Genomic DNA, 70,447 nt, shown 5'->3' on the forward strand with positions numbered 1-70,447 from the left:
ACTTAAGCAACCAATCTTTCTCACGGTATCCGATTAGGTGTTGAGCAGCGTGTGTGAAGGTAAGGCCTCATCAAATCACAATTCCATATCAGATCAATGCAATCTTGGTCCAAATCTTCGCAACGTTGGACGTAATTATCTTCTTTTTTATGATGATAACGTTGTACGTACGTGTCATCAGCACCTTCGTGCAGATTAAACATCGCATACAATAACCAATTAGCCTGTCAGAGTCCAGAGAGGCTCCTGACTACAAGCTCCATGTCCAAGATACAGCGAAGGATTCATGGACGTGCTTAGAATTTGCTCCTTCACCACTTGATTTGGACAATAGTTCTGGAAACAATTGAGGAACTCTTTCCTTTCCCCCATTTGGGGTTAACTGTTGTGGTGTTGACCCTCTCTGCGACTGTCCCCCAGCTCCCAGGGGATAGCGGTATCTCAGGAGAATCGGGAATCCCCAAAAAGTGGATTCCACCGACCAATGGATCTTCTCTACAGCTTTTTTTAAGATTCTCTCTAGCTACCACTCATATCCTACCTCTTCACATGGATTGATCACTTTTCTGCCACCTAGTGGGTTGGTCTTAGGAAAGTCGACATTAGATGTTTGGCACGAATATATTTCACTCCGGGTTTAAAATAGCATGGACTTACTATCTTTAATAGTATTAACTCTGATTGTTAACACATATTATTAAAATTTCAAAATAATTTATTGTTAATAGCTATAATTTAGAAAATATATGCCACCAATCATAACCATCATCACTTTTTCAAATAACTATGAGGGATAATGCAGTGATGGTTCTATTTGGATAGTATGTAAATACTAGTTGACATCGTGACTCATACAATTTAGTAGGCTATTTTTGTAAATAAAAACATAGGTTGACTTCTTTCTTAGTGGAACAAGGGCTTTTTCTAGCTCGTCCGGTTCGTAATTAAACTAAATTTAAGCTGCATTTTTATTTTATAAATGTACTAGACTCAAACAATCCCTTGCTTAAAATTACATGATGGAACTTGGGAAAATTTGCTTGAAATTACAGGATGGAACTAACTTGCTCAACTAATTAAACTAGCCAAGCTTCAACGCCAACAAGGGATTCCTCAAGCTTAATCTTCACTTGTTTACGGTCCTTCTTGATTCAAACACTTGCAATAATCGATGAGGAAAGGACCCTCATGCATAAAGGAAATTAAGAGAAAGTAGGACAACTGCCTTCACTTTTTGTCATTTTGGCCTTCGAGAAGATCAACAATCATCAAATAGCGACCTAGAATATGAGCAGTCACATTCGCTTAGATTAGGATCTGAATCCTTTTCACTCCGCATGCGTTTCCATCTATCTTATCCTTCAGCTAATCTATCCATCAACTATGCAAGTGCGTCAACACAATCGGTGGTATGTGATTGAACAATTATGCAGACAAACTTTAGTAGGCCTTACCATCTCTATTCTCCATGATGGACGGATCATGAACAGTGGTGGGTCATCAGACCAGTAGGGCGAGACAGAAACAAGAAGTGTGGAGGATTTAATTTGGACTCCAGTTGATGTACGAGGGCAGACGATCATGACATGTTGATGTCCATGATTGCACGCAACAATTTCCTTCATGCCTTTTTCAAGATAGAACATCACATTGCGTTTTGAAAGAATGGCCCTAGGAAGATAACCGAGCTTGTATCTATTTGTCAGCCGACAGAATCTATCAATGCTAGCTTTTCAGCACTTTGCGATACCCAATTGGCCAAAGCCAGCCCATGCTCGTGGACCTAGGATAGTCAAAGGATAAATCTTCAGCTGAGATCCTATGATGCCCATAGAGAAGGTCACCCTCCCATTCATGTTTCTTGGAGGCCAACGAGACTTTCCAAGTGCACTCACCACAAGGACGGTGCTAGAAATCTTTCGGATTCAGTGCCATTGGTTACTCTGAAATTCTAAAGCACCATCATGAAGTGAATCACTTCCACTTTGACGGGTTCATATCCCGTGAGCTCCAAAAGTATCTTGTTGGGAGAGGGCTGCATGACGTGCTGCTGTTACCATGCTTAGGGCACCAAGTCAAAACGTTACAGGAAATGCAGGATGTACTCACGTTAGAGCTATATGATTTGCTCTTTTTATCTAAAAAAAAAAAAACAACGTTGCAGGAAATCCGGGGGCCCACCCTAGGTGGCTGGTCCGGGCCAAAGATAACTGGGCCTTGGTACACTTTTGCAACCTAAGCGCGAGATCTACTCCATCCAATGTGTCGGGCTGTTCTTCTTAAAGTTGTTAAAATTCACTAATTGTGTGTGTAATTGAAATCCCAAACGCTACTAAACTGGAAATTGAACTTGACATGGCTAAAACTTGTTAGAAATGGATTTGGTATGAGCGCAAGCTGGACCTAAACTAGCCCACATCAACCCAGATCTTGATGGATTGGACCCAACCCAATCACAGTGGCACCGAAATTTGCTGATTTGTACACTTGCCTACTACGTTGTCATGAAACTAATGTAAATAAGGATGAACAGATCCATAACAAGTGGGTAGGTGCAGTTAGCACAGCAGATCGATCCACATTGTATGCCTTGCTTAATTCGCTTTAGCTGCAAGTGAGAAAGTTGGGTCTAGATCAAGCTTGGCCTACACCGGACACAAATTGGCTGTGAAAGTGTGCAAGTAGGGTCGGGGTGCATTCATGGGTTTAGACCCAATATTTTGAACTAATGTTTAGTGTGCAACTTGGTGCGAGTTTGAGCTGGTCCCTCAGCTTGAGGCAGGTCTTACGTTTGGAAAAGAATAACATCTTGTTCAATACCTAATAGCAGCAATAATTTTTGTAGGATGTCTTGATGATTTACTTTAGTGGTCAGAATTGCTAGTTAGGATAGCTCTACATGTCACTAACCAGCTTTATAAGCTCCATTGATTATCATCCCACTTAACTTGAGAACAGAAGTCCAATGTTCATATCCTGATGGTTGTACCTCTATCGGCGGGTTATTATTATTATGATTTTTTTGTGAAAATGTATATGTCACATAATCTGATTATTTGCAAAACATTGATGTCCCTCACAAGTCGATGTGGCGGGCTAAGTAAAATAAGAAGTTTGAAAGAAAACTAAACGAGTGTTAAACTTGAAGTCCAAAACATGTTGACTTATAAAAATTAATCATGACAATGATGAAAGTTGCAAGAATTTGAAGAAAACAAATTGCACAACCCCTAATAGACTTCAAAATTAACGTTAATTGCCTATAGCCCAGCCCTTTCCTTGCATATCAATTAGTTAACCTTGTTTAAATTGATTGGTACGTGGGAGTTGATTGTTTAAATTGGCCCGGCTTTGTTCCTAAGAAGAAAAGGCGAGAGATAGCAGCGACATTCTCCAATCGCAAAAGAGGCGGCTAATCTCAACAGTTAGGCACCGCCAAGTGCCGAGCGGCGCTAACAGCCCGTTGAAACGGCGTTTATTCCACTTGCGGAGAAAAAAGTACATATTGCGTGGTCTGCGTGTCGCCGACGGAGCACATCAAGTGGCGGGTCCGGGTTGTACCTTTCACCACGAGAACGAATTGTACTCATTGCATCCGTTTGCAAATATCTCAAAACAATTATGGGGCAATATTGAGAGATTTTTTTTTTTAAATATATCGGCTCATCACACCAAATGGATATGAGTATATATAAAAAAATTAACAAAAAAGAATGGTTAAGCGAGTAGAAAATATCCGCCTGATTCATCCATAAGAAATCTTTCGAGTGATTCCAGCTAGCAACTATGTTGACCTTCCGATACATACATAACTCTGAAAAAGCGACAGTCTTCTTCCATCCGCCGTATGTTAAGGAGCAAGGATTGCCCATCCGTCTCGGTAAGTTGCCCGCAGACCCTCTCGGATCACCGAGGTTGAGTCGCTCTTCAGATGGATATACTCCGCATCCAAAGTGTGGAGAGCCCCGTCCATGCTACCCGCAGCTTCGCTTCGATGATAGTGGTGTCGAAGATCAATCAACCTGTGCAGCCTTTTGTGCAAAAGATACACCCCATCCGACGAGATCCACTTCATCAGTAGAGCTCGCCACGTGTTGACGGAGAGCTATTGCCGTCGCTCCCAACCGCCTCTACCTAGCTTTCACTTCGACCGGAAGGGAAGTCACGGAGTCCCGTGCTCCTTCATCTCTTTAGTCCGACGGCGTTCTTTTCCCAGGCGGTGGGTGACCTTTCAATATCAAGGAACAGGAAGAGGTCGGCCTTCGCTTACGCTCCTTCTTGCTATTTACAAAATATTACGGTTGTAACGCCGTTGACGCAGGAAAGGAGGAAAATAACAGAAGTCCTCCTTGAACTCCTCCGCTCTGCATGTAATTACGTATTACAACGAGTAATTTGTTGGCACGTGTTAGGTCGGGCCAACTTGTCTGGGTGACAAGACTAGCAAAAGATTTTTCGTTTTCTGAAAGATTGGGTTGCAGCATATGTTGTCATTACTTTATAGACTTCTACTAGTGTAGATTTTTCTCAGTTTTTGGAAATTTTACATGTTGATCCCCATTTATTCACGAATGATGCAACGAAGATCCAGTTTTTTTCAAAAAAACAAAAGAAATCAGCTCATGCTATGAGAAATATTAGAAAGGTATAATAAATTAATGTCAAGAGATGGCAAGCAAATCTTTGCAAAACTAAACAGTATCTTCCCCCCTTCCCTCCTGAGAAACAGGAGGAAGACGAAGTACTGATAATTATTACAGTCTATATATATTCGCATTCCATAAACACAGCGATCGAGGCTAGAAGAATCCGTGGCCCAATAAGGAGAACGGAAATGGGACTGATGTTTTGGCCGTTGAGCTCGTTTCGGCCACTCCAACCTCTGGTAGTAATCGCATTTGGCTCCCGGAGATGACGGCATCGGCACCAGCAACGTTCATCTGTGGAACTGAAATGTTAGCACTGACTCCACCATCAAAGCCCGTGTCAACCGAAGTATTAGAAACCATCGGCAGCGTTTTCTCTGCTTCTAACGTTAAAGGCCCAGCTCGATGCTCCAAATGGCAAAAGTTCGTTTCTTCGGCTGCCGAGCCGACGTCCAAATGTAGTGAGACTCCACTTGGCATTAGGGAGGGAGGAGAAGAGAAAGAAGGAGGTGTCGGGGGTGCGACAAGACGCTGGTTCTTCTCCGATTGCAACTGTTGCTTCTTTGAAAGTATAAGCCGAGGGAGGAAGTCGGGGTCTTCGCTCACTTTAACAAGGAAGGAGATCATCTGGTTTGGCCGCCTTTCAGTGGCTTGAAGTCTCTCGCTCATCCCTTGCAGCTCTTCTTGAAGGCCCCTTTGCTCTCGTCTTAACTTCCCAAGCTCTTTCATCAACCTCTCGGCCTCTTCCTCCTCCCCTTCGATGCCATCCTTCTTATCGCCGCTGCTACTGCCGCCATCTTTCCTCTTGTTTCGCCGGACGATGGAAGGCAAGAGGTGGGTCCGTCCTCGGAGAAAAGACTCGTGAGCAAACTCCCATCTATCCGGATCCACCTTCTTGAAACCCTGAACCCCAGCCAAAGAAAGAGAAGAGAGACATAGGAGTAAGAACAGAGAAAGGATATATACTGGATGCTGGCTGATGAGGTGAGGGGAGAGGAGACTTACGTAGGTGTTAAGCTGGCGGACGAAGCTGGAGAAGTTGCTGTGCTTGAAGTAAGAGGGGAGGAGGAGATGGGAGAAGTCGGCGGGGTCGAGAACGAGGAAGCTGTTGCTCCCCTTCCCCCACCGGATCAAGGCATCGGTCCTGGGGTCGTTCACCATCTGGTACGTCTTGGCCACGAAGGGCGCCGCCTGGATTTGATACTCCATATTGCTGCTGCTCTTCCCTTCCATCCCCACCCCAATGGGAAATTGAACTATAGGATAAGGTCTCCACCCCCCAGCCCCCTCTCTTTCTCTTATATGCAGCCACGACCGACTAAATTAAGGTGTCACCATCTATCTGCTTGCTCTTTCTTAGGAGCTAAGACTATGAGAGTTGACAATAATAAGGGCGAACTGCTTTGTCTCTGTGTGAGAGATAGAGATGGAGAGAGGAGTGGAGAATTTAAGGGCGATATCTTTCTGAGTTAGTAATACGTAGTTACGTACGTGCTGGTGTCGAGGGAGACAGAGAGTGGCTTATACTAGGGCTAATTGGGTGGCAGCTTCCTGATCTTTCTGATATTTTAGGACACTTCTCGACCATCGTAACATCACAGTAGCTTGCTTAGAGATTAAATGGTAAGACGACTACATATAAAGATAGTTTTGGATATGATAAGGCTAATCGAGTAACTTAACAAACAGTAGTCTGGATTCTGTGGGCTTTTTCATCTTTTTTACATTGCTGGTAGGCGTGTGAAAGGAGATCGATGGTTGACTCTATAACCATGTCTTGGCTGTTCGAAATGGCGTCCCCATCACAGTACCCTGTGGTTTAGGCTGCGTCGGCTGGGGCGTTCGCCCAGTTAGATATGGAAATCGGCCAATCCGTAGGCTTAAAGACACGGTTTAGCAGTGCCAATGACTCCGAAGCTACATAAATGTGGGCCGATGGATGCCATGGAGGATACGCAACCCCTGGAGTATCTCCATGATGCTGAGGTTGGAAAAGTCATGAGGAGTGTTATTGTTATTGGTATAACAAAATTCTTGCAAATGAGATATATGTTGCAGGTTTTTTTATTGACTGATTTGAGGTTGTAGCTCCGATCCAATTCACAGAAATATAATGCTAAGCCATAAATGAAATTAGAATTCCACCTGGTTTGGTCTATTGTGGATTGGAGGATGCCTTGATCGCATTACTCCTCTCGTGGATGAGTCTTCTTAGTATTTTTTCAAGTAATATCTGTTATTTGAAACTTGGACCTCTTGAAAGGCGAAGTCTTAGGGGTGGTATATATACCAATTACCAAGCTAATAGTTATCGGCTCAAGTATCAGGAGTTGGATAAAAACTTCTATTTAGTTTCCCTCTTCTCTAAGAAAGATTTTACGGTTATCAAAAATTGGTCATGTATCCAAATGTGTCAAAAATTTTTGGGCTGTGGTCATCATTAGACCTGCGATGATGTAGTGAGAACATAAGAGATCTCTGGGGAATAATTCTTATCTCGGTTGGTTGGTCTCTTCTCTGGGCTTGATCACCGGATCAGTGTCTCGTGGATTCATGTTCTTTAACTTTTTCGTCTACTGACGAGAGATCATCCACAAGAACAGAGGCTCGTAGCTCCCACTTTCAAAAGATTATTGCCTACAAACTTCAACTTATCCCACTCTCGATAAGAAAATGATACTCGCTTGTCCACAACTATCTTGAGCTTACGCAGTTCATGTCTCGCTCCCGTTCCTGCCTCGCTCCTCTCTGACAACCATACATAAAGCTTTTTCCTGAATCTATGTGATCGATAACTAGTTCATGCTTTCCAGCAAAAGAGGCTCCACCTCTTCATCTTCTCTATAGCAGTGCACAATAATGATCTGAGCATGGTGAGCAATGTCAGTAACCAGGCCATGCTTGCTGGCTGGAACACCGCATGCTACAAGGAGCGCCCATGCTCGAGGGCATGGGCCTTTCTGGAAGTAGTTTAACTGATGGCTATTTGCTCATCTAATCACTGCAGAAATTTAAAGATTAACTTGTGATTTTCCCTTTTAGACTACCTGTTAATGTCCTCTTCAGTATTCTGAGTCACAGTCCCACATCACATTGGTTAGTTTACTAGCCTTGGCTGACCCTCGTTTTAATAGCTTAATTAAGTTTTTCAATTGTAAATCATCGTGCATCAAAATTTTAATTAGCCATGCAGACTCCTCATGAATGGGTCATCCTCCCTCGAGTAGGAACCAAATATTACAAGATTGGAGAGAAAGTATCACTATATTCCTATATTAACTAATAAAAAAAAAGATGCCATATGAGTTTATTAGTCTAAATCGCTCTCCATCCTCTCTCCCCTTAATACTTAGGCCTATAGATGGCGGCATCAATGATGTCATAGCATCCTCCGTTCATGTTGGAAAACGGCAAATTAAGAATAAAGGAGTGAAAGAAAAAGAACCAAATCAAGAGAAAGGATTGCAAATGGCCCTGTTTGAATTATTGATTTGGTTGATAGGGACCCCTACGGTACAAAATGGGTTGGTATCTGGGTCAGATGCATCCCACTTAGAAAATGAGTCACATCATGTTGCACAATCAGATAATAAAGATGGAAGATCACATTACATCAAGTAGCTTTAGATTATCTAGCATGGGGACCATGAGATTTAGTAACGTCATCACAAGCACTGGCTGTAGCTGTTAGCTGGGTGTAAGCCTCTCTGCCATAAACTAAATATAACTAAAAGACTGCAGGGGCGACTTCCCTTACCTTTACTGTTCCAAAGATTGGTATTCTTTTCAAGCAACATGGAAGACTTGCATCCTTAGGAGAGAGAGGGGGCAAAAAAAAAAGACTGCAAGGCTACTGAGGTTAAATTTTGTCCTATCGTCGTCGTGATCAACATCACTATCTGATGATAGAAAGAGCATGTCGGCCATGAACTGCACAATTTACATTAGGTTTTGTTAGTTGAAAGCATGGTTACCATAGTAAAAAAAAACAAAACAACATAAGAATCTACAAATTGCATTTATAAGCATGAAAACTACATATCTTTTATTCTCGGAGGGAAAAAAAAAAACTTGAAACCCTAAAAAGGGAAAAATGAATATGAATCGGGAATGTTAAAGTCTCGTACCAAATAACTATCCAAAGCAGTGTCCCTCCTTGTGGTCGGGTGAGAAAATTGTTGTAGTGGGTCACTTTTCTCAAAAAATCCCATGGGCAGTACATATAATTGCTATATATTATTTTAAGTATTTTTAAGAGATGGACCTTGCACTTCTTGAAAGGGGATGTTATCTACTTCTTTGAACTTCAAAATTAACAATGGGCCATTCAAATTAAAAATCCACACTATTGATCATGATATATATTGTGGTTCAAATTTGGCCCGAGGGTGACCACGCCGGAGGAGTCGAGGGAGCTGTCGGTGAGTGGAGCTCAAGTTAGAGTGGAGTTTAGTAGGCCCAGTCAAAAGTTCTTTTTTAGGCGTTACCTGATGGAGCTATTTATAGTCCCTGTAAAGGTGTCCAGGTGGTGGAGGTATGGCATGTTCCCATCATGGGAGGAGATGGCGCGTAGCCAGAGCTTGCTTGTGGCGCGCGGTGCAGTCCGCTCTTGGGAACGGTGAGGTGTTGATAGTCGTAGCGGGGTATGGTCCCTGGTTGATATGTCGTGGCGTGGGCGGCAAGCAAAGCATGGTGTGGTGAGGCTGCTGCAGGGTATGGCCACAGCATGTGGACGACGAGGTCGGTCTTCTAGGCTTGGCCTTCTGAGTTCGGCCTTCTGCGCTCGGCCTTCGGTCTTCTGAGCTCGGCCTTCTGAGCTCGGACTTCTGAGCTCGACCTTTTGAGGTCGGTCTTCTGAGCTCAGCCTTCTGAGATCAGCCTTCTGAGCTCATGGCTTTTGAGCTCAGGCTTGCTGTCGGATTCAGGTGCTTTAATTGTATTTGTGGGGTGGTCCATTTTTCCCTCCAACAATATATACCAATAAAATAGCTAAAATTGAGAATCATATATTTTGCTAGTCTCTAACTTATGCACTAAATAGGTGCAAACAAGAATGGTTAAAATGATATGAAGCCGTGTTTTGTTATGATCATAGCATTAAAATTCATCGACTTTCAATCTATACATGATTTAAAATGCATAGATCATGATCAATAAAGTGGATTCTTAATTTAAACTTTGTCATATACTTTAGCATACTAGTACAACGAAAACCGTCCGCATATTAGTGTCGGCACATGCATGAATCGAGTATTGCAGTCCAACAATCCAAGGAAAAGTATGGAACCTATCAGCAGCCCATTTTAGATTTGCTTCCTCCCCGAATAAACCAACTTCCGATATGCGACATTCCAAAATTTGTGACCCGATGATTAACAACTGAATGACTTTGCTAATCAATAATGTAGGGTGGAACTCATCAAATGATTCACCATGCTCCAACTGCCGATGACATGGTGATGCGGCCTGTTGCTGGAAATTGGACCCGGGGGCAGTTTTCGGTCGAGGAGAGGGAGCGGCGGTGAGTTCTCACGGCGGGGCGGCGGTCCGTCGGCGAGCGGCGTCCTCCGTCTGGGGCGGTCGGAGAGAAGGGGCGGCAGGTCCTCGTGGCGAAGCGGCGGTCCGTCAGTTGGCGGTGCCCTCCGTCCGGGTGCCTGCACACGAACCGGTGGCCGGGTTTTCCGGCGCCGGCCCTCCGACGCTCAAGTCAGGGAGAGGGCAAATAGTGTCGAAAAGGAGATAAATAATGTCTGTAGAGTATATCAATCTACCAACCCCCTCCTGAGAGGCCAAGGCTCCCTTTTATAGGCGGGGGTTGGTTTACCTGCGATGTAACAGGGCGAGGCCGTAGTACGGCTGTAAAGGCCCACATTTTATTGGGCTTGGGATACAATCCGACCCATGAGAAGGTGGAGGGAGACTCTTGATCGGGTCTTCTCCCTCCCTGTTTCAAACCCATCTTCCTCCTCCCGAATCCACCAGAAAAAAAAAAAAAAACAGAGGGAAAAGGGGGATTAAATCTTACCTAAATTGAACCAAACTCCATCTATAAAAGATCCCTTTCTCCTCATCCTAGGGCATCAATCGAGTGCCGTTCAAAAGAAAAAGGAAAGAAAAAAAAAAAGGGGATCCGTGAGATTGGGTTGTTCGCTGCCGATCTCGCCGGAGGAACTCGCCGGAGTCAAGGTAAGCACCGTCTCCCCCTTCTCCTTTGTCTTTGGGCCGCCGTCGCCTAGGAATCCGGCCGGCAAGCCGCCGGACTGATGGGAAAAGCCGAGCCTCTGTTCGGCCTTCTCCTCTTCTGTTCCGGCCGGACGTCGCCAGGCGTGGCACCGCCGGCACCGCCACAGGCCGACGACCAGGGGGCGTCGCCGGCCGTGGGCCACCTGCTGCCGAACCCCCTTCTCCCCTTTCCGTCGGGAAGAAGGAAGAAGAGAGAAAGAGAGAGGGTCCTTCCACTCCCTTTCTCTCATTTTACTTTCCTCTTATTATAATATTTGTTATTGGGTTCTCTCCTTACACATGGATCCGGGGAGATCATGGCTTTGAGGACTCTAGATAGTTTTGGGATGCTAGATTTTAGAGGACCCTTTAGAGGATTAAACAGGGTCCTAGATCATCATATATCTTTGATAAATTTTAATGATGACTTGGTTCTGTAGGGGAACAATCTATTGGACGAGAGGACGCTGAGTAGAGTCCTACGCATTCCGGTTCATAGATCGCCGTGAGGGCGGGTGATTAGTTGACTGAGATTTCAATAAAGGGTAAGGATCCTTGTACGCCAATCCTGCATGATATAATATTTTTATACTTAGATATGTATGATATGCTATAATCCAGATAAATCAAAAATAGTTTTATATTAAATTATATTTTGATCGTGTTGGCTTGTGGTTGATATTATGATCGTATTCGCTTGTGGTTGGTATTATGATGGATGCATGCATGCGCATAACTTACACCTACATAATTGGACTGATGGATGTGGTGCTCTAAACTAACTATGTGATATTGGTTGCCCCGTCACGGGCTGGAAACGTGACCGTGGTTAGTTTAAAGCCGGAAATAAATATAAAGGAATTGATGTGTGGATGTAAACTGGATTGTATGAAAAGGGACTTTGGGTTTATCTTGTTATTATGGCAGGCCCCGTCACAGGCTGAAAAATGTGGTACTTTGGTAGGCCCCCTCACAGGCTAGAAATGTGGAACTATAATGTGCAGGCCCTGCCACAGGCTGAAAATGTGATACTTTGGTAGGCCCCCCTCACAGGCTAGAAATGTGGAACTACAATGTGCAGGCCCCGCCACAGGCTGAAAATGTGATACTTTGGTAGGCCCCCTCACAGGCTAGAAATGTGGAACTATAATGTGCAGGCCCCGCCACAGGCTGAAAATGTGATACTTTGGTAGGCCCCATCACAGGTTAGAAATGTGGAACTATAATGTGCAGGCCCTGCCACAGGCTGAAAATGTGATAAATTGGTTGCCCCACCACAGGCTGAGAAATGTGACTGAGATTTGACCCAAAGTCGGAAAGATAATTGATCCGGATCAAGTTAATATAGAATGGAAAGAAAAAGCATTGAAAACATTAATGAAGATTTATGAGCTATCGTATGCTATATCATTCTTGCGTGGTTGGACTTTCATTGATATTTGACGTGCATACTTATATTGATTACTTGAGCCTTTTGACAGTCGGTTTATGATTTCATGAAATGTGCATCAATTTATCGTGGCTTTCAAATTCATATTATTATTGTGTTGGTTCGGAAGTGTAGGGATTCTTACTGGGCTGTAAAGCTCACCCCCTTTTTCTTCTTTTTCTTTACCAGAGTTGCAGGATGCATAGATTTGGATGGGATGGGCGCAGAGTGCGAGTACCATATTTATTAGTTAGTTAGTTTGTTTATCCTTCTTTTATGTCGATGAACATTTGAAGACTTTGTAATTGAACCAATTTGTTTATTTGGACATGTCGGATTTGTCTATTTGAATTATTAAATTAGTTGTGGATTTATTGGAATTTTTGTTAATCATAGGCCTTGCATGATCTTTAGGGCACTGCTCTAGGGCTCATGCGGCCGGTCGCGTACCGGACCCGGGTGCTGGGTTCGGGGAGTGACAACGGCTCGGCATGTTGTTCAGGTCGGCGCATGGTCAGGCGAATCATTGCCCTGATGTCGGCGGTGAGGGCGTCGTATAACCCGAACTAGCACGCTGTCAGACGAATTATTGCATTGGTGTCGGAGGTATGGCCGAGATCGGAGACTTATCATAGTTGACTAGACTCTGCTGGGCTGATTTGCCGTGGAGAGCTGAGAGTCCGTAGATGACAGGAGCCATGCGCATTTATGGTGGAGTAAGCTGGAGATCCGCATTTATTGTGGAGTAAGCCGGAGATCCGCATTTATTGTGGAGTAAGCTGGAGATCCACATTTATTGTGGAGTAAGCCGGAGATCCGCATTTATTGTGGAGTAAGCCGGAGAGTTACAGCGACCATGCGTAATAAATGCCAGAGGGGCGTCAGGGTATGGTCCTCGGCCAGACCTCTGAGGCGCGCGGCCGTAGTAGGTGGCTGACAAGAGTAGACCTCGAACATCGGGGTTTTTCTTAGGCCGGAGGTCTCGAGGTCGGGCGTTCCGAAGTCGGACGCCGACTTCGGCCGTCCGGGGTCGGAATTTGTACGGCTTCTTAGAGGCATTTATGTCATTTGGGAAAAAATCTTATTCCCCCCAACACTACCCCCCGACTTCCGAGTTCGAGCGACTTGTGGGCTCGGACGTGGGAAGTAAAGTCTGTCACTGAGGTTGGGGGGCGAGTCTCGTCCGCCCCCTTGCGCTTCTCGGAGCTTTCATGATGAAACCTGCGCCCTTTGGCGTCTCGAGGCTGCTTTATTCAGTGAGCTTATGATGAAGCTCGTATCATTACGCTTCTTGAAGCGGAGGTGGCGTCTCTTGAATCGCCAGGATCGCCTTACGGCGGATTAATGATGGGGGTCCTCGAGCTCGTCGAGGCGGTGCCTCAATCCCGTAATCGAGGCTTCTCGCTCATTAATGAGCGTGCCGTTACGGGGTTTAAAACGGACACGCGGCGTGACCCAAGGTCGGACGCTTCCGATTTCGTGTTACTGGATCACAATTCCGGAGAGGTGGAGGCCACATCGAGGCTCTACGTGTCCCAGATCTTATTAAATGAGGGGGGTGGGGCAGCGTCCGCTCGTTCCTCAAGACGATTTGATTTTGCAGACCCATGATGAGGCCCCGAGACCCGATGGGACAACGCTTCGATTTCGTACTCGATTTATTAATCCGGAGTGAATATGGTGCCTCGGCCTTCGAGGTCGACACGTGGCGCAACCCGATCTGGGGATGGGAACCAACCCCATCGATCTGGGCCGTCAGGGGGGGTCTATATAAACCCCTCGAGGTTGCCCTAAAGGTCTTATTTGGCTGCTTCTTATTTTCGTTGCCTTTCTCCCTTGCTTCCTTTCTCCACCGAACCTTGCCGTCGGTGCCCGGAGCGATTTCCGGCGATGTCCAGTAGGTTTTCACCCTGTTTTCACTAGGGTTTCCTCTTTTCTTCTCCTCCCCAACTTCCATTTTCCGCTCTTTTTAACTTTTATTTCGTTCTTCTGTGGGAATGGGTTTGGGTCCTGAGGAAGTGGGATCGAGCCTGTCGGGGAAGGAGTTGGAGCTGATCCGCTCCCGATTCTTCTTCCAGCCCGGGTTTCGTCTTGAAACTGCGGGGCCGGAGGACAGGGTGATGCAGCCGCCCCCAGGTCGGATCGCGGTCTACCGCGAGACACTTTGGGCTGGCCTGCGCTTTCCCGCCCACGAGTTCGTGAGCCAGCTGCTGGCCGAGTACCAGCTCGTCCCGGCGCAGTTGGCTCCGAACTCGTGGAGGACCATAATCGGGTTCTTGTCTCTGTGCCTCGGGCACGGGATCCCGATCTCGGTAGGCCTCTTCCGCCGGTGTTTTCTGTTAAAGAAGAACCCGGCGGATGCAGGGTGGCTATACTTCGCCTTTCGGGGCGGTATGTCACTCTTCCAGGGTGCCCCTTCCTCGATTCATGAGTGGAAGGGGAAGTTTTTCTTCCTGGCGTCCGAGGCGCCTTGGGGGTTCGACCCGAGGTGGGGGAACCCTCGGTTGAAGACCCTCAATAAGCTCTCCGAGCCCTCGAGGAGGGAGCTGAGGACCCTGGACTCCGTGCGAGCCCTCGGGAGGGGCAACGACCTGACCGAGCTCCTGCGGGAGGACGCCCTGGCGAGCGTAGGTCTGAGCTCGGCGCGCCCCGAGGGTAAGGGTGGTTACATTATTTTATTTTTTCTTCGTTCTTTGCTTTTACTGTCACTGGTCTGACACTTAACGAAATTTTAATTTCAGATATTCTCCGCCTGCCGACCAGCAACACATCACTTTTCTCTCGCCTGAGGAGGCGAGAGGCCGAGGCCGGGGGAGCTAGGCCCCAGCCCCGGAAGAGGGCGAGGTCGGACGGCGCCTCCAGTTCAGCCGGCACGAGGCGGGGGCCCCTGCAGCCGACCCGAGGCGGGAGCGGGTCGTTAGTGATGCGGGCCCGTCGGCCCCTCCTTGCCCTGCCCCCCTTGCCCAGCGGGGGGAGTCGTCCATGGCCCCGCAGCAGCCAGAACCCGGGCTTGCTCGAGGCCCCGAAGCGAGCGGCTCCGGGACCTCGGGCCCGGTCGTGCCAAGCTCTTCCCGGGCTTTCCGAGAGGAGTCGGTCGAGCCGGACTCCCCTATTCCCGAGGGGAGCTCGGCCTTTCAGGATGCCGAGGTTGCGCGCTTCATGTTGCGGCATGCGGTACTTCCAGCGGACCGGGCCGTGTTCCGGAATGTTTCGCTGGAGGAGGTCGTTGGCAGCGCTTACTGCAACACCGCTCGGGTAAGCTTCCTTCTTAATTTCCTTGAGTTACTAGCGTACTTGTGTGCTTTTCAACTCACAATACCCTCGCTTCTTTCTTTTCAGCATATTCTCGAGCTCGACACCTTGGCGTTCATTGCCCACGGGTGTCGGGAAGAAGTCCGACAGCTCGGCCGACAGCTGGAGCCGGCCAAGAAAAGAGTCGCCGAGCTGGAGGCGGCGTTGGCCGCGGCCGAGGCTCGGTGGGCGGCCACTGAGGCTGAGTGCCTCGCTATGGCGGAGGGGCTCGAGGAGGAGAAGGCCGCCCACGCCCTAACCAGGTCGGCCTTGCGCGGCACGGAGGCGCGCTTAGGGGAGGTCCAGGCCGAGGTCGCGGCCCTCAGGTATGAGGACGGGGTCTCCCGCCGCCGAATCGAGCAACTTGAGGCCCGGGAGAGGAGGGCACTCGAGCGAGCCGAACATGCCGTCGAGCTCTTCAAGGAGTCGCAAGAGTTCCGCGACATGTTGGAGGAGGAGACAGTGGACGGGTTCCTCCGAGGTTTTGAGAACTTCCGGGCTCAGATGCGCCGGTACTGCCCTCAATACGACCTCTCGACGATCCGTCCGAGGGAGGACCTGGGCCTGGGGTCCGACGTGGAAGCCCTCCCCGCCATTTTGACATCCGAGGCGGGGATATACGAAGAAGACCCCACCGAGCCTTCGACGGGGGTGGCCGAGGCGGTTGGCACCATAGAGGCGGCTCCGGCGGCTGAGACGGACGCCGTCCCGGAGGCGGTACCCGAGGCCCCTGCCCCCGACCCCGAGCCTGTGCCGGCTGAAAACCTCGAGATCATCAACGTGCCGGACGACCCCCCGGACGTTGCTCCCGCCTCTTAGGACTTAGCGTATTTTTCCTTTCTTTTTCATTGTATCCGAGGTCGGCTCTTAAATGGTCGACCTCCAATTTTGTAATCGGCCTTCGGCCTTCTGTTAATGAAAAACACTTTCATCATTATGTGTTTGTCTTTCTTTTTTATTGCGAACGAGGCTAGAGCCTTAGCTAACTGCCTCGACGACCTCTAACTTCACATCTTAGTTTTTGGGTTGCTTAACGAAGTTGTCCCCTTTCCCCGGGCTATGTCTTAGCCTTCTCGGGTTCCAGTCATTCCGACCAAAAGGAGCTCCGAGTCTTAGGTTTTTTAGAAAATTCCTCTAAGTCCCATAGCTCGGATCTAAGAATCGTGGAAGTCATCACGTTTAGCCTTTAGGGAAATCCCAAGGCCTCTAGGTCGGGCCTTAGCCCTTCAAGTAAGACCGGACTAGGTCTATGCCTGCTGCTATTCGGAGATTTTAGTCGGGTTTCCGAACTTAACTCCGAACCCCTCGTAGGGAGCGCGGGCTAATAAGTAAGTCATCGTCGAAGGCTTTCGTAGTTATCGTTCTCGGACTCTGCCGAGATCTCCGTGAGCAAGGCTGGGATTTCCAAAAATTGCCTTGGTATCCATGTTTGGCTGACACACTCGTGGTCGGGACCACTTTCTCAGCTAGATGTCGGAGTTTACGTAGAAGAGCCGAGTTGGGCCCTAATTTATGAAGCCTTTGTACAGATTGCGGAGACTTGACGAACGGAGCCTGCATAATGCAGTTAGGGGGTCGATCTTAAGCCGACCCATTGGAGAGGCCCGACTTTGGGGCGAGATAAGACCCCAACGTTGGGATTCCGCTCAGCAGTATGTAGATAAAATTTGACAAGGAGGGCGTCTAGTTAGACGTACCTCTTGCATTCTCGGAGTTATGCTTCGCATGGTGGAGTAGGTTGCCTCCTTTCCTCGTCGACCTCCGGAGCCATTTTGACTTAAAGGGGGGCTCGGGTTTCTCACGGACCCAACAGCTCCCACCGAGGTTGAGAGGATTTGGCGAGGCTTTATTGAATCGTAGCTCTCTGCGAGGTCGAGGGAGTTTCCGACCCCATGGTAGGACCTCGGGCGCCTCAACCTTGGTCGAGGGATCTTGCGTCAGGTCGGCGAGTCCGTGGACGCTTCGCTGACCTGTGGTGCCTCCCGAGGTCGAGGGAGTTTGGGACTCTACGGTCGGCCCTCGGGGCATCCCGGCCTTAGTCGAGGGATAGTTCGTCAGGTCGGCGGGTCTGGGCACGCTCTACCGACCTGCGACGCTTCCCGAGGTCGAGGGAGTCTGGTTCTCTACGGTCGACCCTCGGGGCATCCCGGCCTTAGTCGAGGGATAGTTCGTCAGGTCGGCGGGTCTGGGCACGCTCTACCGACCTGCGACGCTTCCCGAGGTCGAGGGAGTCTGGTTCTCTACGGTCGACCCTCGGGGCATCCCGACCTTAGTCGGGGAATAGCTCGCTTCGGAGATCGGGGATCGTCGACCGCTCTCGGGGGTCTACTTCGTGGTGCCCCGGGTGGAACCACCCTTTCCACCCCTTACGGCTTCTTCCCGAGGTCGAGGGAGTCTGGTTCTCTACGGTCGACCCTCGGGGCATCCCGGCCTTAGTCGAGGGATAGTTCGTCAGGTCGGCGGGTCTGGGCATGCTCTACCGACCTGCGACGCTTTCCGAGGTCGAGGGAGTCTGGTTCTCTACGGTCGACCCTCGGGGCATCCCGACCTTAGTCGAGGGATCGCTCGTTTCGGGGATCGGGGATCGTCGACCGCTCCCGGGGGTCCACTTCGTGGCGCCCCGGGTGGAGCCACCCTTTCCACCCCTTACGGCGCCTTCCCGAGGTCGAGGGAGTCTGGTTCTCTACGGTCGACCCTCGGGGCATCCCGACCTTAGTCGAGGGATCGTTCGTCAAGTCGGCGGGTCTGGGCACGCTCTACCGACCTGCGACGCTTTCCGAGGTCGAGGGAGTCTGGTTCTCTACGGTCGACCCTCGGGGCATCCCGACCTTAGTCGATGGATCGCTCGTTTCGGGGATCGTCGACCGCTCCCGGGGGTCCACTTCGTGGCGCCCCGGGTGGAGCCACCCTTTCCACCCCTCACGGCGCCTTTCCGAGGTCGAGGGAGTCTGGTTCTCTACGGTCGACCCTCGGGGCATCCCGACCTTAGTCGAGGGATCGTTCGTCAAGTCGGCGGGTCTGGGCACGCTCTACCGACCTGCGACGCTTCCCGAGGTCGAGGGAGTCTGGTTCTCTACGGTCGACCCTCGGGGCATCCCGGCCTTAGTCGAGGGATAGTTCGTCAGGTCGGCGGGTCTGGGCACGCTCTACCGACCTGCGACGCTTTCCGAGGTCGAGGGAGTCTGGTTCTCTACGGTCGACCCTCGGGGCATCCCGACCTTAGTCGGGGAATAGCTCGCTTCGGGGATCGGGGATCGTCGACCGCTCCCGGGGGTCCACTTCGTGGCGCCCCGGGTGGAACCACCCTTTCCACCCCTTACGGCTTCTTCCCGGGGTCGAGGGAGTCTGGTTCTCTACGGTCGACCCTCGGGGCATCCCGGCCTTAGTCGAGGGATAGTTCGTCAGGTCGGCGGGTCTGGGCACGCTCTACCGACCTGCGACGCTTTCCGAGGTCGAGGGAGTCTGGTTCTCTACGGTCGACCCTCGGGGCATCCCGACCTTAGTCGAGGGATCGCTCGTTTCGGGGATCGGGGATCGTCGACCGCTCCCGGGGGTCCACTTCGTGGCGCCCCGGGTGGAGCCACCCTTTCCACCCCTTACGGCGCCTTCCCGAGGTCGAGGGAGTCTGGTTCTCTACGATCGACCCTCGGGGCATCCCGACCTTAGTCGAGGGATCGTTCGTCAAGTCGGCGGGTCTGGGCACGCTCTACCGACCTGCGACGCTTCCCGAGGTCGAGGGAGTCTGGTTCTCTACGGTCGACCCTCGGGGCATCCCGACCTTAGTCAAGGGATCGCTCGTTTCGGAGATCGGGGATCGTCGACCGCTCCCGGGGGTCCACTTCGTGGCGCCCCGGGTGGAGCCACCCTTTCCACCCCTCACGGCGCCTTCCCGAGGTCGAGGGAGTCTGGTTCTCTACGGTCGACCCTCGGGGCATCCCGACCTTAGTCGAGGTAGGAGAACGAGCCAAGCTCGTCTGGTCAGAGAGGACCGTGCTCATAGGGGGAAGTTGATGGTGAACGAGCCGAGCTCGTCTGGTTAGAGAGGACCGTGCTCATAGATGGATGTTGATGGAGAACGAGCCGAGCTCGTCTGGTCAGAGAGGACCGTACTTATATCTTGACGTCTCGAGCATCCCTATAGCCGGGGCATCCCGACGAACCGGGGCATTCTGACCTTAGTCGAGGGAATTTCGCGCCAAGTCGATATTTCGTTGTCCTGCGATTCTTCCCGAGGTCGAGGGAGTTTGGGACTCTACGGTCGAGCCTCGAGGCATCCCGATTTTGGCCGGGAAATCTGAGGATCACAGACGACCCAATATTAGAAGAGAATTACAGCCATCAAGATAAGAGAATTATTTGCGAAAAGGAAGCTGAGTCCATTGTCCTGATTGTCTTGAACCCCTAGGGGTTTTACTGGTAGTACATTCGTAGATTCTCGGAGTTCCAGCTTCGCGGGATCAGGGTCCCCTCTAGGGACTTTAATTTATACGCCCCTGGTCGTTGTACCCGGGCGATCTGATACGGCCCCTCCCAATTTGGGGCGAGCTTTCCTTGCTCAGTCGGTTGAGAAGCCTCGGCTCTCCTGAGGACGAGGTCCCCCACTTTGAAGAGCTTGGGCTTGACTCTAGAGTTGTAGTATTGGGCCGTTCGCTGTTGGTATCTCGCCATGCGGACCCGGGCAACCTCTCTTGTCTCTTCGAAGAGGTCCAAGTTGCTCCTGAGCTGGGAAGAATTGGTGTCGGGGTCGTAATGCTCCACCCTTGAAGAAGGCAGGCCGATCTCCAACGGGATGACGGCCTCGGTGCCGTATGCTAGGTTGAAGGGGGTCTCTCCCGTGGGCAGTCGGAACGTGGTCCGGTATGCCCAAAGGACATTGTACAAGTCCTCGACCCACTGTCCTTTGGACCGATCAAGCCTAGCCTTGAGCCCCTGCAAAATAGTGCGGTTAGTTACCTCAGTTTTCCCGTTTGTCTGGGGGTGAGCGACTGAGGTGAAACGGTGATCAATGCCGAGCTCAGAGCAAAATTCTCTGAAACGAACATTGTCAAATTGTCGACCATTGTCAGATATAAGGATACGGGATAGTCCGAATCTGCAGATTATGGACTTCCACACGAAGTCCCGCATCTTTTGCTCGGTGATCCGGGCGACGGGTTCGGCCTCGACCCATTTGGTGAAGTAGTCAATGGAGACGACCAGGAACTTTCTCTGTCCGGTGGCCAGGGGAAAGGGCCCCAGGATGTCGATCCCCCATTGGGCGAACGGCCAGGGGGCGATGATGGAGGTCAGCAGAGCTGAGGGTCGGCGCTGGACATTGGCGTTTCGTTGGCACCGATCGCACTTCCGGACGAAATCTGTTGCATCCTTCTGGAGTGTGGGCCAATAATATCCTTGTCGCAGGACTTTATGGGCTAGTGCCCGACCCCCCAGGTGATTTCCGCAGATCCCTTCATGGACCTCTCGGAGGGCATAGTCCGCCTCGGAGGGGCGGAGGCATCTGAGAAGGAGAGAAGTAAATGATCGTCGATAGAGTTTATTCTCGTATAAGACATACCGGGGAGCCTGACGCTTGATTCGGCGAGCCTCCATCTCGTCGTGAGGCAGGATTCCGTCCTGAAGGTAGCAGACGAGCCCATCGATCCAGCTTGGCTCGGAGTCGATGCACATGGTGGGCTCGGGTTCCTCCGTGCTGGGGATCTGAAGATATTCGAGCGCTGTTCCCTTGGGAAGCTCGCTCATGTGGGAGGTTGCCAATTTGGATAGCTGGTCTGCCCTGAGGTTCTCCGCTCTGGGAATGTACTGAATATTGAAGGAACTCAGGGTAGATATGAGTTCCCGCACCTTTTGGAGATACTTTTGCATGGATGGCTCTTTAGCTTCGAAGTCTCCTTGGATCTGGTTTACTACCAGCTGGGAGTCGCTGAAGGCCGTCAGGTCTTCTACTTTTAGTTCTTTCGCCAGCTTAAGCCCGGCGATGAGAGCCTCATACTCGGCCTCATTGTTCGAGGCCGGGAATTCGAGGCGCAAAGCTTGCTCTGCCACCACTCCGTCCGGACTGGTGAGGATGAGTCCGGCCCCGCTACCCCCCGAGGTCGAAGACCCGTCCGAGTGCAGGACCCATGGCTGCCTCGGGGCCTCCTCTACGGATTCGGGTGGCCTCTCGGGGTCGTCCGGAAGGGTGCATTCCACGATGAAGTCGGCGAGTATCTGAGCTTTGATAGCCGGCCTGGGCCGATATTCGAGGTCGAATTCCCCGAGCTCGACCGCCCATTTGGCGATCCTCCCCGCACGATCCGACCTCTGCAATATTTGCTTCATAGGCTGGTCGGTCAATATGGCTATCGTGTGGGCTTGGAAGTAAGGCCTGAGTCTCCGAGCCGAGATGATGAGAGCGAAGATGGTCTTCTCAAGTTTAGAATATCGGGTCTCAGGATCCCTGAGAACCCGGCTGGTGTAATAGACCGGCTTTTGGAGCTTGTCCTCTTCCCGGACGAGGACTGAGCTTACTGCAGCTGGGGAGACGGCCAGATATAAGTAAAGGACCTCGCCTTTCTGGGGCTTGGTGAGCAGCGGGGGAGAGGCCAGAAGGCTCCGAAGCTCTTCAAAGGCCTGCTGGCATTCTTCTGTCCACCGGAAGTCTTTCGGCCGTTTAAGGCTCTTGAAGAAGGGGAGGCATCGCTCGGCTGACCGAGAGACGAACCTTCCCAGGGCGGCAACCCGCCCCGCGAGCCGTTGCACCTCCTTAACTGTCTTTGGAGGCGACATCTCTTGCAGTGCCCGGATCTTCTCCGGATTGGCTTCAATTCCGCGCTGGGTCACTATGAAACCCAGGAACTTGCCCGAGGTAACCCCGAACGCGCACTTCGCCGGGTTGAGTTTCATTTGATATCTTCTGAGCTTGGCGAATGTCTCGTTGAGATCGGCTATGTGGCGTTCCGCCGCCCGGCTCTTTACCAACATGTCGTCCACATAGACCTCCATGTTCCGGCCGATCTGGTCTTTAAAAATTTGGCTGACCAGTCTCTGATAGGTGGCCCCAGCGTTCTTCAGGCCAAAGGGCATCACCTTGTAGCAGTAGGTGCCCTTGTCGGTGATGAAGGCCGTCTTCTCTTCGTCTTCTGGCGCCATTCGGATTTGATTGTATTCTGAAAAGGCGTCCATAAAAGTTAGCAGTTGGTGTCCTGAAGTGGAGTCGACGAGCCGGTCGATGCTCGGAAGGGGGAAGCTGTTTTTTGGGCAGGCCTTGTTCAAGTCGGTGTAGTCCACGCACATACGCCATTTTCCGTTGGCCTTCTTTACGAGGACTATGTTGGCGAGCCAGTCCGGGTAGGAGACCTCCCGGATGAAACCGGCTCCGAGGAGCTTGTCCACCTCTTCAGCTGCCGCCCGTTGTCGTTCCGGAGCAGAGCCTCTTTTCTTCTGCTTTACAGGCCTGCTGGTCGGCCTTACCTGGAGTCGGTGGACCATGACTCCAGGGTCAATTCCCGGCACGTCCGCAGGCGACCAGGCGAAGACGTCAGCGTTGTCCCGCAGGAAGCTGACAAGGCAATCCCTCTCGCGAGCGCCGAGGCCGGAGCCGACCTGCACAGTTAGCTCAGGAAAATTTTCTTGTAGTGGGATTTGAATAAGGAGCTCACCGGGCTCGACTTGCTTCTTCCAGAGGGTGTCCCTCGCATCGAGGGTTTCTATGGGCAGCGAAGGGCCCATCGGGTGGTCCGGCGCCTCGGCTGGTTGCTTTACTGTGTGGGCCGCCATGTAGCATTGCTTGGCGACCAGCTGGTCTCCGCGGACCTCGCCTACTCCTTGGTCGATGGGGAACCGCATGAGCAAATGGCGAGTTGAAACCACGGCTCGAAGGGCATTTAGCCCTGGGCCCCCAAGGATGGCGTTGTAGACCGAGGGCAGACGGACCACCAGGAGGTCCATCCTCACAGTGCTCTCCCGGGGGGCGAGGCCGACTGTGACAAGGAAGCTGGCCTCACCCTCAACCGGGACTGCATCTCCGGTAAACCCAACCAACGGGGCATTGACTCTCCGGAGATGCCCTTCTGTCAATCCCATTTTCTGGTAGGCATGATAATACAAAATGTTGGCTGAGCTTCCATTGTCAACTAGGACACGCTTTACATCAAACCTATTTACAATCATAGAGATGACCACAGCATCATCATGGGGGGTTTCGACCCCTTCTAAGTCCTCGTCCGAGAATGAGATGGCTTCACCAGTACGTGGGCGCTTCGGGGGTGCTCCCTGGGCGGCCGTTCCTGCCGAGGCCCGCCCGATCATGTTGATGGTGCCGGCGATGGGCCTGTTGTCGCCCGGATTTCCGGTTGGTGCAACATTCTCCGCCGGCCTCCTTTCCTCAGGTCGGTTCCTCACGAACCGGTTGAGTACTCCCCGTCGGATGAGCGCTTCTATCTCATCCCGGAGTTGGTAGCAGTCCTCCGTGTCGTGCCCACGATCTCGGTGGAAGCGGCAATACTTCCTGGGATTCCGGGGGAATCCCGTGTCTCGCATAGGAGGCGGGGGTCGGAAGAAGTCCCGACCCTCGATTTCCATCAGGATCTCGGCCCGGGGAGCGTTGACGGGTGTGTAGTTCTCGTACTTTTCCGGGTACGTCCGAGGCCGTGGTGGGGACCTCGGCCGAGGAGGGGTCCTTTGCTGAGATCGCCTCTGCTGTCGGGGCGGACTTCTCAGTCTGGGGAGGTTCTTCTCTCAGCGGGGGGATCGGCTCCTTTGTCGGCCGCGCTCCTCGCGGCGTTTCTTCTGCTTCTTGGAGGCGGGCTCAATTGCCCCCCGCCTAGATGCAACTGCCTCCTCGGCCTTGGCATACTTCTGGGCTCGGGCCAACATTTCAGTGAAGTCGGCCGGGAAGCTCTTCTCGATGGAAAAGAGGAATCGGTAGGAGCGAACCCCAGTCTTCAGAGCCGACATAGCTATCGACTGGTCTAGCTCGCGAACCTCCCATGTGGCGGCGGTGAAGCGGTCCAGGTACTCCTTGAGGGACTCCCCCTCTTTCTGTTTGATGTCGAGGAGGGAGTCCGACGTCCGTCGCTGGCGCCGGCTGGCAGCGAAGTTGGTGGCGAACTGCCTGCCGAGCTGCTCAAAAGAGGACACCGTATTCGGCTTCAGTCCAGAAAACCAAAGCCGAGCGGTCCCTCGGAGGGTCGCTGGGAAGGCCTTGCAGAGTATGGCCTCCAAGGACCCTTGTAGGGCCATGAGGGCCCGATAGCTCTCCAGGTGGTCGAGAGGGTCGGTCGTCCCGTTGTAGGGTTCCACCTGAGGCATTTTGAACCTCGCGGGAACCGGCTCATCCTCGATCTGGCGGGAGAAGGGGGACTTGGTGGTGAACTCAAAGTCTCCCTCTTGTCTTGCCTTCTTGCTGTAGAGCGCCGCAATCTGACGCTCCAGATGCTCAACTTTCCGGTCGAGCTCCCCCACCCGTGGGATTGTCGCCGTGGTTTGCGCCGGCTCACGGTGATCTGGGGCTGACTCTGCCTCAGAAAGTTGGGGTCTCCGATCGAAACCTTCTCCCGGTAACTCCCTCCGGGGAGAAGCTCGTTCTCCGTTGTTGGCTTTAGAAGAGCCATGCAAGTTTTGGCTTGGAAAAACCGGGCCGTTGGGGAGACACTCCGGCGGGGCCTGAGCCCGTGGGGGGAGCGTAGGTAAGGCTTCCTCGCGCCGCAAACTCTGAACGGCGGCGGCCAAGGCCTGGACTTGCTGTACCAGGGCGTCGAACTGTTCCGGCTGGACCAGAGGAACTGGGTCAGCAGGAATTGGAGAGTTCTGGACAGAGTGTCCAGAGCTTTGCGGGGGACGCCGGGAGATGTTAGAGGCTCCCTTACTTCTCAACTTCATGACTGCTACTCGGGCCCTTCCTCTAGCGCCAACTGTTGCTGGAAATTGGACCCGGGGGCAGTTTTCGGTCGAGGAGAGGGAGCGGCGGTGAGTTCTCACGGCGGGGCGGCGGTCCGTCGGCGAGCGGCGTCCTCCGTCTGGGGCGGTCGGAGAGAAGGGGCGGCAGGTCCTCGTGGCGAAGCGGCGGTCCGTCAGTTGGCGGTGCCCTCCGTCCGGGTGCCTGCACACGAACCGGTGGCCGGGTTTTCCGGCGCCGGCCCTCCGACGCTCAAGTCAGGGAGGGGGCAAATAGTGTCGAAAAGGAGATAAATAATGTCTGTAGAGTATATCAATCTTCCAACCCCCTCCTGAGAGGCCAAGGCTCCCTTTTATAGGCGGGGGTTGGTTTACCTGCGATGTAACAGGGCGAGGCCGTAGTACGGCTCGGCATGTTGTTCAGGTCGGCGCATGGTCAAGCGAATCATTGCCCTGATGTCGGCGGTGAGGGCGTCGTATAACCCGAACTAGCACGTTGTCAGACGAATTATTGCATTGGTGTCGGAGGTATGGCCGAGATCGAAGACTTATCATAGTTGACTAGACTCTGCTGGGCTGATTTGCCGTGGAGAGCTGAGAGTCCGTAGATGACAGGAGCCATGCGCATTTATGGTGGAGTAAGCTGGAGATCCGCATTTATTGTGGAGTAAGCCGGAGATCCGCATTTATTGTGGAGTAAGCTGGAGATCCGCATTTATTGTGGAGTAAGCCGGAGATCCGCATTTATTGTGGAGTAAGCCGGAGAGTTACAGCGACCATGCGTAATAAATGCCAGAGGGGCGTCAGGGTATGGTCCTCGGCCAGACCTCTGAGGCGCGCGGCCGTAGTAGGTGGCTGACAAGAGTAGACCTCGAACATCGGGGTTTTTCTTAGGCCGGAGGTCTCGAGGTCGGGCGTTCCGAAGTCGGACGCCGACTTCGGCCGTCCGGGGTCGGAATTTGTACGGCTTCTTAGGGGCATTTATGTCATTTGGGAAAAAATCTTATTCCCCCCAACACGGCCTTTTCTCAGAGAACATGGGAGATCCGATTTTGGGCCCCTGGAGTTCCATTGGTTTTTGTCCCTTCAACAAGAGTCATCCCATTGCTCCGGTAGATGATCTTCTGAACCAAAGGCACGGTACCGACCCTTCCTAGTGTTAAGGACTTCGATTAAATTAACGAGAGATGGTACCTATAGTAAAAGTTCAAAAAGTTATGATGCTATTCCCGCATCTACTGAAATTTGAAAGGCTTCAGTCCAGAAAGATTTGGAGAGAGAATTTCAAGCAAATGTGGAGAATGATCAGAACAAATTCTAGAGAGATGGCTAACCTTGAGAACGAGATATTAACGCTCTAGGCAGCACCATTAATTAAAACTCTATCTAATCCGGCCCAAACCCTTCTAGTGCCCTGCCGATTATTGCACCAGGTGCATTTGCTCCCCGAATACCCTGCATCCAGTAAACCACAAGCAGAAACAAATCGAGAAGAAAGGGAGCTTAGCTAGAAGAGAGTTGTACCATGAGAGAAGCAAGGAGGTCAATCTGCTTCAAATATACAACATGGATTTTGGCAATGCAATAGAGTTGGACTCTCATGTCGATCCGAATGAACCAGTCTTTGAACAGAGGTAAATCTTTGTCTGTTAGGCAAAAGGATAGCAAGTCACAAATTCTGTCTTGGTAGGACATGTATTAAGTGTCACGCCCCGAATTCGGTTCATGACACGGCCGTGTTATTGCCAAGTTAAGCATACAATAACACGCAGCCACTTCAATTACTAAACAACTATATTCATGAAAATCATTAAATGTTCAGGTATTAAAATCCATACAAAGCTTCTAAAAACAATATCAACATTTAACATTTGTCTTTCCCATAACCCTGGAGCATGTCACGCTTCTTGTTCCTAGCATCTCCTATTTATCTGTAAGAACATAAATAAATGGGTGTGAGCTATAAAGCTCAGTAAGTAAACAAGAATAATCTTATCGGATCAAGCATAGTATTCTTCATACTAGTGCATTATTTTAAGAAACTAAAGGTTGTAACAAAGTAAACGCTTTATACAACATATAATCAAACCAGACTTAAAACTTGTCTTTATTCCATGCTTTAAAATCCGTACTCATCATTATTCATGCTTTGAAATCTGTGCTTGTAATAAAGTAAACATTTCATATAATCCAACCAGTCATAAACTATGCAAGTCCATTTATGCAACTTCATAAATATGATTATGCATCATAAAACTTTTGCCATTTATGCATCATAAAACTTTTGCCATTTATGCATCATAAAACTTTTGCCATTTATGCATCATAAAACTTTTGCCATTATTCCATACTTTGAAATTCATACTCTCAGATGGTAGTGTAGCTATGGCCGCTCTTATTCCCACGGCAAGGCCTTTACCACTGCAGGGTCATCTTCCAGTTACTATTACCCACTGGCGGGGGTCGTAAAGCCAAGTTACTTTTACCCACTGGCGGGGGTCATATGCCTAGTTACTGTTACCCACTGGCGGGGGTCATACATAGCGATCTGAGAGTTCTTAAAACATATCATGCTTTTCACAAATCTTTTCTCATAGATCCATTGAAAAGTGAATAATGGCATCATGCTAATAAAACTCATGATCATGCTGAAAACTTTATTTTTCCATGCATCTTTCTATATCATCATAATCATGTGTACATAATATAATAATAATAATAATGATGGATGCTATGTATCCAAAATCATGTAATCATTTGCTAACACATGCTTGATCCTAATTTTGTGAAAACATAAATAATCATATACAATTTCATAATCGAGTAATCACAAGTATTTGATGAAATATAAGATTATACTTTTTCCACAATTCTTATACATAATTCCAATTGCATAAATAATACTTTTTCATCTTATAAAACGTGATACATGATCCATAATAAGATTAAGACAGGTTACTTACCTTAATTTGCTCACCAAATGCCAATTCTCCAATACCTAGCAAGATCATTAAATTACATGTCACTTGCACATTTAATTTCTATTTATTTATAATCTTAAAGTCATTTACAGCCCATCCTTAGAACTCAATTTCATTTTCGGGTTCATAGCCTAATTCAATTTCTGGTTCAGGCCTAAGCTAATTTCTGGTTTGGATTTGATTCCATTTCTGCTTCAGATCTGGGTCCATTGCATACTGGTTCAGGTTTGACCCAATTTCTGGTTCAGGTCTGAGTCAATTGCATATTGGCTCAGATCTGACCTAATTAATGGTTCAGGCTTGGGTCAATTATATACTGGTCCAGTAAATTCTGGCTTAAAAATTATTTAGCTCGGGCCAGGGCCCAGCCCGGCTTCAGGCTTCTAAATCCAAATGTATTTGAAGCCCACCTCGGAATTAGGCCCATTTTGGCCCACCGAACTCTTCATTTTATTTTTCTTTTTCCTTTTTCTTCTTTTCTTCTTTTCCTTTCCTTTTCTTTTTCTTTTCTTTCTTCTTTTTCTTTTCTTTGTTCTCCTCCCTTCCCGAACCTTCTTTTCCTCCTTTCTTCTTCTCTTCCCGATCCACTCCTCCTTTTCTCCTCTTCTCACATGAAGCAAGGAAGCTTGTGGGAGTGCTCGGGAGGGAGACGGGTCCGAGGTCGGAGAAGCCGGCGGCCAGCCAACATCGCCTGCGGCTTGGCCCGTAGCGGCCGATCCCCCCTTCGTCTTCTTCCATCTTCTCTTTAGAAGGGAGGAGGGCGACTCCCCCTCACGGAGGAGGTCGGTCGCGACCGGCGGCGCCCACGGCCGAACCCGTGGCCGTGCCCGCAGCAGCCGGCCCCCTCTCTGTTCTTTGGTGCAAATGGGGGTCGGAACCACCCCCTTGAAAAGAAGGGACCTCCGTCCCACCGCAGCCCCGACCGAAGCCCGCGAAGTCTGCGGGAGGAGCCGGCGGCTCCTCCTTCATCCCCACTACGGGTGGGGGAGAGACCCGCCACCCCGGCCATAGCCGCAGCGAAACTCGCCGCTACCAAGGAAAATCTGCGGCCGAGTTCACCGCGCCGGATCCGCAGCTGGGGACCCTAGGTAAGCCCTTCCCCTTCTTTCCCTCTTCTTCTTCTTCTTCTTCTTCTTATTCTTATTCTTCCTATTCTTTTTCTTTTGTTTTCATTCTTTCCTTTTCCTGTTTTGATCTCTTCCATTTCGTTCTCTCTGTCTTGTTGTTTCATGATTAAGCTATATCTACTTGCATAATACCAGGGAAGAAGAAGTCAAGGACTTACCTAGCTCCAGGACAACCATGTGATGTTCCCTCTGGCGGCTGGGATCCCTACTCCGATGATATTGCTCCTGCTTCAATTCCTTGTAGCAGAAAAAGAGGGGAATGAGAAGAAATGAGAGGGTGATGGAGTTCCTCTGTGAAGGATCCATAAGCCTTAATAGCCCTCAGCTGGAAGAGGAGAGTGGTGGTGATCGTGGCTGTCAGGCGGTTGTAACCGTCTCAGCTGGCGATCACCACCTCTAGGTCTCCAGATGGGCCAGCCATGTTGGGCTTGGCCCATTAGCTCACTGTATGTGGGCTTGTCCTCACATTAAGTGCTATTCTTATATCCTTATCCACAATAATTCGAGAGATCAACTGAGAAATGTTGCACAACAAAATTGCAGAAGTGATGTGTAGCTTTTCTATTGAAGCATGGCCCTTAACGGCAATGGGTTGGATTAGACGGTGGGTTCGGGCTAGGTGATGGTTGTTTTGCCGTGGTTGGATTCTATATATTTCTGGGTTGGATTTTTTTGAATAGGGGCTTGCTATAACTAAGGCTACAAATAAGTTGGTTGACTTGTGACTCGACCCGACCTATTTGGAGGATTCTTAGGGCCGGGTCGGATCCTAAAATTGGACCCGTTCTATTTTTCGGATCGGATCTAGGTTTACTGAATCTCGACCCAATCCATTATTTTTTGGATTAATTTTGAATCATTTATCCAACGACCTAACCCAAATCCGGACCATCTATTTTGGACCACATGCCCGTAGGCCGCAGGGGATTATCCAATCGCTCAATCACTTTGTCGCTTCGACTCCATGAGGACTGAGGGCCTGAGGCCCAATCACTCTTCACTCTTCACTGCTTCAAGCTTTTAGGCTTAGCCAGTTCTTCGTGAGAACTAAGGCGCTGTTTGGTGAGGGAGGTCAAGTACAAGATCCAGACGGGGCATCTTGTGCATGGTGACAAGGGCGCGCTCGAAGGTGTTGTTGAGGAACTCGTAGGCCGGGTGGGAGATGGGGAGGGAGCAGACGAGGTTGAGGCGCTCACAAAGGTAAGCGTGCCAGAGCTTGTAGGACTGCGAGAGGGCCTTGAGGGCGCGCTCGTAGATCACTCAACGTTTCTCGAATGGGGCCTCGGGCGCGGGCCACTGAGTAGTGCCACCGTAGCTTCAGGCTGAAGGGGTTGATCTGCAGAGTGAGAAACTCTGGTTCTAGAGAGAGAAGCCAACGGCTACTGTCCCTGGTTGATCTGCAGCCTAACGGCTAGTCTCCGGCGGCCGCGCAGGAGCTTCACGGCTAGTTGCTTCTCCGGCGGCCCTCGGCGAGGTTCTCCTCCGTCAACGACGGACGACTCTGTGGGGGGCACGGGATTCTACTGCGGGCTGAGGAGGGGCCGTCGGCGTTCTCCGGCGGACGACTTCTCTGTTTCTTCTAACCTTTCTGTGTGCAGGTCCGGGGACAAGTTTCGCCGGAGCTACGCCGATGGATCAACAGGCGGGCCCTTCGGGGACAAAGACGTACGCGGCAGTGGTGGCGGGCAAAGGTAAGGGCAAAGGTAAAGGTAAAACTCCTGCGGAACGGGGGGAGACATCCAGGGCTCCGGCGAGGCTGGGGCCGTGGGTAACTCACTGGCCCTCGGACGCGGATGTGGCTCGGTTGAGTCGCCGCTTTCCGACGGTCTTGAAGCCGTCGGAGGCGCCCATCGAGGCCGCTCGCAGGGAGTGGGAAGGCCTCTCGGTGGTGGCCCGCAGCCTCGGCCGTCGGGTGCCGGCCGAGTGGGTGGCCAAGGATGTGGCCACCCGAGGAAAATTGGTATGGAAGGTGGAGGCGGTGCCGCTAGCCGACGACCACCTAGCCTTGAGGTTTGGGTCGATGGCCGACCAAGACCGAGCACTCAATGGTGGCCCATGGGTGGTGGCGGGGCAGCTCCTCGCCATGGAGCCGTGGTGCCGGAGTTTGTGCTGGGGGAGGTAGCCGTGAAAACGGCCGTTGTATGGCTCCGGCTACCCCGGTTCCCGCCGGAATATTGGTCGGCCGCGACCATACTAGAAATAGCAACCCAAGCGGGGCAGCCGCTCGCCGTTGACGGGGTGACCGAACAACGGCGAGCCATGGGTTTCGCTAGGGTGAAGGTGGCGATCGATGCCACCGAGCCCCTTCTTCCGGGGGTTCTGATTCGGGGGAAGACGAGGGTGCGGTGGCAGCCCTTTGTCTTCGAGAATATCGCCGATTACTGCACCAGATGTGGCAGGATTGGCCACTCGGTGATGGCGTGCCGTCAGTCGGTGCCAGAGCAGTCGGAGGAGGTGGGGGTGGATTTGGGGGCTTCTCAAGTAGGGCCGGAGATGGGAACCGGGGAGGTCGATCAAGGGCTGATCTTTGGTCCATGGTTAGTGGCGAACCGACCCCGGCTCCCGAGAGGGCCGCCGCCGCCGCTGCCGCCGCGACCGGGGAAGACGGCCGAGCCGAAGGCCAAGGTGCCCTCGCCTCGGCCGCTGTCTCCGGAAGACCGGGCCAGCCCTCCGGTCATACCTCCTCCGGACCTTGACGGTTGGCAGAAACCAACCAAGATCGCCCGCCGCCATTCGCCGCTGAAACGTACGCCGATGGAGGGGGCGGGCGACGGAGCACCGGACTCCCACCGCGGCAGCAACCGAGTCGACTCGGCATTTCAACCCAGAGTCGGCCTGGTTGACCCGGACGGCGGGCCAAGTAAGGCTGGGCCGGCGGTGCATCGGGCCGGCCCGGTGGCGCTACCCGGCCCACCGAGCTACGCGGGTGGGGCCACGGGCCCGTCTGGCAAGCGGCCCAGGGATGATGGGCCGCGAGCCGACAAGGGCCCGTTAGGATCTTTTGGCATGGGTTCGGCGCGCGCACGTGCGCTGCGCGTGATGCGCACGGCACGTGCGCGCGCGCGTGTCATACGGGTGCCGAAGGCACCCATGGGAGCGCGCGCTTCCAACGGGCCGCGCGTTCCCAGGATGACCCGCGCGCCCAAAGGGTCGGTCGCGCGCGGGGCTGGCGGGCCGCGTGGGGCTGGCGGGATGCGCGCGCCTGGCGGGCCGCGCGCGCCTGGCGGGCCGCGCGGGGCTGGCGGGCCGCGCGCGCCTCGCGGGCCGCGCGCGCCTGGGGGGCCGAGTGAGCCTGGGGGCCGCCCATGCCGGTTGGGCCCCGCGGGCAGTTGGCTCCGAGCGAGCCTGTTCGTGAGCTGACTGATCCCGGGGTCGCTCTCTCGGGGCTTGGTCCTTTCCAGTTTGGCCTCACGGGCGAGGGGATGGACCCGACGAGTAGGCATGACGTGATGGAGCCGGAGACTGTAGGACGAGAGATGCTCGGGTCACCAGGAGCACTGAGTGTGCCTGGGCTGATGGACACCACTGAGGATCCAGCACGGGGATCATCTACAGTATTCTGGTTTGGTTCCCCGCCCCAGGTAGGGGAGAGACCCCGACCAGAGACCCCCCCGGCGGGCACTGGAGTCATAGTATACCCCCCGCAGGAGTCTAGCCCGGGCGAGCGTGACCTAGGCGGTGAGGCCTATGGGGCAGGGGGTCGGGTGTCGGTTAGCCACCCCGAGACTGAGCAGCTGGCTCAGGCCTCCCGGGAGGGGGTACCCCGGGGGGATAGTAGGGAGAGCAGTGATGACCGGATTGCGGTCGCAGGGGCCACCAGTACACCGGCGGTGGATCATCCGATGGTGGTACAGAGGGTCCGAGCGGCTGTTATGCGGGCTGTCTCCAGAGTGAGTGAGGATGACGGTCAGCATGGGGGGATGTACCCCGAGGTAGTGCTGGACCCGATGGCCCAAGGGGTGGATGAGCCTGTGGCCGACCTCTTAGACTTTTCTCCATGAGGATCCTAGCATGGAATTGCAGAGGGGCAGGTAAGCCGTCCTTTAGGACGTCGTTCAGGAGGTTAGTGCAGGTCCACAGCCCAGAGATCTGCTTCCTCTGTGAGACGCGGTTGTTTGGTAACGGACTTCGTCGTGTGCAGCGTCGCCTGGAGGTCGAATGGGAGTCCTATGCGATAGACTCCCAAGGGCTTTCAGGGGGTATTTTGGTATTATGGAAGCGGGGGTGGCGTCCGTGGATGTCTTCCACAACTGCCCCCAACAGGTTATCATGATTATTACAGAGCCTGATGCGGCTCCATGGGTTTTGTGTGGGGTGTATGCGAGCACTGATTATAGGAATAGGAGAGTCCTCTGGGACGAGATTACTAAATTGGTTGCCCAGGGTTTTCCGACCATGGTGATAGGTGACTTCAATTGTGTTCTAAATGCGAGTGAAAAGAGAGGAGGACGACCCTTTGTCGATACAGTAGATCGAAGAGAGTTCCGGGATTTTGTATCTCAAAACGGCTTAGTGGATCTGGGTTTCTCTGGACCGCGATTCACGTGGTGTAATAACCAGTCTGGCATGACTAGGGTTTGGGAGCGGATAGACAGGGCTATTGCGAGCCCTGATTGGATCATCCGATTTCCTACCTACCAGGTCAGACACTTATCCCGTATTGCTTCTGACCATTGTCCACTATTGTTATCAACAGTCTTGGACTCTGGCCATCATAGCCCTTTCCGTTTTGAGAAGGTGTGGTTGTCTTACCCTCAATCCTGGGATATTGTTCGGGAGGCATGGTCCTTGCCGGTACACGGCAATGCCATGCAGAGAGTATCACGAAAATTGGAACTAACTAAGAGGCGGCTCCGCCGTTGGAACCGCGAGGTTGTGGGAGATATTTTTAGGAAGATGGAAGTGGTAGAGGTTGCCATTAGCAATCTTCAAATCAGAGAAGATCAGGAGGGTGAGCTCCCGGAGGCAGACAATAAGCCTACGGGGGCTACTTGCTGATCATCACTCGTTGCTACGGCAGCATGAGGTCTTCTGGAGACAGAAGTCCAGGGTCCAGTGGATTAGAGAGGGAGATCGGAATACCAGTTTCTTCCACCGGACGACGGTCATCAGGAGGCAGAGGAGCATGATTCGTTCCCTGCGAGATGGGACTGGTCGGCAGGTGGAGGGGGAGGCAGAGGTCAGTCAGGTATTGCTAGATTTCTTTCGGTCCAGATGGACGGAGGATAGAGATCCCGGAGATGTCGGCCAGCTCCCGAGGGCAGATACGCAAATCGGAATGTCGGAGAATGCACTCCTGGTTCGACATTTGACAGGGGAGGAAGTGTAGGAGGTGGTCTGGGCCCTGGCAGGGGACAAGGCCCCAGGGCCGGACGGCTTTCCACCTTTCTTCTTTAGGAGATATTGGGGTGTCATTCGGGTTGCAGTGGTGGAGGCAGTGCGGTATTTCTTCAGTCAGGCAGTGATGCCTGATGATTGGAGAGCTACCTATGTCACGCTGATACCTAAGCGCCAGGATGCGAGGGAGCCCAGCCATTTCAGGCCCATCAGCTTGTACACAACCCTTTATAAGGTGGTGGCAAGGATAATGGTGGGCAGGATGAAGCATCTGCTGCCAGGCCTCATTTGCCAGGAGCAAGGTGCTTTTGTGGGGGGTAGGAATATCTTTGATAACGTCATGCTGGCCCAAGAAATGATGTGGGATCTTCGACGGGCCTCTAAGCGACGAAGCATGATGGCTGTCAAGCTAGACATGGAACGGGCTTATGACAGAATTCGGTGGAGTTTCTTGCGACGCACTTTGGAGTGCTCCGGCTTTCATGAGACCTGGATTGAGTGGGTGTTGGGGTGCGTCCGGGGGTCGAGATTCTCCATCTTGATCAACGGCACGCCCTCCCCCTTTTTTAGGTCTACTATGGGGCTTAGACAGGGATGTCCTTTATCCCCATATTTGTTCATCATCTGTTCAGATGTCCTGTCTCGGGCTCTGCGGGGTGTTTGTGCTAACCGGGAGCTGGAGGCGTTTGTTCCCGCCCCAGGGTCTCGGTCTATATCGCATCTACTATTCGCAGACGATTGTCTACTCCTGGCCAGGGCGCAGGTAGAGGATGCACGAGTACTCAGGAGAGTATTAGCGGAGTACTGTGCAATGTCGGGTCAGAAGGTAAACCTTCAGAAGTCAACAATTTCCTTCAGCCCTAGCACTGAGCATAGGGTCAGACAGGAGATTCGGGGGTTACTTGGGATGCCGGATCAGGACGGGACCTAGAGTTATCTGGGAGTACCCATCACGGATCGGAGGTTACGGATGGCGGAGTGTTCTGGTCTGGTACAGAGGATTCAGAGCAGACTGGAGGGTTGGAGGGCATCTTCACACTCCATGATGGGTAGATTGACGCTGATTAGGTCGGATCCTTTTAGGGGTTTCGATTTATCAACTTCTAGTGCTAGCTTCCATGCCGGTCCACTTCATGGCCAACACAGTGGTTCCGAAAACAGTGCTAATGAGGATTGAGGGGCTACTTCGGAGCTTCCTGTGGGGGTCGTATGGAGGGGGTCACGGGATGCATCTAGTGGCATGGGAGAGTGTCTGCCTACCAGTGAGTGAGGGTGGCCTCGGAGTTTTGTCTCTTGTGGAGCGACGTGAGGCGCTAATTGCCCGACATGCAGCTCGATTTACGCTGGAGCCACAGGGTTTCTGGAGTCAGACCATGGCTACCAGATATGGCTGTACCGGCACTGCAGGGGCGATTCGCAGTGGGCGTCGCTGTTCATTCATGTGGCGAGAGATCGCTAGATATCTTCCCACGGTCGAGGAGAATACTAGATGGTTGATAGGCGATGGGCAGAGTATTGATGTGGTTGGTGACCCATGGGTGGGTGCCCTACCCTTGAGACTCTGGCCGACTATGGTTGACATTGAGGCAGTGGAGGGACTGCGGGTCTGTGACCTCCTTGTCCCGGGAAGGGCTGCCTGGGATGAGGTTAGGTTGGGTCACATGTTTGGGGCACACTTGGCTGAGAGGGTTCGGTCCCTTCCGATCCCGGGGTATGTGGGTCCGGATACCCGGGTGTGGAGCACGTCGTGTAGGACCGGAGTGAGGGTGGGGCACCTCTCCCGTGTGCTCCGGCCAGAGCATGAGCCAGGACCGGAGTGTGCCTGGGTCTGGCGCCTAGGCCTCCATCCGAGGGTCGCACTGTTCTTATGGAAAGTCGCCTGGGTTCGGCTTCCGACAAGAGCAGTATTGAGCGAACGGGGCTTGAGGATGCCCCCAGAGTGCGGGGCATGCAGAGCTGATGAGTCGGTGGACCATGTACTGTTTCAGTGCACATGGGCGAGGGCGGCGTGGTGTGCGGCGGGGCTGCCATGGGAGGGTTGGACCCGTGGGGACCAGTTCTTACGAACTATCCGCTGGTGGTCGGGTAACCCATTGACACGCCAAGAGGCGGTTAGAGCGACCTGCACAACATACCAGATATGGCTGGCTAGGAATGCTCGAACCTTTGGTGAGCAGAGCAAGTCACCAAGGCTCGTGGCAGAGAGCGCCCGGGCGCAGGCGGCAGAGATTAGTCGTGCTTCCTCCTTAGATGGACTTTTGATAGCTCGGGATATCTGGGGTTCCCCTTCTGCCTCGGCAGTTTCTCACACGGTGTTTTTCACCTGGGAGCCCCCACCCCCAAGCTTCCTCAAAGTCAATTTTGATGGGTCCGTGCTGGATGGTGGCACGATAGGTGGAGCGGGTTTTGTTATTCGGGACCCGACCTCCAGGGTAGTGGCGGCGGGAGGCTGTCAGGTATTTGACTGCACGGTTTCTGGAGCGGAGCTGAGAGCTGCCTGGGCGGGTCTTCGACACGCTCAGCATGTGCTCTCAGCTAGATCAGTCATCTTGGAGGGTGACTCGGCTACGGTCATTAGTTGGATCCAGGGGGGTCTGAGAGCCGGTGCTGCCGACCATCCCTTGATCCGCGATATCTGGTTAATGATGAGGGACGGAGGGGTGGTCCAGGCGAAGCATGTGTTTAGAGAAGCCAACGGGGCTGCGGATTGGGTGGCCACGTATGTGGCTAACCATGCCGGTAGTACCTTATGGGCTGGGGACGGGGAGCTGCCTCGGGAGCTCCGGGATGTTTTGTTTTCTGATTTTATTGGGTGTATCCGTACACGTGTTGTATAGATCACCCGGTTTAGCAAAAAAAAAAAAAAGGGGGGGGGGTTGCGGAGGATCTCCTCCTTGTAGACGAGGTCATCCTCGGTCGGGTAAAGGTCCGGCCAGATCCCTACCCCCAATGCCGGCATCGTCGCCGCCATCCCAATCACTAGGAAAACCTAGGGGATGGACAATAGGGATGGGACGAAGAAGACGAAGAAAATAGATTAGGAAAAAGACAGGAAGGAGGACAGACGGATCACCATGTCGGAGAACCGCCGGCAATGGACGAGATTGGAAAGAGATGGACACAGATGGGCTGAGAGGAAGCTGGCAGCAGAGGGACGAGTGGCGGACTAGAAGGAGAAGATATAATAGGACGAGTGACGGACTGTATTGAGTGTTTTTTAAAGCAACTGATAAATTGTGAAATGACCGATTAGGCTTCCACACCTCTTCAGCAATCAGCACGCGATAATACAAGGCTGGACCCAAACCGGATCCGAATTTTTTTAATCGGATCTGAATTATACATGAATTCGATCCGATCCAAATGATCCATTGGGTCAAAAATTATAACCATGAACTGATCGAGATCACTCAAGATTCGATCCAATCCGACCCATAACCTCTATGTTCCTTCCCTTCTTTTATTTTTTTTTTAATTTTTTTTCTTGTCTCTACAGTTTTGTTTTCTTTGATGTTTTCTCTTATCCTCGTTTTTTTGAACCCAGAAATATGGGGCGACCTTTTCCTCTGTTCTACTTTAATTATAAAAAAAAAAATCACCAGAGCATTTTTTTTGACAATACAAAAACTGTAGGTACGGACAGCCAATGAAAGGAACATATGAAGGTTACATGGCACCTGTCTAATTTCTTTTAAGTGAGATTTATGTGTTACATTAGCAAGCTCTTCGCATAACAGTCTAAGCAATTAACGAACCAACTTCCAAACGGGTCGTTCCGCATTACGCTTCCTATTTGGTTTGCAGTGCAATTCGTTGCTAAAGTAATACGTTTCAGCATGGATACTCTGCAATGTGTGCGCGGCACCGCTGGGTGCTCTGCAGCTGTGGATGACGGCCATTAAGAGATGGACGGCCAAACAAGATAGTTCACCATCATGTCATACACCATATGCGCAGGGGCGATCCAATACATTTGAGGATCTAAGACGAATTCACTAAGAGAGACCTTTTAAAAAATAATAATAATAATAATAATAATAATAATAATAATAATAATAATAATAATAATAATAATAATAATAAATTTTTAATAAGTATAAAATATTTTAAAATTTTATTTAAAAATAATCCGTCTAGCTTTTTTTAGATACAAAATTATTAATCAAACTTTTATACTTAAGATTAAGCCCATCAAGAAAGAGAATTTCATAAAGAAAACCAACTAAAAGATTAAGCTATCATAGATGACATTTGCACCAAACATAGCCAATAATTCAGGTACCATACTATAGATGACATTTACTAACTAGAAATTCATAAGTTTAGTTGCGGGTAGACTAATATGCACAAAGACATAAGAATTAAGCATTCCAACTAAACCCAACGTGAGACCAAACCATAAGGTCCATGACTCATCTCCAACAGACTGTTCCCAACTATCACTCCAAACCATAGATGACAAATTAATCTGGGGATTAAGGCCAATCACAAGTCGAAAATTCAGAAGAAGTGGAGGGCCAGGGCCTTAGGGCTTTGAGGGAATTGGCCCAACCGCGGAAGAATCGAAGAAGGCCTCTGGTCCAGAACCAGAAGGAGAAGGGGGCGGGCCGTAGGGCTTACCAGCTGTGTCCTGTGGCTGTGGTCCGGTCGACCGGGAGGCGGGAGCTGGGAGGTGGCCGCCGTCAAGGTTCAAAACCGGAACTTCAGAACCAGAAGCCAGAAGGATTAGAGCAGAGGAGTCGAGGAGAGGACTTGATCTATTAATCAATCGGCTTCTCTTCAAAGTCCAAAAGCGAAGGAGCGAAGGGTGGAATGGTAGATTCGATCGCTCGTCGCCACCGCTTGGGATGAGAAGCTGAGAAGAAAGTCGGAGTCTCGGACTCGAAGAGAAGGCTGAGAAGCCGTTAGCCTTCGAGCCGAGAAGGGAAGGGCCAAACTCCGAAGGAGGTTTGCCAGTTTGGGGAGTGGGGACTGGGGGGAGAGAATTCGAGAAGAAGCCGAGAAGGGTTCGGCAAAAAAAAAATAAAATAAAAAAGAGCACCGGCAGTGGCAGAGAAGGGGGATAGAAGGGGGGAAGACTTGTCCATTGACCGTTGCTTGTCACTGACCATCTCCCTCACCTGTAGCCAAGTTGTCAGTTGTCGTAACCATCTCCCTCACCTGTAGCCTGTAGGCCGTAACCTGTAGCGTGTCAGAAAGGGCGGAAGGCACTGCAGCGGTGTAGCTAGGCCTCGTTGTCGCCGTCTACTGCCTACGGATGTGAAAACTGCGGTGCAGCGGTGGGATGAGCACTGGGCAACGACGTAGCAAGGCTTTCTTCGAGCCGGGGGCCTTAGGCGACTGCCTCAGTCGCCTAAGGCTCGAGCCGGCCCTGTATGTGCGTTGTTTGATGGCCATCTAATGGCAGCCATTCAAGGATGTACAACGTGTACACAATCTGATCTGATGCCCTATGTGTATTGCACAAGGGGTCAATCTCTCGAGTCTTTAGGGCCTTGGGCCAGGGCTCCTCAAAATTTTGGATTTGCTATGTCCAGAGCCGGCGTTGCATGAAATCCAACATGACTCGAGAACACCCCGTTATGAAAAAAAATGTTTCAACTTGAGCTGTCCGTGAGGGTTCATTGCCAACAAAAATCCAGATATTACCTTTTAGCTTATTCCCAAATATTACCTTGCTTTGTTTGGCGCAGGAGCACTGGGTATAAAATAGTTGTATTGATTAGGCCGAAGTACTCAAAACTCTTTCAATTAAGAAAAGAAATCTTGTTCTCGCTAAGATACCTGAGGACGCTATCAGCACCCAAGCCAACCTGAGAATGTTTTATTGTATTTGGTGCTCAGCCGTGGGCCCATAATTTTGGAATCATTTTGAGGGGACCAAGCCTGGGGCCCGTAACTATAAGCTGGACGATTGAGTCATGGCGTAGTTGATTTCCTTTCCCAAAAAAAATACTCAACCCAGCTTTGAACAAATGTCACTCGGCCAAAAAATCAACATAATAAAGCGAAGAGCTTGGGCACGGATGGGCCAAACAGAGGTACTGCCTGGACTCTAGGGTTATTCGAACTACAGCTTGACCCTGCTGATTTATTAGGCCGCACGCGCAAGTCAGCCGGGTGCTAAAGTCAGCGGTGTTCTCTGAAAAAAAAAAAGCAGTTTTGAGACCACATATTATATTATGCAATACAAATTTAAATAATAGCCATTTAATTAATAATTATTTATTTAAAATTGCTATTATATGGTGGAAGTAACAGTAATTAATTGACTGACAGTAATTTAGTTTGCGGGTTTTCTTGTTATAGCTTCTAATTGGCAACTCCCAATTTGTTCTTTTTAATGATTTTTTTTTTCAAAGTAAAAGGTAGGTGGAAAACTCCCTGCGCTGCCACTAGAGAAATGAAAATTTTAATTAAAATATTGTTCCAAACAAGCTTTCAGAGCGCATACGAGAAAGCTATGGTTGTCTAGTCCATCTGACTATGTCACACCTTAAGCCAGCAACTTGTCCCACTTGATAAGCAATCACCACGTTTTTTTTTTGCTACACCGGTTGCTCACACTATACACTATACATGTATGAACGGGAGGTAACCCAGTCTGCTGTGCGGTTCGCCTCCTTATAAATATGAGAAGTCCGAAAAGTGTCACTCTCCCGCGAGTTTGCGTACACCTCGTAGGAATAGGTGCCGGTCGTCACTGATTTGCTGCCCACAGATCCACTCTATCACCGTAGTCGAGTCGTCCTCTAGGTGGATATTTGTGGCACCAAGTATCCGTCTTGCGCACCTAATTCCCTCCCAAGCCACCCTTAGCTCGGCTCCACATACTGCCTCATCGAAAATGCATCGTTTCTCGGCAGCGACAAGCCTGACATTGCAGTCTCTGATCACAAACCCAATTCCTCCCCCTCCGTGCCGAAAAACACTGCAATCAAAGTTATCTTGAGAGTGCTAGGGGGGCTCCCAAGAAACAAAGATCACCCTGGTCGCCAAAATGGCTGAATGGGAGTCCCAGATTTTTCTAGCCATCTCAGGTAAAACCTCCACAATAGCGCTCATGAACTCTGCAGTATGAAGTAAGGTCCTGTCTACGATCATCCTCGGGTGCACCTTGCTATCTTCAAAGATCTGGGCATTCCTGTCCAACCATATATGATAAGCCATGTACGCACTCCTAATGGCCCACTCCTCCCCGATGTGCCGCTGCCCCGCCGCCTCCAGGTAACCCAAGAGATCCTCCACCGAGCTAGCGGCCCCGTCCGTGGGCACTCAAACAAAACATCACTAATCGTCTCCACCTCTACAGGCCACCACTCACATATCGGGAGAACTCTCACTCCCCTCCTAGCTAAGACTCCTCTGGTTGGTAGACAACCCCACACTACCTTTCATATAAACAAGGCGACATGCGGATGGACTCACAGTCTTCATATCTAACCCCCCTCCATTCACCTCGCTGTTCCCCCTTCTTCACAGGCTTGCAGATCCGGAGCACTAACCCTTGATATCCCAGTCCCTCCCCATATCCTCCTATTCACTGCATTGTCCAGAGGTATCGATATAGCCAGCACCCTCTCTGCCAATAGCTCCCCAAAAGCTCGCTGGACCCGATTCGCATCCCACCATCTCTTCCCCGGCATAATCAAGTTGCACACCCTATTTCTCGCCAAGCTCCTAGAGTCGACCATCGTGGGGCATCTACTAAGTGGTAAGTCTATCAGCCACACGTCCTCCAGGATGTTAACGTTCGCCCATCCCCAATCACCCAGCTAGTCAGGGGAAGGACCTGCAGCAGCCTCCTGCAAATCTCCCTCCAGATCAAAGAACTGTGGTGACTTACTCGTGGTCCAGTCCTCGGCTCTCCATATTTGGTCCTCATCAAGGTACACCAAATACCCTCGGGCTCTAGGATAATCTGTGCAGCATGCTTGGTCACCAGGGTCTCGTGCCTCGCCACTAAGGATTGAATGCCCAAACCTCTATCCTGGCATGGCTGACAAATGACATCCCATGCCACAAGATGGGTGCTACCCCTCTCCTCCTGACCACCCCATATGAACCTCCTGAACATCTGCTCCAAAGCGCTCAATGGTGCCAATGGTCCTATGGTGTTAGACAATAAGTAAATTGGGATCAAGTTGAGTACCGACCGAAGAAAGGTTACCCTCCCCATTAAGAAAAGGGCTCCTGCCTGCCATCCTTCCAGTCTGTGTCTGATACCCGACTCGACGGATGCGTAGTCAGTTCTGCGGAGGCACCGACCAATAATAGACACCTCAAGATACCTCGAGGTACCCCCGCTCACCCACTCCCATCACCTCCATGATCCTGCTCTTCAACTGCATCTTGGTTCTTGTGCTGAAGCTAATGGCAGACTTAGCATGGTTGACCTGCTGCTCCGATACCCAACAATACTCCGCTAAGATCCTCCGGATAGTCTATGCCGTTTGCACTGCCTTAGCCATTTACAGGTCAAGGACAGCACCTGGATTCATCACTACAATGGCACCATCGAAGGATTTTTTCCCCCATTACCGAGAGTATGCACAAACGTTCTAGTGTGGCTGCTTTCCTCCTTGCAAGGAATCAGAGTAAGAAAACGTCCTAAAATAATAAACTGGGAATGGCTATCCTGGTTGTATAGCCCATTATCTACGGGCCTTTTTAGTTAACAAAGAGAGATTTCAAAGCCTGCCCACAATAAGAGGGATAGGAGTTCAAGCCTCGTTTGATGTTGTTCCTCAGATATTGACCACGGTTAATTTATTCTAGGATTTTTCCCAACCAAAAATCCTGGTTTTGTGTACCAGACCATGGACCGGACCGGTCCCTCCTAATCTTAAATATGAACAATTAAATAAACAAATGAAGAAGATAATAGGAATTGAACTATGAAAAATAGAAGATTATCTTTTCATAGAATAGCAGCACCCACGACTTCTGATTGCAGTCATATAAGCCTAGAATATCATGATGCACTTATTTCTGATAGATCTAATCAATATAACCATGAAAATGTTTAGACAAAATGCAGCTAAAAGCATGAATACCTCACAAAGCAATATAGATATATTGAGGAAAAAAAAAAGAAAATAAGACAAGCTTTTATGTAAACAAATAAACAGCAATATATGAAGAGGTCAAATGTAACAGATTTACAGGCAAAATACCTATTGATATTTGAGTGACTAAAAACCGTGGATCCTGTTATAGCTTTTCCGATACAACTGGATGACACAGAAACCAACAGCCATCCATGCCATCACCATGGAGAGATATCAACCTGGTCGAATTGGGGCTGATTTAGCATCATAGATCTTAGTTGATATACTTAATTATGGCCAACTGTAGTAAGAGCCTAAAAATTCAAAAATCATGGTCCTGGAGAAGAAAGCAGAACATTGTGCTTATCGAGATGCCTCTGAAACCGAGCCAGACGAGCCTGCAGATTTACAATTCCAGCAGCCTTCTGTGAAAGAATAGCGTTCAATTTCGAAATGTAATCATCCAACTGGTTACCAGGTTGATCTGCTTTGACCAACAGATTCATCTCCTGTAAAAACAAAAGAATGAAGTTACCAGATGCAGTTTTCATTCACTTTAGCGTAAATAATAAAGATACTTACCTCCCTAACAATATCAATAGTCTCCTCCACTTGTTTCCGATGTGCGATCACCAGATCTTCCTCTTCCTGAGATTCACCAATCATCATGTATCAAATAGCTGTCTTTGCACAGAAAATGCGATACTTGGTGTTGAACAAGTTCCTACCTGTAATAGAGCACTCAAATCATCATCTTCATCATCATCAGCCACATCCTTCCATTTTTCTTGTGGTGCATCAACTCTCTTCACCCTATCCTCCAAAGCTGAAACTGAGTAGATCTCTACTTTTCCTTTCCTTGAAGGTTTTCCCTGCTCATATGCCATTGCCAATAAATCAAACTCTTCTGCAGTTGTCGAACCCTTGCTTCTCTGCTCCTTGAAATAATCACCATTTAACGAAGCCACATGCACCTCCTCCCTCCTGCTGGGGACACAGTCCACATTTAAAGGTGGAGATGTTTCTCTTCTAGGTTGTTTTGATAAGCCAAATTTGTTTTTCTCAATAGCAATTTCATCGTTGCTACCCTCAAGAGTGGAAACAGGTGGGAAAATTGAAGTTAAGGGTAAAGTAGTTGACTCTCTTAACATTGCTGGTGGAAGATCCTTCCTGGGGTTGCCGCCCTTTGAGAGGCTCTTCACCCTAGCCAAAAAGCAAACCTCTTTTCTGTAAATAAAACCAAGAATATGTGATTTCTTATGTATACAAGTACAAAACAAAACAATCACCTATCAGCATATCTCAATGTGTTGAGAGTGTGTTCACATGAGCCAGAACTTGGAGAAATGCATGAAATCATAACAGTGCGCGAGTCTCCAATGAATGAGTCCCTCAGAACTTCTGTCAATTTACTTCCTCTGAAAGGAATATGAACCTGATCGTTGTCAAGTGCTCTAATGCATTCCTTTAGTGCAAGCAAACTTTTATTGATCTCCGCACCTTCAATTCTGCATGGTATTTTGGGATTTACTTAGCACACAGAGAATATATTCGCACAATTATGGTGAAGACATCCATTGAATTATTACCTTGTCTGCTTATCATTGTCAGTGGTATCTGCACCACGCTCGCTGCCTGCAAGGTCTATGAAGGATAGCTTGCCAACAATCCGAGGTGGCTTTGATTCAGTACCATCTACTGACTTTTTGATAGCAAGCTGAAGAATGGCATGAGATCGTGAAGATTCTTCATTCGCACCAGTTGTACCTGTACTCCTTGTTGCATTTCCTTTTTCGATTAGCTCCTGGATAGCATCGACACTGGAAACTCTATACTCTTGTAAACCGACAATGCAAACTTTCTGTTTACCATCCTCTCTCATGAAAAGCTTTCTGGAAAAGCCAAGTTCAAGAGTCAACCAAAAAAAAAGAGGAGAATTTTCACAACTAAAGTGAAAATAATTTTGACAGACCTCCTGTCATTTAGAAGATCAAAGAGTTTCCCACCATATATCTCAAAGAAACTGACAAACAACTGAAAACCTTGATTGCAGTATGTATGGTTCATAAGTCTCAGAATATCTTGCGATGCTTCAAGGGGGAGTGGTTGCATAGTGTATGTCTTTCCACTACCTAATAAAAAAAGGACAAAACAATAGAAGATTATACAAGTTCTTTTGGAACCAAGATAGCAAAAGCAATGTATACCAGTCAACAATGGCAATAAAAAACATGAATTCGGATATATATAATCTGAAAAAATGAAACTGCAATTACGCCTTAAAATGTAACTATGATGCAATTTACATGCAAAAGGTTCCATAAAGCAGGAATGGCAGGGATTGAGAGGATCCACCTATTGACCTCATCGACAGTGGGGGAAACAAGAGAACACCAAACCAATGCCTAAAGGACATAAATCAAGAGTGCCTTTATATTAAGACATTTGAGTTTATTGTTACAAAAGCAACCTACTGGCATAATAGACTTCCGATCATGGAATAAAAGAATCTCAGGAAGTAACTGTTGAAGCCTATCCCAGGCCATCAATGCAGCTTTAACAATCTCAAATCTTACAGGCATAAGCTGCCACAGTAGCCTAATTATGATGTTTTCATAGCATAACAACAACTGTTTCAGAAATGATGAGAAATTGCAATAACACAAAAAAAAGTATCAGAAAAGTGCTGGAGATTCTGCACATTGAAAACAAAAAAAAAAAGGCATGTACAAACAGATGGTCAGGCCACAAGAATCAAAGATATAGTAGCTACCGAATGTTGGACAAATCATAAGAAATGGTCATAAAAGTATGAAAAAGACTATACAAGATGCTTTTTAACTAGGAGTAAAATGGAAGTCAGTTCAAGCTTTGCATAAAATACATGATAAATACAATTGATTTTTAGTTAAAAAAAATCCACCAAAGAATGGTGCAAGAATCATCTTTTTCTGAGGGAAAGAGTTGGGCAAATCTCAATTCAAAATTTATTGAGCACGAATTATCTTTTTCAAAATATCATAATAAAACAACACCTTTTCAAGAATCAAGACAGCAAAAAAGAATGTCACAAACCGTACCAAAATGTAAGCTGGTATACTAACAATGCTATATATGAAAAGCAATATATGAAAAATGTTACATCTATGGTTTTCAAAAGCAAATTGAAGCAGCATCTGTTGAATTCTCCATACAAATTATGAATACCCAATCACTTGCCTGTTTGTCCATAAGCAAAACAAGTTGCCTTGGTACGCTGAAAAATTGCTGGGACAATTGGCTGCACTGTCTCCCGATAAACCTGGAAGATCAAAGAAACATCAAATCTTGGTGAAGAGAATATTCCTTAAGAAAATTTTGCATCATCATTTTGCACTCACTTCATCATTTGAAACATCCTCATTCAGCACAGAGTCAAATACAAATTCATGTTTCTCAACATACTCTGTCAGGTCAACCTGCAGGAAGATAATAGATCAGAGGTGAGCAGCATACACCCTACAATATAACTGAAAAGTTATCGACTCCCACTGAAATTGGAAAATCCACTCCAGGTGGCAAAGGTTATGTTAAAAAAAGCTGGGGAAAAAAATGAGGTGCCGGACGAGAACACAAGGATAACTATCGCTTATAAGGAGCGTGGGATAGGAAATAGTGACAGGAATCACAGTTTACAATGAATGGCTTCCCTCTTCTAGATTCCTGACCTTGAAGCAATCGACATAATTTACCTTTGTTGGTTGTTGTAATCTTGTAAACCCTTGTTCCTAGCCCATGAAAGGAGATAAGTGACAAAATAAACCCTCAATCCTGACTGAAAAACAATGGCCATATAAAAGGTGATGGACAAAGCGGGCAGCAACAGAGTTGCATACACTGTTGTCTACAAGTGTTTTGGGGATTTTCTATTCAATTTTCAGCATAACTTTCTGTCAGGCTGCTAAAAATGATAATGGAAAGGGCATAGAATTTAATGAACAGAAGGAAAAATTTTTCACTCTGCGAGATGTTTCCAACGGTACTTGACTAGCTCTTCAAATTATTGTTTAATAAAATACATTTGCTGGCCACAAATATAAATAATTTAATCATAATATCTGAAAGTTTTCAATTTCATTGGACCATATATTGAAATTTCATACAAGGGACAGGACTATGATAATATGGATCATGGAGGGCAATGCATCATGATATGCAAATAGGTTGAGAGCAGTTTTCTCTCTATGAGGGAGGCAAATGAAGTAAAAAAAATGAGCAACCTCACTACATCATCATAGCTTCTGCCAAGTCCTTTGGGTCTATAGAACCTTGGCTTTGAGTATTTTACTGGCTTGTAGATCTTAACTTTCATCTATTGAAAAATTAAAGTGCTGTAACTTCTTAAGAACATCAAGGGAACAGTTTGGAGGGCTGCAATGTTGTTTAATGGAGATCCATGACTTATCTGATTCATGAGTTTTATGGTGCTAACTAATCAGTTTTTCATCTTATAGTGCAGAATTAATGTTTAACAGGTTTGAATTGAGACATAAAATTTTAATATGCCCTGACTACGCACAAGGACCTTCATATGCATAAATCTGGGGAAAGTTTCAAATTCACTTGGATTGAGAGATCCTGTTGAATCCATTTTTTTCAGTTGTAGGGCGCATGTGGGTTTTCTATTAAGTAGCTGCGGTGCCCATATTTTGGGTCTTTTTGTCCTTTTAGCTTCCTCTTACAGGTGATGAAGGACTAGGGTAGGGTTCTCTTAAATGTTTACTTAAAAGCATATATTATATGAGGATTGAGTTTTTCTTTTCTTGAAATTTTGTCAAATTTGTACCAGTTGAAGATTGAGCTCAGGTTGGTGTATTATCCCAGAAAGATATAAAGACAAAGAATTCTAGGAATAAGGTCATTGGTTAGAGACATGCTTGCAAGCATGTGTGATCCTCTCTTGTTTGCTTCACTTAATGGTTCAACCTCTAAAGCATGGTTCTGATAAGAAAACAATAGTTTCACAAGCTAAAGTGCCTACATCATAATGTACACAAACAGTTTGGTGAGAAAGAAGGTGTAACAACCCAGGACCTCATCTAAAATGGCTAGCCAGAAGATATTATTTGGGTTCCTTGATCCTGTATAAGTACCCAAGATTTACCTAGCGAATAACCGATGTGGGACTAAACACACGCCCGCACGGGTCCTCACATACTCCCCCCCGTTCAAGCTCTGAAGTCCTCATCATGATAAGAGTTCAAATCCATTCAAATCTAATCACAAACACCACGATCGGCTCATGGTTAGCCCCAATGGATCCGTGCTGCAGTGTCTCCTAGTCCACATAAATTATGGGCCGGATCCGCTCTGATACCATTTGTAACAGCCCAGAATCTCACCCAAAATGGCTAGCCAGAAGGCATTATTTGGGTTTCTTGATCCTGTATAAGTACCCAAAATCTACCTAGCGAATAACCGATGTGGGACTAAACACACGCCCGTACGGATCCTCACAGAAGGCACCCATGAATCACATAGGGCGAAAATGATGAACAAACCATATGGCATGTCCAATGGAGTCAAGTTCTTCACCTTAGTTATTTTCCACTAACCAGACAGGTTGCATCCAAAAATTACTAAGGAATCAGTAACTGAAGTTTTCAAGGTTAAATAAGGTAGTCCTAACAGAAGAAGATACAACGAATAAGAAATAGAAGTTCTGCGATCCACTTGACACTCACCTTCAGTTTAGTCTCATGAACCGTAACAGAGTTGGAATTTGGTTCTATTGTGATGATGTCTTCCTCTTTCTTTGCTATTTCCTTTTTGTTAAGCGGCCTCTTACGCACCTGCATTCAGATTTCTGGACTATTAGAGGGCTTCTTTACCTTTTAAGTTAAAAATATAACCTTTTTAACCGGTGCATAGAACATGAGCATAAAAAGTGCATCTATGTCCTTTGATTACAGAACATGCAGCCCAATGTTACAAAACATGCACTACTGCCAACTCAAGGAGGCCACCACTATTACAGATATTAGATTTATTTTATAAGGCTATGATCATATCATTTTAAAAAGGATATTAAAAGCCATTTGAGGGCAAGAGACAGCAATAATTGTGAAGATATCATACCACGACTTTGATCTTGGCGACAGAAGCCAGCTTCTCTTTGTCTGCTGAGAAACTTCTCAAGGGATTGCTCTCTGCCACAAATTGAGCCATACTCATCTGTTTGCCGGTAGAAAAGCTTGGATCCGAATCATCAAAACCTCTGCCTTGAGCACATCCAAATAGTTGAACACCATCATACAATCCAGGAGTCGGAAGCTGCCCACGTTTGTAAATAAATTAGCAAAACCGCGACAAAATTCTGGCTTGCTAAAACTAAAACAAATTGATGGGCAAACTATATCCACATCGTAGGTCTAGTTTCAAGATACGAAATGTAACATTTAAATATATGAATTCGGGCACTTATAAACTTTTAAAAAAAAAATCATCGGAATGGAGATATGAACGCAAATATAGAGGGAATTACTTCAGGGAGGAGCTCAGTGTCGAAGGAGTGGAGATCCAAGATCCCAGGGCTGAGCTGGCCGGCGGATATGGAATCATTCCCATTCCTCCTCTGGCTCGAAGACCACGAGCCCAATGCCGGCATCGGGGGCTCCATAGACAAGAAGATCTCCCCGCCCGTCCCTCTGTTCACGTCCCGCACCGCCCTCGAGTACTCAACCTATATACCAATCGAATGGAAATCGATCAAATTTTGATCTCCAATTCCAAGAAGCCATTGGTTTCGAGTAGATCTCGAGGGATAATACGGCGATCGATCGGAATACCTGCTGGGAAGGAGGGAGGATGGAGGAATAGGGGTGGTTGAGGCCGGCAGAACCAGGCCACTTGCCGCCGCCGGCGGTGAGGAAGTGGTCCGACGAGTATTGCCGCTGGTGGTTGCCGGATCGCGGGGCTATCTGCCTCCCACCCACAGCCGCGCCGCTCATCTTTCCGGCCTCTTCCTTCCGATCGATTACAATGAGGCCACCAGCCGGCCGAACGGTGGGTAGAAGAAGACAAAGAAGAACCGACCAGCTTTTGAAATCGCAACGAAACGAGATTTTGATCTAAGGTGAGACGGTTCTTGGGAAGATTTGAATTAAAACAAAACCAAGAAAAAGTAATCACTGTCGCAAGAAAGAAATTCTGAACGATTTATGAAATGGGACCTAAGATTTTTCAAAGGTTCGAGAGGGGTCGAGCGGACCGGGAGTGGGAGCGGCCGGAACGAGGGAGGAGGGTGCGTGCAAGGTTTCGTGCTCCCGGCCGGGTTCGATAGACTCTCGCTGCCTTCCTAAAGCGAGGGGGTGGGGCGAGGTCGTTCGCCGTAGAGCCCGCCGCGGCCAGTCTCCGAGAGTCGACGATCCGTTCAAATTCTGCGGCCTGGGCTGGGCTCTGGGTTGGGGGTCTGACTCCCGTTTAACTGGCCCAGCTTCCATTGGCCCTTTTTAATAAGCCTGAAATTTCGGATTGGGTCGGGCCTTAACAATAGAGCCTGAATGAATTTCAGACAGACCTGACCCGAAGCCCAAATCTGATATGGCCCAGTCCGAGCCTGATCTCTCCTTTCCTCTCTTTGCTCTCTGGTCTCTCCTCTGTCCCTTCTCTTCTCTCTCTTCCATGCAATCTTTCCCCTCTCTCCACTCTCTCTCCTACCCTATCTATCTCCCCTCACTACTCTCTCTCTCTCTCCTCTCCGCTCTCTCTCCCTCCTGATCTCTTCCTTCTCTCCTCTCTCTCCCTCCTCTCTCCCCCAACTATCAAATTGCACTTGAGGTTTGATGGTGCATCTAATGTTATATCAAATGGTATGATATGCGAGATCTGCTAGGCACTTCTTGAATGGGCAATAAAATATATACGTGCATGCATCCACACGCGTATATGCGCTCTCTCTCTCTCTCTCTCTCACACACACACACACACACACACACACACATATATATATATATATATATATATAAAAGAATACGACAGCACAAAAATCTTGATGAGCATGCAAAAGCATAAACTTACATTCATGGACCCAACAAAGATGCTGCCAAATATTCTTGGACAATTCAATTGAGCAATATATATATATATATATATATATATAATCACTTGAGTAATGTGTTAGATCCAAATAACATATAATATATATCTACTTCCTAAATTTGCCATTCACTATTTTATTAGAAATTAAGGTTTGCATTTTTTCTGATCATGGTATGGATTCTACAAGATATAATTTCTAGTAATTAATTTATTGAAATAATGATTAGATTACAGATCATTTAGTTTTATTGCTGCACACGTAATAAAATAATTTCTCCGAGTTAAAGAGAATATTTGAATTAAGAGAGAGTTTATTTAATTAGATGCATAGCGAAATTTGTCACGTAATTGGCATAATTCTCCTTACTAAGGAAGGATATACGGAGATGGTAGTTATGCATTTATAATGTAATTGTTTCTCCAAAATCATCAGAAAGACTTTTTAATATCATAACAGTCATCAGTTTAACTCCCGCACCGGATTATTCCAATGATTTTTTCTTTGAATTTGTGATTGAATGGCAAACCACTTCATGTTGGCCAACTGGGTTGAGACACCAAACCTTATTGCAAGACCTCCGACGTGCACATTTTGCCACAAATCTTCATCAACGCTTTTGGCCCAATTCCGTCTACCAAGATCTTCTTGACACTTTTAAGTATCCAAAATTTCTTTCAATGTTGACTAAATACATATCTGCATGAATGCTTGTATACTCTATCTATTTAAGCTTCGGCATTTTTGCTAAGGCTCTAAATCTATTCAAATTCAATTATAAATACTAAATTGATCTATAGTCAGCTACAATAGATTTATATTGTAGTATCTCTTAATCTACGTATGCTATAGGTTGAATTTTTTTATAATATCTTAAAAAAATTATTTTATTATTGCGAGCCTGTGCGTGGTGTGGAAGTACTAAATAGCCTACAAAAGTTGATGGAGAGAGTGGAGGTAGGCCTTCGGAGTGTGGAATCTTGCTCCGTTGCCAAAAAGCTAGAAATCCACTATAAAGCCGTGAGTGGTGCACTTCTGATGGAAGATTAGAAGGTTGGTCCGACGTACCCGCACAAGGTGAAAGGACGATAAGGATTGTGCTATAATGAGGGTCATGGGTCTTAATTTCTCATCCCACGGACGATACCAGAAAAGGGTAGGTGCTGAATTAGCACCAGGCATGACCTTCAGAAGAAATGACCCTACGATGGCCTGCTATCATATTTTTTTGCTGTGATGGCCTTGTTAGATTTTATAAATATTTTTTTTTTATTTTCAAATGATTTAAAATTTAATTATTTTATATTTTTGAATGAATATATTTCTTGAGGTTTTTGATGGGTAATATTTTAAGAAATGCATTTCTTGGATGTTAAATCCCAAAAATATACCTCTTAACAAGAATGCATCAAGAGACACATCTCTTGATTTAAACTTAGAACGATACATCTTTCCAATTTGTGGTTAAGTCCAGGAGATATGTACGGAAAACACGTCTATTAAGTGAAGGGATGGCATCCATTCATCAACATTCTCTCACATATATAGACAGAGAACTGTTCATTTAATTTTGTACAACCCAAGATCCAAAAGAAGAACAAGAATGGATTGCCACCTTTGTGAGATTTGAAAAATATGAGTGAATTAAAGATGTACATTTATTGGGCTTCCATCCAATCGGATGTCTATAAAAAGAGATCTCACAAAGTACTTTTACTATAAAAATTCTCTTGGAATTTTTAAGCATTGCATTGCATTTGGGCAAAGACTTATAAGGTTTGTCGACGATCCTAATTGAATGCATGTATATTACAAGATTCTAATGGTTCATTGTATCTTAAAATCAAACACCATTTGGCTGTATGCACCTAAGCAGTAACAAATTTTATTCCGAAGAAAGCATCTTACATAACATGTCTTGAATTGAATTCTATTTCTCTAGCATTTTATTTCTTTTGTTTGTTGTGATTGTCGGCAAAGGAGGCACCGGGGCAAAAGAAGGCAAACGGGTGCCATATGAGAGAACGGGAGGAGAGAGAGTGAGCCAGGTGGGTCGGTGCATCAATTTTTGTGCAACCAATGGTGCATTACTTCGAACACCTGGGGGCTGTGGAGGATGGCTTCTCGTAATACAGCTGAATCGGGGAAGACGAAGACGGAGGCGGCGGGCTAGGGTGACAAGCCGGCACGGTCGCAACCGAAGGTGGCCGAGACAGCTGGACGTGGGCGGAGGTGGCGTAGGAATCGTCAAGGATGTCGACCTGGACCAACCATTAGATCTCGGACGTGAAGTTGGAAGTCTTGAAGCAGCGGTTCACGGACGTGGTGGAGATATCGCCAGAGAAAGGAGAGTTGGCTAGAGCGGCTTGGCGGGACACCGCGGTCATAGTGCGCAGCTTGGGCCACCGAGTTCCAGTGGAGTGGGTTAGTTGTGAACTACGGGGGGGCGTGAAGCTGGATTATGACGTCGAGGAGTTCCTGATTGTGGATGAGACGTTTGCCTTTCGGTTCCGGACTAAGAGGGATCGAGAAGTAGCTATGGAGGCTGGACCATGGCTAGTGCCTGGCCAACTCCTCGCCATGGAGCAGTGGCAGCCAAATTTCATCCCGGGGGCCAGTTAACTCTGCCGGGTAATCGTATGGCTAAGGCTACCTTGTTTGCCAATGGAGCATTGGACGAAAGAGATGATCTGGGACATTGCGGTGAAGGCCGGCCGACCCTTGGCGCTGGACAAAGTCATAGATCAAGGCCAAAGGCTAGGCTTCACTCGAGTCAAAGTTGAGTTGGATGCGCAAGCACCGATCCGACCTGGGACCTTCATTCAGCTTGAATCTGCTTTACACTGGCAGTCCTTTCGCTATGAAAACCTCCCTAATTACTGCTACAACCATGCCCGCCTTGGTCATGGAGAAGGGGCATGCCCCTATCCTCCACCAGACCTGGCGACGGCAGTAGATCCGGGAGTTCATCGTGCCCAGCCGGCTGGGACAAAGGAGTGGCCCAAGGAACTGACACCAGAGCTGAAGGAGGGGGATGAGCCAGCGGGCCGATTTCCCTTTGGTCCGTGGTTGACAACAACCAGGATTCGACAGCCGAACCGGAGCAAGCCTGTGAAGAAGATGACCGAGTCAAGAGCCGACTCAACACAAGTGCAGGTGTCCTCTGAGTCGGAGCCGAGTTCCCCCCATGCGGTGTTGATCTCCTCCGAGTCGCCTATGGACACTGACAGATGGCAAATGCCAACTAAGTTGGCTAGACGGAGGTCGCCGGAGAAGGAAGTGGTGGGTGACTTGGCGGCGAAGGATATTGAGGTAACCCAACTCAGTGTGGGGGTCGGGTTGGACTCGGAACCAGCAGTGAAGGTGGGTCGGGTCACTCCATTGGGTAAGCAGGCCCGGGCTCAGTCCGAGTAGGTTGTGTCGGCTAGGCCGGGCTAGGCGGAGTCAGACCGAAATGCTGAAGTCGGGCTGGCCCGAGGCCAGGGCCCAAGCCCGATGAAGTGGGCTAGGAGCCTAGTCAAGCCCACTTGGGCCTTGGGGGTGGGACCACGTGCGAGTGGGCTGGCTCAACAGCTCACCAAATCGGCTTCTTCTTCTTCTTTCGAGGGCTTGGAGCCTCACCGAAGGGGGGAAGGGTGGAGGCACTTCCGAAGTGCCTCCCCGCCTTCGGCGAGGGCCCCTAACTGACCGACGTTGGGTGGTGTAGCAGTCGGTGGAGCTGCGGCGTCTTCATCGGTCGAAGGAGGAAACCCTGCGTCGAGCGGGACGTCGGTGGTAAAGGAGGCTCCACCGTCGCCGGCGGCGGTGGCTAGAGGCGGCGGGAAGGCTCCAGCAAAGGGGTGGAGGCAAGAGGGTCGTGTGACGGCGGACACATGCATGCAGAGGGAGATGACCTCGGTGGGGTCTTCTGAAGCACCTTCAGCAGGGTGTTTTCACAAAGGGGTGATCTCCTCCTTGCCAAAATTAGAAGAGAAAGGGATGCCTAAGAAGTGGAAATCGAATGCGCCAAACCACTCCATTCCAGTGGCAGTGCGGTCATCGAGGTCGCCCCTTGGCATCAGGGTTGGTGGTGATGAGAGATATGTCAGGGGGCTCGAGACTCGGACCTACTTCACCAATTTTGGATCAGGGGAAGGTGATTGATCTGTTGAGAGCTGCGATCCAGGAAGGTGAGTTGGCGGCAGAGGAAGGTGTGTCCACTGCACCAGGAGTGATCAGCCCAAGGAGAGAGGGCCAAGCTTCATCTCACAATGTAGAATGAAGGTATTGGCTTGGAACTGCACGGGGCGGCCAAGCCATCCTATTTGTCGTCATTCAAGAGGTTAGTTCAACTTCATTGCCCTGAGATATGCTTTCTATGTGAAACACGGGTGTCTGGAGAGGGGTTGTGTTGTGTACATCATCGCTTGGCAGTTGATTAGCAATCCTTTACAGTGGAGTCTCAGGACTTGTTTGGGGGTATTCTGATGTTGTGGAAGCGGGGGACGGCTTCTGTAGATGTGTTTGGCAATTGTTCTCAGCAGATTGTGATGGTCTTTTCGGAACCAAATGAACCGTCGTGGGTACTGTGTGGAGTTTATACCAGCACTGACCACTGATTGAGGAGAGTCCTTTGGGATGAGTTGACTAGCTTGTTGACACAGGGCATACCGACTATGGTAGTAGGTGATTTTAATTGTATCTTAAGCCCCAATGAGAAAAGAAGTTGCTGACCCAAAGATTGATTTAAAGATTGATTTTGATGATCACAAAACCTTGAAGTATAATTACTAATGTTTGTGTTGCAAGAAGAAAGATAATTTGTTTTGCAAGGAACATAGCAAGTTGGAAGAATACAAGAAGGCCTCAAAAGGTCTCAAGAAAAATTGGAAGAAAGCTACACTTCATTGGCCTAAGGTTCAAGTTCAAAGGATTCAAGTTGCAAGAGCAAACTCCAAGAAAAATTCAAAAGAACAGTCCTCGAGTCGACTCCTGGAAGTTCAGAGTCGACTCTGGCACTTTGGGGTTTCAAGGAACAGTGCTCGAGTCGACTCCTACTGTTCACGAGCCGACTTTCGCAGAAAAAATAGATAGACAGAACGATGGATTTTAGATCCTGTTAGCGAGTTGACTCCAAAAGATCGCGAGTCGACTCCGATGCTTGGCGAGTCGACTCCCAGTTTTGTATGAAAGGCGGAGAATCAGTTTCGGAGACCCTGTGAACGAGTCGACTCCAGATGTTCCAGAGTCGTCTCCCAAGTCATCCGAGTCGACTCCTAGTTTGGCCGAGTCGACTCGTGAGAGAAATACAGAAAGTTGGATTTCTGGAATCCTGAGAACGAGCCGACCCCTAAGTGCACGAGTCGTCTCCAGCTGTTGGCGAGTCGACTCCAGGTTGGTCCGAGTCGACCCCAGGACAAGGGATGCACTTTAATTCAAATTTGGAACAGTGGCCGAGTCGTCTCCAGTAAAGCACGAGTCGACTCCAGTAACAGCTCAGTCGACTCCAGATCGCGCGAGCCGACTCCGATCCCAACGGATACATTGTCAGAATGTGCAGATGGGTCATAACGGCTCTATTTTTGTCTCTAACGGCTAGATTTTTATTCCCACGCCATCCAAAGCTTTAAAATCAAGAGGAGAGCTAGGGGAGAAGTTAAGGAAGCGGGAGAGAACATATAGGGAAGAGATTTCAAAGAAATTTCAAGAGAAACCTCCCAAAAGTACAAAAGGACCATTCAAAGCAAAGAGAGAGAAGAAGAGCATCCAAGTGAATCCCAAAGCTTCCTCTCCAACTGTGTGCTGCCTCAGTGATCCTCTACCTCGTGCGAAATCAGAAGAGGGTCAAGTAAAGAAGAAGCCGAGTTCTTTCATTTACAAAACTTGTTTGAGGGCTTCTTCTCTTTACTCTATTTGTTTATATTATTATATCTGCTTGTTTAAGAAGCTTGTATTTGTTTTAAACTCTTGTTCTAATATCTTGTAACTTGATTCAATCAAGGGATTGAATCAAGGGGTTAAGGTTTGTTGGTGAGCCAAAGGAAAAACCAACGGTGTAAGGTTGTGGTTGGTGAACCGGGAAAAACCAACTAGGTTTGATTGTGAATCCGAAAAAACAATCGGATGGTTCTAGTCGGTGAGCCTATCAAAAACGACCGAGTTCGTTGTTATCTCGTGAAAACAACAAGTTAGGTTGTGAACTTGTAAAACAACCGACTGTAATCTGAGGGATTATAGTGAAATTTTCAAGAGGTCTTGGAAGTGGATGTAGGTACTGGGGTGCACCGAACCACTATACGTTTGTTGTGTTTGTGATGCTTTCCTTCATTGTTTATTTTCCTCACTTACTTACTTAGATATCCGCTGCTTAATAGTTTTAATCTTGATCAGATTAGAAACAAACTGTTGCTAAGTTTAAATTCCACTGTGCATCTATACAACTTAGCTTAATTAATTGAAAAGCTTAGAAGTAGTTGAAAAGCTTTAAAAGTCGCAATTCACCCCCCCTCTTGGGTTGTATCTACTGGGCAACAAGTGGTATCAGAGCAGGTGCTCTAAGATTAATTATTGATCTCACGATCAAAAGCCAAAGATCATGACAACTCAAATAGATAGTTTTCTAGGAGAGGGACAATTAATTGATAAACCTCCACTTTTTAATGACATAAACTACACACATTGGAAAGCACGCATGCGCATTTTCATTCAAGCACATGATTATGATTTATGGAGTATCATAGTCAATGATCTGCACACAAACACTAATTATGATAAGAAAATGGGTCAACAAAATTCAAAAGCCATGAAGCTGTTATATTGTGCATTAGATGAGAATGAGTTTAATTGCATATCTTCTTGCATAACTGCTAAAGATATATGGAATATGCTAGAGGCTAAATATGAAAGCACTAACATTTTTAGTGAATCTGAAATTAGCTCTGAAGAAGATGAGAGGCAAACTTATGTTGAAAACCTATGCTTTGTGGTACACAAGGACGAGGTATGTATTGAAACACAAAGTGTCTCCTCTTCTGAATATGAAGTATATGGTAAAATTGAAAATGATTTTACACTTGATGAGTTACATGACGCATTTCTTGATCTAATAAAAGAATATAAGAAACTCATTTGTAAAAATAAGAACCTGAAGAATGAAAAAAAACCCTCGTAAATGAAAAATTGAAACTGTCTAATTATTATGAAACACTAATTAAGAAACATACTAATGAAACTAAAATCTTAATTGAGAAAAATAAAGAACTAAATCAGAAAAACCAACTTCTCACTGAAAGCCATGATAAACTTAAGAAAAACAATGAATTGCTTTCAGAAGATAATAGAAGATTAACTAAAGAAGTTGACAAATTGAAACCTGTTGTTGAAAGATTTACTTTCAGTTTTGAAAAGTTGAACCTAATGATAAATAATCAAAGAGCTGAATTTGATAAAGTTGGATTGGGATATCAACCTTGGTACACCCAAAAATCTTTCAATAATATGTTTGTTAAAACAGTTTCTAATTATTTTAAATCAAATTCTTATAATGCTGATAAACAGGAACAAAAGCTAAACAAAATCTCTTCTGTTGTTTCTAAATCTGTACATTACAAATTTGATGAACCTAAAAGGCAAAAACAGAAAACTAAAGGTTTATCTACTACTTATGTTAAATCTATGCTTGTTAAATTTAATAAGAGGATGCAGAAATACACTCTTTGTAATTCTAAAATCTACAAGTCTATGGATAAAATAGCTATTAAGAAAATATGGATTCCAAAAGGAATAGCTAACCTGCAAGAACCCAAGAGAGCTTGGGTTCCTAAGTTGAAAACCTGAACATTTTCTGCAGGTGTGTTTAGCACTCGAGGCTCCAACAAAAGATGTTAATTTGGACATTGGGGGCTCTAGACACGTGTTAAAGAATGAAACTTAGAATATAATTAAGAAGAGTGACTAAAATGGAAGAAATAATGAAATTAGTAATTCTTGCATTTTCTCATACTGAAATTGTTTTATTAGTTGATTAAAACATAACTTGCAAGTATTAATCATTTTTTGTGATATAAGTGATATTTTTGGTATGAAAAGAAAATATATCCAAATCACTCCATCTTTCTATATTATGCTTTACTTATAGATGGATAATTTGGTAAATCAATTCTCCGAGAATAACTCTATGAATTTTCTATATGCTTGATTGAGAGTTCTCATCCATGGCATTATCTTCTATTGATCATAGACATAAGAATATGTATTTGATATGCTCTTAAAAAATATGCATTATAAATACTAATATCAAAGAAATTTTTTTTAACTTATGCTAGTATAGACCTAATTTCAAAAGACCTTGTCATTGGTTTACTTAGATTATCTTCTGCAAGGTCAAAGTTTGTTATGCATGTTAACTAAGGAAACAAACAAGAATCGATTTCTAAATCTAAAGATATTGTTTCCATCATTAAGTTTTCAAAAGCTTACATTGGATTTGTTCTTGACAAATAAAATTGAAGTATTTTCTGTATTTGCGAAATCTTGTAAAAGTGTTTCAAATAAAAAAGATTTACAAACTGTGAAGATAAAGAGTATCATGGCACAGTGTTAAAAAATAAAATTCTGATAAGGTTTGCACAGAATATAATAATTGTTTCTGCACCAAGGACACCATAAGTAAAATAGGGTTAATAGAATTCTTGAAGAAATGAAAAAGACAATGTTGTAAAATAGTCATTTTTTTAAAAAAAGCTATCATTACTGCTTGTCATACATATGGTTTCTATTAGATCTATTTTTAATGAAAACTTCTTTTGATTTTCTAAAAAATAGAAAATGAACTATTGCATATCTTTCATATTTTTCAGTCGTACATGTTATGCTTGATATGTTCTTATTAAAATAATGCCAAATCTGATAAAGATATTTCTATCCTTGGATATCATTCATCAAGCAATGCATATAGAATATTCAATAAAAAGATTCTGGTTGTAGAAATATCAATTCATTTTATTCTTTATGAGACTAATGATCTTTCATCAAGACACTAAATTAGATTATTTAATATGTATATGATTAATCTTTTTGCTTACATATAACAATCTGAAACTAAAACACCTTAAGAATGAACAAGATTATAATTGGTCAAGTTAGACTAAATCATTTTTTTTTAAGGAAAAGAATTTGAAATCTTGCCGATGAAATCTAAAAACTTGTTAATAATTAGAACCAAATTGAGTTTTTCAGAAATGCACTTAATGAAGAAAAATTAGTAACTACTAAAAGATTCAATCAAGAAAAGATGAAATAGATCTTGATGAAATTCTTGCATGATTAGAAGTAAAGATCACCATTATCAGTTGCTTGCTTTATGAGCTTTATATTCTGTCAAATGAATGTGTAGAATGCACTCCTATGTGGTTGTTTCATTAAAAAAGGAGATCTATGTAAAATAACTACCTTATTTGAAAACACTCATTACAAATATGATAAAGCAATATGTGATTTGGAACAAGCACCAAAAGTATGATATAAAAAATTAAGTAACTTTTTTGATAGAAAGTAAGAGTGATAAATCTATGCATCAAAAAGAAGAATTTGTGATATCTTATTTTCTCAAAGTATACATTGATGACATCATTTTTGGTTCTACTAATGAAGATTTATATGAAAATTTTACTAAGCTCATGCAAGATGAGTTTGAAATATGTATGATGAATGAATTAACATTTTCTTTCGAACTCCAAATTAAGACAAACAAGAAAGGGGATCTTCATTGACCAAAGTTAGTCCACAAGAAAACTCCTATAGAAGATTGGCATGAAGAAGGTATGTCTATGACCCCATCTTGTAGAATTTGAAAAGGATGAGCAAGGTAGATCTATTGTTTTAAAGCTGTATTAAAGCATGATAGAATAATTATTTTATCATACAGCTAGTAGACCAGATTGTATGATCATTATGTGCCCTTGTGCAAGACTTCAATCTAACTCTAATGAATCATATTTTATTGATAACAAATGAATCATAATCAGATTTTTGATAGAAACAACTGACAATTAGATTAAAACTTAATTTGTGATCTTTTGAGCATAATAAGAATTTTGTTTGCATGATATAAACTTATGTGTTATGAAGCATATTAGATTATTTCTTTATTTCTGCTCTTTCATGTAAATTACTTGAGAATAACAAAAAGAGAGAGAGATAAAGGAAAGAAAATGAACATTATTCAAGGAAAGTAAAATCTAAAGCAAATACTCCAATCTTAAGAAAAAACAAAACAAGCATAATATATTCGGCACATTTGTGAGATTTGTGTGAGCATTCTTTTGGAAGGAATAAAATCCGTAATTAATTACACTTAAACAGGGGGGTTTGAAGTGAACATTTTAACCTTTCTATATTGCTCATTGTAGGGATGGTGCCAATGGGAAGGCTAGTGGTAGTACCCGGCACTATTTGACCCAACTATTCGGTGTAGGGTAATTAGGGACGGCACAAGAGGGAGGCTAGTGGTGGTACCTCGTGCTCCTTCCAACTCCACCAGATAGGGAGCAAATAGAGTATAGAGCATAAGAAAGTAAAAACGAAAAACAAAATCAAAATGTTCATTGATTAGTTAAGAAAAGAAATTCAAAAAAAAATAAATAAATAAAAGTACATAAGAAGAATCAAATGAAGCTTCAATTACTTGAAAACACACCTTAAGGATAAAATCAATATAGAATTATATTTAAATAGGAAAAGGTTATTTAAAAAGAATTAATTTTGATCCATGAAATGCTTGTTATGATTGGCATGCTTTGGTATATTCAGATAACAAAGAACTTCCTTAAATATAAGTAGCAATGCTCTATGCTTGGATAATTTGATTGAAACATGTTTTATCAACAACAATTTAATATTTATAACTTGGAATATGTTTTGACTTTGCACACAAGTCTTTGCTTCACCCTTGCCTTAAAGCTTAATGAAAATTATTTTCAGTTGCATTTGAATTCATCTTGTGTTCTTCTGATCAAAAATTTTCTTCATTAAGTCAGTTCCAATGCTTGAATGTTTGAAATACTACATAAAGTTTTTATAAGTAATATTAAAAAAAAATTTCAGATTTATCGTTCATGATCACCTTTGAAATCTGAAAGTTGAATATATTTACAAAAAGGAGAAGAAAAGGATACTTCTATTTTAATGAATATCTTCTGAAAAAAAATAAAAGAAAAGGATAATCTGAATTTACAAATTAGGCAGAATGAATTGATTATAATTTATCTTTCAACTTGCCTAACATTGGTACATAATGTCCTAATACTTGTTAAAATATCCTTCATTTTGTATCGAAACTCAATATTAAATACAAAGATTCTGAATGTGCTCTAATGTGTTTGCAATATGTGTTTTCAATTTTAATAATTTAAGATGAGCTACAATGTGGAAGATACATATCTCAAATTATAATTTTGAAAACCTCCTTGAAAATCTTTATGAAGTTCAGAATCCGATTTTGTATAAAAGCTTAAACTTAATTTAAAAATGCTTATATTGTTACATCTTTGTAACCTTAGTTATATGCTTCAATGATCGCATCATTCAGGAGAATAACTCAATATATTTCTAAATAAAAATCTTAACTTAAGAAAAATAGAATTAATTTTGATGCCTTGGTTGATTGCTCCGATACGTATCTGAAACATATCATTTCTTATCTTTAAAGTGTACTAAAATTGGTTTAAATGATGTATTTTTCAATGATCTTGATTGCGAACAAATGTTTCTAAATATATGACTTTATTTTGATATTAAAAAGATTCATTGTATTTCATGTATATATTGCTGTGAATTTATGAGTAAGAAATTAAGTTCTATAAACATTCACTTGAATGATGTTCTATATCCCTTTCTGCATGATTGTTGCTTCCATCACTAAAAGAAAAAGCTATTTTTAAAAGAGTGAATGATCTTAAAGCTAGAAATATTTCAACTCATTCAAATGACTCTTAAAAGAAAGAAAATGTAATTGCTTTTGAAAGAAATTGAGCTTCAGATGAATTATTTTCTTATTAATATTTCAGAATATTTTCTCAAAGATTAAGAGGAAGCATAACTTGTTCTTGAAAGATTAAAAAGAGTGATTGCTACAAATTTTGAATAATTCTAGATCACTCTACATTCTTGATATCATAGAATTTTAGTTTTATTCACGCTTATCATCAAAATCTGAAATTCAACAAAAAGAAAAGAATAATTAAAGAAGAATGCATCTTTTGAGGAGGAGCTTTAGATATTTAATCTAAATGCATTTTGCATCTTATTCAAAAGTCACCATCATATGATGCATACCTTGAATATTTTATGAATTGATTTTGATGAACCTTCTTGTGTTGCCATTACTTATCTTAATTATATATAGCCTATACTTTGAGTTTAATTCTATAGAGTATTTATTATTTCAAATGAATATAATTTGATACTTGTAAATATGCTCTCAATGGGTTAAGTTGAAAATATGCTGAAATTTGTAGAAAATATATTTTCAAGATTAACAATTTGAATGTTTTATTGAAAATTATCTTCAAATTCTAAACTCTTAAATGGAATAATCAATTAAGGGGAAGAAAGAAAATTTCAGAGAAAGAGATCATATGGAACTTAATTGCATAAATCCATAACTAAAGACGAGAGAAAGAATACTAAATGAGAAGTGATCCTAATACTCTCCAATATGTATTATAAATATCTGAAATTTAAATCTGAAAATCTCTATTATACACCTTGAGGCTTGCTATTTGGTTAATATATCTTATGCATCCATCATGAACCAAATTGCAATTCAAACAATTGATCTTAAGAGCCTCTAGTTTAATGAAAAAGGGGGAGAATAATGTGTTGAATTTTTTTTGAGTATCTCTTGTGAACATAAATTTAAAAGTAGCTGCTACATATGATAGATCTATAGATTTTAAAATGCACCTAATCGGCAAATCAGCTGCTCTGAAAATTAATTAAATTGCTCTCATGTTGTTAAATACTTAATATATTAGGCAAAAGATCTTAAATGAACAAGCTTTCATACTTGTTATTAAAGATCTTTTAAAAAAAAGGGGTTAGATTTTCATTCGTGCCTTCTTTGAATATCAGTCTTGATACTCCTTGAATTAACTTGAAAAAGATTCCACCTGCACTTGATTTGAAAACTATATTTGGAATCTATATTTAAAAGTCTCTTTTGGCTTGTATCTCAAATGTATTATTCTTAAAGCCAAATAATTTCGAGTTTATTTTTTTTGAAAGAGGGGTAAAAGAACTTTAAATAAAATGTTAAAATTATCAAATTCAATGTGATCTCATTATAATTTGCTCTGAAATCATCTTAATTGGCTTTGATCTATGCTCATTAATCTTATTCTGACATTATTGCCTTGAGTTATATGATTTATATTCTTGCAATAATTCGATATGCATTGACTGAAAATCAGAGTACAATAAGGAAAAGGAATATTTGAGTATCATTTGCTGCTTTGTACTTAATGTTTCATTATCTTGCAACCTTTTTGATGTTGTCAAAAAGGGGGAGAAATATCTGAGTATATGCTTATAATATTTTATGTGTTGATTATGTTAAGTTGATTAAATCTAAAACATTATCATGAAGAATGTTTTAAATATGCATGTTTTCTACTTCATGCAACTTAGCTATGCATTAGTTCTAGAACACAATCTATTTTATATTGCATATACTCTAAGTTTTGTCATCATCAAAAAGGGAGAGATTGCTGACCCAAAGATTGATTTAAAGATTGATTTTGATGATCACAAAATCTTGAAGTATAATTACTAATGTTTGTGTTGCAAGAAGAAAGATAATTTGTTTTGCAAGGAACATAGCAAGTTGGAAGAATACAAGAAGGCCTCAAAAGCTCTCAAGAAAAATTGGAAGAAAGCCACACTTCATTGGCCTAAGGTTCAAGTTCAAAGGATTCAAGTTGGAAGGGCAAACTTCAAGAAAAATTCAAAAGAACAGTCCTCGAGTCGACTCCTGGAAGTTCAGAGTCGACTCTGGCACTTTGGAGTTTCAAGGAATAGTGCTCGAGTTGACTCCTACTGTTCACGAGCCGACTTCCGCAGAAAAGATAGATAGACAGAACGATGGATTTTAGACCCTGTTAGCGAGTCGACTCCAAAAGATCGCGAGTCGACTCCGATGCTTGGCAAGTCGACTTCCAGTTTTGTTCGAGTCGACTCCCAGAGGAAAACAGTCTGAAAGGCAGAGAATCAGTTTCGGAGATCCTGTGAACGAGTCGACTCCAGATGTTCCAGAGTCGTCTCCCAAGTCATCTGAGTCGACTCCTAGTTTGGCCGAGTCGACTCGTGAGAGAAATACAGAAAGTTGGATTTTTGGAACCCTGAGAACGAGTCGACCCCTAAGTGCACGAGTTATCTCCAGCTGTTGGCGAGTCGACTCCAGGTTGGTCCGAGTCGTCCCCAAGACAAGGGATGCACTTTAATTCAAATTTGGAACAGTGGCCGAGTCGTCTCCAGTAAAGCATGAGTCGACTCCAGTAACAGCCGAGTCGACTACAGATCGCGCGAGCCGACTCCGATCCCAACGGATACATTGTCAGAATGTGCAGATGGGTCATAACGACTCTATTTTTGTCTCTAACGGCTAGATTTTTGTTCCCACGCCATCCAAAGCCATAAAATCAAGAGGAGAGCTAGGGGAGACGTTAAGAAAGCAGGAGAGAACACATAGGAAAGAGATTTCAAAGAAATTTCAAAAGAAACCTTCCAAAAGTACAAAAGGGCCATTCAAAGCAAAAGAGAGAGAAGAAGAGCATCCAAGTGAATCCCAAAGCTTTCTATCCAACTTGTTGCCCAGATAGACAACCCAAGAGGGGGGTGAATTGGGTTTTAAAAATAATTATTACAATTAAATGGTTTGTGAGATACTAATTAATCCTTTTTGCAAGTTGATTAATTAGATGCTATGTGCAGTGAATGAAATGAAAGTAAGAGAGACAAATGCAATCACAAACACAATGATTTTATAGTGGTTCGGAGCTAACCCTTGCTCTTACGTCTACTCCCCAAGCCTCACTTGGGAATTCACTATAACCCCTCAGATTACAGCCGGTTGTTTTACAAGCTCACAACCAAACTTGTTGTTTTACGAGGTCCCAACGAACTCGGTCGGTTTTCCCAGGCTCACCGACTAGAACCACCCCGATTGTTTTTCCGGGATCACAATCGAACCCTTACACGTTGGTTTCAACCTAGGCTCACCAACAAACCTATACACCCTTGATTCAATCTCCTGATTGAATCAAGTAAGAACCAAATGGAAAGAAAGAACAAAGAGAAAAAGTACAGCTTTTAGGAAAGCAGATATTCAGCAATATAAACAATAGAGAAGTTAAGAGCCCTCAAACTATTTTATGACGATGTAGAGGAGGGCTTCTTGAACTCTGGGTCTCCTCTTGAATGTCTTGAAGACTTGACGGCAGATGGAGACTTCTTTAATGCTGGGAAGAGTTGGTTGAATGGAGTTAATTGCCCTCTTCCTTCTTTTCCGTTGAAATCAGTTTGCAGATGGAGGATTCTTGTTTTCTTTGAGTGGAATGTCATTTCTCTACTTTGCTACAGTCCTCTGTGGCTATTTAAGCCATTCCCTACGGAAACTAGCCGTTAGACTCACTTTACTAGCCGTTCTGCACATTCTGCACATCCTGACAATGTGTCCGTTGGGATCGGAGTCGACTCGCGCGATCTGGAGTCGACTCGGCTGTAGCAGGAGTCGACTCATGCTTTTCTGGAGTCGGCTCGGCAACTGTTCCGGATTTGAATTAAAGTGAGCTTCTCGACTGGGAGTCGACTCGACTTAACCCGGAGTCGACTCGCCAAAACCTGGAGCTGACCTGGCATTTTTGGAGTCGGCTCATCCCATGGAATCCATAGAGCTATTCTTCAACTTGGCTCACTCGAGTCGACTCGGAAATTCTGGGAGTCGACTCGGCGCTCAGAGCCCGAACTCCCGATTTTCTGTCTTTTGGCTCGTGCAGTCTTGGAGTCGACTCGAACTGTTCCGGAGTCGACTCGGCTCTCAGTATCCGAAAAACAGCTTTCTGTCTTTTTGGAGTAGCGCTGCCTTGGAGTCGACTCGAACTGTCTTGGAGTCGACTCGCGTCTCAGAGACAACAATTCTGTCTTCTGTCTTTTTGGGGTCGCGCTATCTCGGAGTCGACTCGGGCTTTGCGGGAGTCGACTCGGCTCTCAGTGTCCGAAAACTGCTCTCTGACTTTTGCCTTGTATAACACTGAGAGTCGACTCTTGCTTTCTTTGGAGTCGACCTGCCAACCATCGGAGTCGACTCGCGTTCCTCAGGAGTCGACTCGGCTCTCAGGGTCAAAAATTGCTCTCTGACTTTTTTGTCTGTAACTCCCTGGAGTCGACTCATACTACTCCGGAGTCGACTCGGTAAGCATCGGAATCGACTCGCGCACTTCAGGAGTCGACTCACTGACAGGTTGAGTCTTTCTGTTCGTCTGTCAGTTCTCAGTCGGAGTCGACTCATAACGTTCCGGAGTCGACTCGAGCCTGTGCCAATGCTTCTGATACGCCTGGAGTCGACTCGTAATATCCCGGAGTCGACTCGAGTCTCAGACTTTGGTTCAACTTGACTTCTTAACTTATCCAAAATATCTTGAACCAAATCTAGATACACTTAACCATAAATTTATAAGATTTTCACTGAAACACTAGATTGAATTCATTAGTAAACATAAGATATACTCAAATGCTTTGAGCTCATCAAAATCAAATAGGGTTATGATCAATCACTCCACAATCTCCCTCTTTTTGATGATGACAAAACATTGAGTATATATAAAGTGAATTGCACAACAAACAAGGAAATTTATAATAAAATTTTTGAAATGAATTCAAGTATCTGGTTATTTAATTTATCCAAACTTGAAAGGTGTGAAACAATAAATTTCGAAGTTAGAGCTCCCCCTTTCATTTGGAATTATATAAGCCTTCATGTCATGCAATCAATTATTTGGCTTATATATATTTAATGATTTTGCTTTCTTAAAAATTCAGATTCTCCCCCTCAACATATGCATTCAACTTTGTTTTGATTCCCTGAAGTTTCTTTTAGTGCATTGAAGCTTTTGAACTTAAATTTTTGGTTTTTAGAGGAAAAATCTGCCAATTTGTTCTTGAGTATGATTCAACTAATCTCCGAATATCCCTTGAATAGATTCTGGAGATTACTCCATTAGGAGCCCCAACAGAGAGATAATGAGCCTCGAGGTATTGAATCCACTGAGAACAAATTATTGTGTGTTTTAAAAGTTTTTCTTTTTATTGATTTTCATTGATTCCTTTTACATATCTATTAAATATATTCTCCCCCTTTTTGTCATCGTATCAAAAAGGAAGAAGGCAGAACACACAAGCAAGCAGAGATCAATGTGCACAATTTTGAAGAAATTTGTCTACTCATTGTATTGATGTATATGTAAGTACATTTGTGAATACAATAAGTAAAGCAGTAAATACATGTCAAAGTAAACATAATCAGCTAGGGCTTCCATGAGGATGTGGCTCCTCCTCTCAGTCTGGACTGCTCCATGAGGAGACCGACTCCATCCGTGACGTTCCCCAGCTGGGTAATGATGGCCGAGGTGGCCCTACTGTGCGTCGTGGATAGCTCGGTCAGAGTCTGCTGGAGTGTGTCCAGCTTGGCAATCAAGACATTCGCCAAGCGCTCGGCCCCCTGATTCAGGCTGCCCATGTCGTGTCGGATGTCATCTCGCATCTGTCTTGTGTTGCTTGTGACATCGCTCATGTTGGAGAATTGGGCTTGTATCAGGCTCCTGACGTTGAAGATCTCCTTCCTCAGATGAGCCGTCATCTCGGTCACGGCTGAAAGTGAGGGAACCAACGCAGAAGAAGGGGCAGTGGCTGGACCTCTGAGCTCCCTCAGAAGATCGTCCCGAAGATCTCTAACAATCTCCTGTCGCAACTCCCGGAGCTGCTCAGAAGAAATCCGAACCTCCATCGACTGAGTGGGTGGAGCTGAGGCGGAGGGTCCGGCTGAGGTGGGTGGAGCTGAGGTGGAGGGAAAGGTGGGGAAGTCTGAATCAGGGTCAGGACTGGGGGAATGTCTGGTAGTAGGTGTGGAGGAAGATGGTTTCCTGACCCATGTTCCCTCTACCTTATGAAACCCCATCCTGTGTAGGGTTCCCTCACCCATGCGATCTGTCCATCGCAATGCGCGAGAGGGTTCCCCCTCAGGAATAGGGATCTCGGACTCCCTAAAGATAAGAGTGTATAGCATCCCATAAGGGAGGGTGAGCCTAGGTCTGTCTAGTGGCTCACATAGGTATCTATAGATCATCTTGGGGAAGTTAATAGGTGTGTCTTGGAGAATGTAAT

The 70,447-nt window shown here is 46.6% G+C and overlaps 4 protein-coding genes across 10 annotated transcripts; 1 reads left to right on the forward strand and 3 right to left on the reverse strand.

Annotated features, from left to right (window-relative positions):
• Nucleotides 1-4,635: 4,635 nt before the first annotated feature.
• LOC120105322 (heat stress transcription factor C-1b-like) lies at nt 4,636-8,086 on the reverse strand. The gene is made up of 2 exons (XM_039117672.3): nt 5,652-8,086; nt 4,636-5,549 (listed from the first exon to the last, which is right to left on the reverse strand). Exons 1-2 carry the CDS (start codon nt 5,877-5,879, stop codon nt 4,800-4,802), a joined length of 978 nt encoding a protein of 325 aa, XP_038973600.3. The 5' UTR covers nt 5,880-8,086; the 3' UTR covers nt 4,636-4,799.
• A 147-nt stretch (nt 8,087-8,233) lies between these two features.
• Nucleotides 8,234-51,338, reverse strand: LOC103721548 (kinesin-like protein KIN-13B). Of its 7 annotated transcripts, none has more exons than XR_015971840.2 (14): nt 50,784-51,338; nt 50,480-50,677; nt 50,074-50,268; nt 49,680-49,787; nt 47,337-47,414; nt 47,176-47,257; nt 45,929-46,088; nt 45,546-45,848; nt 45,246-45,464; nt 44,685-45,159; nt 44,539-44,604; nt 44,313-44,465; nt 44,083-44,195; nt 8,234-8,576 (listed from the first exon to the last, which is right to left on the reverse strand). XR_015971840.2 is itself a non-coding variant. In XM_088708226.2 (13 exons), the coding sequence occupies exons 1-13, from the start codon at nt 50,943-50,945 to the stop codon at nt 44,175-44,177; spliced, it is 2,220 nt and encodes a 739-aa protein (XP_088564352.2). In that variant the 5' UTR covers nt 50,946-51,338; the 3' UTR covers nt 43,960-44,174. The 7 variants fall into 7 exon arrangements, 3 of the variants coding, with proteins under 3 accessions (XP_088564352.2, XP_008810035.3, XP_088564347.2); XR_015971837.2 differs by lacking the exon at nt 8,234-8,576 and adding an exon at nt 40,632-41,048; XM_088708226.2 differs by lacking the exon at nt 8,234-8,576 and having other exon boundaries at nt 43,960-44,195.
• On the reverse strand, nt 26,516-29,875 carry LOC149768796 (uncharacterized). The gene is made up of 4 exons (XM_089926176.1): nt 29,728-29,875; nt 26,986-27,107; nt 26,796-26,916; nt 26,516-26,655 (listed from the first exon to the last, which is right to left on the reverse strand). Exons 1-3 carry the CDS (start codon nt 29,873-29,875, stop codon nt 26,848-26,850), a joined length of 339 nt encoding a protein of 112 aa, XP_089782302.1. The 3' UTR covers nt 26,516-26,655; nt 26,796-26,847.
• Nucleotides 33,782-34,567, forward strand: LOC148715446 (uncharacterized). The gene has a single exon (XM_088713654.1). The coding sequence runs from the start codon at nt 33,782-33,784 to the stop codon at nt 34,565-34,567; it is 786 nt and encodes a 261-aa protein (XP_088569780.1).
• Nucleotides 51,339-70,447: the final 19,109 nt, after the last annotated feature.

This window comes from Phoenix dactylifera, chromosome 1 (assembly GCF_051530095.1).
Source record: "Phoenix dactylifera cultivar Ajwa chromosome 1, Ajwa_hap1_PhDact_Kaust_v1.1, whole genome shotgun sequence".
NCBI lineage: Eukaryota > Viridiplantae > Streptophyta > Magnoliopsida > Arecales > Arecaceae > Phoenix > Phoenix dactylifera.

Bases quoted from the DNA above. Each gene is read 5' to 3' on its own strand.
- LOC120105322 (XM_039117672.3), bottom strand. From the start codon at position 5,879: ATGGAAGGGAAGAGCAGCAGCAATATGGAGTATCAAATCCAGGCGGCG. The intron at 5,550-5,651 runs GTAAGTCTCCTC...GCTGGGGTTCAG, and splicing joins TCCGCCAGCTTAACACCTAC to GGTTTCAAGAAGGTGGATCC.
- LOC149768796 (XM_089926176.1), bottom strand. From the start codon at position 29,875: ATGGATCCTTCACAGAGGAACTCCATCACCCTCTCATTTCTTCTCATT. The intron at 27,108-29,727 runs GTAAGTCCTTGA...TTTGCCTAACAG, and splicing joins CATGGTTGTCCTGGAGCTAG to ACAAAGATTTACCTCTGTTC. The intron at 26,917-26,985 runs GTACAACTCTCT...TACTGGATGCAG, and splicing joins ACCTCCTTGCTTCTCTCATG to GGTATTCGGGGAGCAAATGC.
- LOC148715446 (XM_088713654.1), top strand. From the start codon at position 33,782: ATGGAAGCGGGGGTGGCGTCCGTGGATGTCTTCCACAACTGCCCCCAA.
- LOC103721548 (XM_008811813.6), bottom strand. From the start codon at position 50,945: ATGAGCGGCGCGGCTGTGGGTGGGAGGCAGATAGCCCCGCGATCCGGC. The intron at 47,415-49,679 runs GTGAGTGTCAAG...ATCTTCCTGCAG, and splicing joins TTCATGAGACTAAACTGAAG to GTTGACCTGACAGAGTATGT. The intron at 44,605-44,684 runs GTAGGAACTTGT...GGTGAATCTCAG, and splicing joins ATTTGAGTGCTCTATTACAG to GAAGAGGAAGATCTGGTGAT.